This window comes from Trachurus japonicus, chromosome 1 (assembly GCF_045865225.1).
Source record: "Trachurus japonicus isolate A0001 chromosome 1, Traja_1.0".
In the NCBI taxonomy this organism is placed as follows: Eukaryota; Metazoa; Chordata; class Actinopteri; order Carangiformes; family Carangidae; genus Trachurus; species Trachurus japonicus.
The window spans coordinates 23580362-23638038 of NC_140907.1; the positions used below are offsets into that span (position 1 = coordinate 23580362).

At 40.3% G+C, this 57677-nt stretch overlaps 5 protein-coding genes across 10 annotated transcripts; 2 read left to right on the forward strand and 3 right to left on the reverse strand.

Annotated features, from left to right (window-relative positions):
• Positions 1-17664: 17664 nt before the first annotated feature.
• Positions 17665-19625, forward strand: foxe1 (forkhead box E1). Its single transcript, XM_085780996.1, has one exon. The coding sequence runs from the start codon at positions 17998-18000 to the stop codon at positions 19081-19083; it is 1086 nt and encodes a 361-aa protein (XP_085637122.1). The 5' UTR covers positions 17665-17997; the 3' UTR covers positions 19084-19625.
• A 1413-nt stretch (positions 19626-21038) lies between these two features.
• Positions 21039-33334, reverse strand: spag5 (sperm associated antigen 5). Its single transcript, XM_085781009.1, has 25 exons — positions 33190-33334; positions 32679-32735; positions 32471-32587; positions 30083-32382; positions 29785-29977; positions 29527-29643; positions 29240-29332; positions 28943-29077; positions 28507-28626; positions 28320-28412; positions 27531-27665; positions 27331-27424; positions 27066-27213; positions 26870-26920; positions 26342-26516; positions 25777-25910; positions 24611-24779; positions 24239-24380; positions 23127-23373; positions 22287-22419; positions 22051-22131; positions 21781-21930; positions 21560-21634; positions 21341-21421; positions 21039-21234 (listed from the first exon to the last, which is right to left on the reverse strand). The coding sequence occupies exons 2-25, from the start codon at positions 32715-32717 to the stop codon at positions 21163-21165; spliced, it is 5094 nt and encodes a 1697-aa protein (XP_085637135.1). The 5' UTR covers positions 32718-32735; positions 33190-33334; the 3' UTR covers positions 21039-21162.
• A 1021-nt stretch (positions 33335-34355) lies between these two features.
• On the reverse strand, positions 34356-39335 carry trmo (tRNA methyltransferase O). Its single transcript, XM_085781022.1, has 6 exons — positions 39138-39335; positions 38892-39034; positions 37686-37860; positions 36897-37054; positions 35771-36325; positions 34356-34879 (listed from the first exon to the last, which is right to left on the reverse strand). Exons 1-6 carry the CDS (start codon positions 39224-39226, stop codon positions 34644-34646), a joined length of 1356 nt encoding a protein of 451 aa, XP_085637148.1. The 5' UTR covers positions 39227-39335; the 3' UTR covers positions 34356-34643.
• A 1304-nt stretch (positions 39336-40639) lies between these two features.
• hemgn (hemogen) lies at positions 40640-42867 on the reverse strand. Of its 5 annotated transcripts, none has more exons than XM_085781071.1 (4): positions 42765-42867; positions 42305-42383; positions 41250-41872; positions 40640-41132 (listed from the first exon to the last, which is right to left on the reverse strand). In XM_085781071.1, exons 1-4 carry the CDS (start codon positions 42826-42828, stop codon positions 41026-41028), a joined length of 873 nt encoding a protein of 290 aa, XP_085637197.1. In that variant the 5' UTR covers positions 42829-42867; the 3' UTR covers positions 40640-41025. The 5 variants fall into 5 exon arrangements, with proteins under 5 accessions (XP_085637197.1, XP_085637190.1, XP_085637181.1 ...); XM_085781064.1 differs by having other exon boundaries at positions 41241-41872; XM_085781055.1 differs by having other exon boundaries at positions 42293-42383.
• Positions 42868-45319: 2452 nt separating this feature from the next.
• Positions 45320-52082, forward strand: anp32b (acidic (leucine-rich) nuclear phosphoprotein 32 family, member B). Of its 2 annotated transcripts, none has more exons than XM_085781083.1 (7): positions 45320-45501; positions 48038-48187; positions 48276-48398; positions 48967-49159; positions 49444-49568; positions 49661-49727; positions 51389-52082. In XM_085781083.1, the coding sequence occupies exons 1-7, from the start codon at positions 45448-45450 to the stop codon at positions 51469-51471; spliced, it is 795 nt and encodes a 264-aa protein (XP_085637209.1). In that variant the 5' UTR covers positions 45320-45447; the 3' UTR covers positions 51472-52082. The 2 variants fall into 2 exon arrangements, with proteins under 2 accessions (XP_085637209.1, XP_085637218.1); XM_085781092.1 differs by having other exon boundaries at positions 51392-52082.
• Positions 52083-57677: the final 5595 nt, after the last annotated feature.

Here is a 57677-nt window from a genome sequence, read left to right on the forward strand (position 1 = left end):
TACACCCTGTTTTCAAGCACAATTTAACCCCCTCTCTCCCTCTGCATTACAGCACACACACACACACACGCTGGGTTGAGATAGATCCAGTCTCATCCTACAACAGAGTAACTCAGGTTTATTGAATAGCAGCAGAGCATGATACGACCCACACAGTCACACACCCTGTGGCCGGTTGCTCCGCTGATCACAGCAAATATAGACACAGCCTGCACTTTGTTTGACCGGTTACAGTGTGGAGTACACGTACATCTACAAACACTTCTGCCTACCACAAGTTACGGTGACCGGTATTGTCCTATGTGTACAGGTGGATGTTGTGGATATAGGGCGTCGCCTATTAAATGTTGTTTATGAAACTGTGCCAGCTCTCTGTCTCTCAGCCGCTCTGTCTGTAAACCTGGCGCTGGACGTGATGCATCCTCTAGTGGTGGGACCTGTACACTGCTCATCATGGAGCTTACTTAATAATCAGTGTGTTTCTATCCTTTCTTGTGTCTTTTTTGTTTTTTTATATATATTTTTTTTAAATTTCAAGGTTAAAAAAATGAATGAATGAAAAATTTAAAAAAAAAAAAACTCTGCTCAACCAGAGACTGAAACATGTTATTATATTCAACTTTTTACACATCATCACGTAAGTAAATAATAATAATAACTTATAGTAGTAATAACTTTTACATTACTTGACATCTTTTCATAAAAACTACATAGTCATAAATTTTAATGCAAGTTTTTGAATTAAACAACCCAAAAGTATTTTATTTTTAAAGTCAAAATAATCTCCACCTCACTGAGCTGCAACAGTGAAACACTTCTGACCCATTCATCCTGCAATTATAATAATTTTAATGATCCATATACATATAACAAATCCATACTTTTATTCTTAAAAGTGCATTTTGCTTATACTATTTGTATATACGGTATTTACATTATTTTGAACACAGGAATAAAGGAGTAAATAACTTTAAGGGAAAAAAAGTATAGTATATGTAGCTACTGCAAAGTCCCCCAAAAAACATCTTTGCATGCTTTCATCTTTCACACTGCTTCTACATTTCGAGTCAAAAGCAAAACTTTTGCATCTTACACAAAACTAAACACATGATTATATCACTCTGGATTCTGTGAAAATGTAATGAACATTATTACTTCTTTTTTTTCCTTTGTTTTCTTTTGTTTTTTTAATCAGGAGTGAAGAGTAAATTTCAGCCTTTTTTATTCTAAATGAAATCCTAGATATCAGTTTTTCATTTCGTGTTGGCTTTGTCTGCCTCTTGATTATAAAAAGATATTTTTATGTGACTTTATTTATTATCATTTTAAGCTTGCCGAGTCACAATTATTGTTTACTTGAAACTACTTATTAACTGAGTTACCTATTATTACTTTTTATTGGACCTGGACAGATCATGCAGATACTTGTTTTTTTATCAATAACACTGAAAAACATCTGCTGCCTACACTACACAGTGTGTAACTCAAAGAATTTTGTTGCAGGATGATATTCAGTTTTTCAAAAAAAATCAACTTCACTCAAAACACAAATGACACTCAGTGCCAGAAAAGTCTGTCAGCAAGCTGTACAAAAAAGAAAAAAGAAAAAAGGAAGATCCCACTGACTCAAAACCCACAACACTGGTGGTCACAGTGCTCGTGGAAAATCCATGTCCAGGCAAACAAAACATGCGAACACTCAGCAGTCCTCACATGCACACCATCTCTCTTACACACACACACACACACACTCAAATACACACTCCTTCCTCTCTTCAGCTAATATATGTAATGGCATTTCTAACACATGCCCACACACACACACACACACACACACACACACACACACACACTGTAGGTCTGAAAAAAGGTGGAAAAGGAGGGGAGGGGGGCACAAGACAAGCAATCCAGTAAAAAGCATTCCTCAGACCCTCTCTCCTGGTGGGTGGCCTGCTTGGACGCAGCGCCACAGAGACAGCAGTCACTTTTTCTAAAAGTCCTTCACAGACCCGGGGGCCTGCCCACGCCGGCCTGTGTTACAGACACAGACACGCTTCCATGGCTACTGACCATGCTGAGGTTAAAACGGCAGATGATCCTTGACAGCAACTGATAGCTGCTGCTGCTTATCAGCTCAAGTGTTGTTGATGCGCTGTTTACACTGTATGTATTATGAGATAAAGGCGATCGTCTCTCTGATTTGTGTTTTTGAACCCCGAGCAGCCATTTTGATCCATGCTGAGAAAGTCCCGCTGAACTGGTCTGCAGGAGTTGGACTCAACAACTCACTGAGTTTGCGTGTAAAGAGAAGCAATGCTGCACACTCAGTCAGCTGCTCAACTATCCAGCTACGGCAAGCTTAAACTGGCAGCCAAGTCAGCCACTCCATCATATCTGACACTTGAATCAGCCACAGCTGTTAATGCATGAATGGTGCACTGCCTCTGTTTTCTGGCCAACCCCAAACCGCAGCAGACCACAAGACACCCACACCAGCTACAGATATGTTCCACAAAGTCACTGAATCACTGAAGACAAGGAAACAATGAGCATCAAACTCTGGTACCAGCCAAGACGGATACTACATTAAAACTGGTTCGACTACTTCCTTTCAATTTTTTTATGAGGGACATGCGACTATAATTATTCCTCAAAGGAATTTGAAAACACCCTTCTCAAACACACATAAAGTAAATAAAATTAGAAATCTACTCTCTGAAGTTTTTAAACACACAAATACACTCATGATGGCAATTTATTACACACAATTAACTAAGACAAATGTTGTCTGATGCAGCAGACTTTATGGTTATTCAAGAGGATGCAGTTTATCATGATGTTATTTCATGTAGTGCTTATCTATTCTCATTAATATAAAGTGTTTGGCTAAAATAGATATAACCCCTCAGCCATCAACTTTATTGATGGTTTGTTGATTTACTGTCATAGATAAACCTTTTTTTAGAAAAGCAACCCGTCAGTGTTTTTGTTTTAATTTCAATGTGAGCCATTGTCCTCAGGCCAGACAGAGTTTTTAATACAGTAAATCTAAGTTCTGTCATGTTATGATGTAAAATGTACAGTAAAATAAATGCACCTCTGGCACTCAGATAGTGCAGACCAGTGTCAAACCACATAAGGGTGAAAAATCTGCTACTTAAGGTGGTTGTATCTACTTTTATCCACTTTTTTTTAACCTGCATGTTAATTTTCCATCTCAGACTGGAGGTCATTGTAAATTCATAAGCTGAGATAAAATAAAGTGCTCTATAAAAATATGAAAAAAAAAAAAAAACCTCCATGGCAGAGGTGATAAATCTTTGGCTCATCTTTAAGGCCACAGAAACTAATGCGGTGGGTCCCACAGGTGCTTTCATTTCTCTGCCAAATCTCTTCCATTACAGATGTCAGAGAAGTATTCAGTAAGAATCGCTCTGTAAAAAAAATACAATAGAGCTGTCTGCAACAAAATATGTATTTGAGTATCAAATGTAAAAGTGTTAACGCAGCTGAAAGGCCTCAAGACATAGTTAGGAAAATAATTCAGTCACTATATTGAGCCATAAGTGGTCATTTTATAGGGGAACAAACAATGCAAGTCCGGTCGCTTTTTCCGCTGTTTTGCTAACCCTCCTCCCGGCCATGTGCATGAGCCAACGAGAAGGCAATCCATGGAGAGCCTTATATTATATACGTTTTACGATTTTACGATTACAGATTACGGGGCGTATTTGTGTTGTGGTCCCGCCGAGACGAGAGCTGGGACACCGGGTCGGAGGCTCTGATCTTGCAAGGTTGGTTTTCGGCTAAGAGATGCTAGGTGGAAGGCAGAGAGCCTCCATTCCCCCTGTAACAAGTCATTTAACCATCACAATCACTCCAAAGCTGTTTAATTAAGGTAAAACTCTTGCATAGTTCCTCTTTAATGTAAATCTGGAGCTAATTTGAAATACTAAGTGAAGACAAATGAATAAATACTAATTGATTGTATGTGTTGTGAGGATTTCTTAGTTAAAAAATTAAGTAAAAAGTTTTCACACAATGAACAACACACACTCTTACTCATTCACTCTTCTTGCCTCATGTTTTCAAAGTGACTGAGTACTACATATGCATACATATATAGTAATGTATAAAATAGCAAACATTAGCCCCAGCTTATTACAACTGTAAAATGATATAGTCACACACACACACACACACACACACATAATCACACTCATGCACTCTGAGGAGCAGCTGTTGGTGGGAGCGCAGCAGTGTGTGTCATTACATGTTTTCGTGTGGCGTTCATACATAGTTTCTCTATTCAGCAGGAAAGCCCAGCTCTCAACACCAGACAGAGGCAGCTAATACCCCTGTCTGTCAGAGCCGCTCAAAGAGCAAGTGATTGGAGATGACAAATGAGGCAGTAAGACAGGTCAGGCAGCTATACGGCGGCAGAGGGGAAAGAGAGAGAAGAGAGGAGGTGGAGACGCAGCCAAACATGTAAGTGCAACAGGTATTTTATGTGTGTGTGTGTGTGTGTGTTCTTGCATATTTGTTAATCATACCGTGAGGGTCTCTGCAGGTCTGACGCCGCTGCTTGTCTGTCAGGTCTGAGTTTGTTTCCAGCTCTGGGTTCACTTCCGACGCCAGCTGTGTCCCATGTGAGGGTCTCTGTCACTCAGGCTTACACCCTGACATTTAAAAGTATAGTAGAAAAACATGTGTGTGTGTGTGAAAATATAAGCAACAAAAACTTCCTTTTATATCCCAGGTGGTAATCAATAATTGTTTCAAACTGTGCGTCAGGCCTCACCTCCCTCCATCAGGCTCCATCTTGCTATGGGTGGGTCCTCACAGGGTGGGTGTTGAATTTAAAAAAAAGGGTGGGTGGGTTAAAGGGAAGATAAAACTCCATAAGGACAGAGAGACAGCTTAAAACAACATGTCGACAGTTTCATTTCATTTCAGTCAGTTTAATTAAAGTTATTAATAAGCATCAGTGGAAAAAGAACCATTATTTCCACAACATGAGGAGAAAAATCCTACTCAGTATCAACACTAATCAGGTGTAAAACAATTCAGATTGGCCACTTCATGTATCTATTATGAAAATGATTGACATGATATATTTATCACTAATTAGCAGCAGTTCCTGTGAGGGAGGCTACAATCTGCACATACTGTCAATCACAGTGATGATGGACAGTATAGAAAGTATAAGCAGCTTGTGATCTTAGTGCACGTGGGTGGTTTGAGGCAGTAACGGCAAGAAGAAATAAACTAAATGCAGTTTAGTGTCTGAAGTGGATTATGGAGAGAGACACAGTATTATGGCTTTGGAAAAGCTGGTATCACTACCAATATATGTGAATTAGAAATGTTTATCAGTTCTAAAGCCAAAACTGTTAAAGAGGCTGTTTAAATAGATAATTTTTCTGTTGATAAAATGATTGATGAATGAACAAATGGTTTTGCCTTTATGATCAAGTCTTCTTAGAAACAGACAAACAAGGGTGTTAGAATATCAAAGCACTTAATTTAGGGCCATTTGTATATATTTTTAACACAAAAACACGGAAATATGGGGTTAACAAAGCCCATCTTGAAAAGATTTATAACACTTTTCGACAGAATGAGACTGTTGTTCATAGAAAAAACGTCCATAATGGAGAATTTATGATTTATAATCTGCTTCATACAAAACAATAAGTTCAACCCTCCACTCCGCCGGGCTCTTTATGAAAAAGCAGGTTTCGAGCCAGAGTTATTTGGCAGCACTGAGCCCATTAACTTCAGTGTAACTTATTCCTGATAATAAATTGTCCACAGTGGTTTCGCTTGTAAAAAGGTTCTTTAAGTGTGAGCCAACAGTGAGGCAGAGAGAAAGGTTTTCATGACAAATGGTGCCAGGTTAAGGGCCAGCCGCACAGCATGCAAAACAGTAAAATGGGACAACATTTGGTGTGCAAATCCATCAGTCCATTCAAATGCAGTCCCAAACAAAAAGTTGATACACAAACAAATGTTTTAAAGGGAGGGGGGTGGAGGGGTGGGGGGGGGTCAGAATAAACATTTATATATACTGTATATATATAGTTGTGTTTTGTTGGTTTTTTAAGGTGTTAAATCGGCTCACATCTACTACCTGGCACCTTCAAAAGTACCTTTTACATTTGATATCAACTCAGGCATAAAAAAACAAAACAAACATTGACTGTAACTCCCACTGCTGCAGATCTTGTCACATTAAAGAGTGTCAGGATTTCCCCGCTCGGTGTGAAGGAGGAGTCTCAGCGAGCCGGGCAGTGGAACCTGTCTATTCTCCTGCTTTAATCCCAGAGACAGTCACACCCATCACTCTGCCATTGTGTAGCTGAAACCTCTCTACGCATGACAGACTGTAGGTGCTTGGGTTTAAGAAGCTGCTAGCACACTCTGTATCATGCACACATATTCATGCATGTGGGCACACAGGCGTGCAAACTCAATGACGCACACGCACGCTATCTAAAGTCTTTGCCGGGGTTTTTTTTGTGCATTTCTAAATTTAATGCTGAATTACCTGCAGCTTTCAGGCCTCGACCTGCATTCAGGTGATGGACCGACGGGACGTCTATCTAGTGTCGGACTCTTGGTTTACCTCTTCATGTCTTCATCAAGACGCCCACACATGAAAAGTCTAGTTTCTGAGAGAATCCAGAATAACTTGTCAGGCAGAAAAACTGAACAAAGCTGTTTCAGAATAGCCTGCTCAGATTTTGGACTTGCTTAACATGAGCCTTTATTCTAATCCAGGCTTAATGCGTATCTTTTCTCCCTAAGTAATGCAACATGTAAACCTCCTTTTGTGCCATCTTCCATGCACATGTTCTCTTTCTGTCGCTCCCTTTATCCCTAATCCATCATTACAGATCCAGTTCTGTGGCTCCAGTTGTTGCCTTTGATAAGTAACTCTACTTAGTCATACCGTCTTCTTATTTTCACATTTACTATCATTTAATTTCTGGTCATATTATACAAGCAGTGCAATTGTTGAGAGCTGGAGACCAAGCAACAAAATTTGCCATGTAAGCATTCTTCTAATCAGTAATATAAACTACTTAATCTCAGAAGGTAAATACAGTAAACTCAGTTTTTCTCTTTCATGTGAATTTGGTTCAAAACCTGTGTCCCATGTTCCTTTCTGACTCTTTTTTTTTAGCAGCAATTTAATAAGTTAAATCTACAAAAAAACAAGTTATATTAAACTGGACTCAACCTTTAAATACAGAGCAGCTGGTGAAATCGCTTATTATAGATTACAACTGTTCTTCACTGTCTCTTATCATCTTGAAATGCATTTAGTTTTGTTGATATTTGGATTTCCGATCAGACTTTTGATCTCTTGTTGTCCGATGTAGACACACTATAAGCATCACCTTTTTAACCGCCTGCCTCCACGTTATTCTAGATACAAAATAAACAATAAACAGTTATAAGCACATAGCAGTGGGCTCATAAATTAATGAACAAGAGACCCGAGAGCTAAACAAAGAACAGGGAAGTATCTGCTTTGGGGCACCTGCACAGTGAGACATCCAGGTGAGTAAGTTTCTGATGAAGGAGATTATCATATTGTTCAACAGTTTTTCCTATTCCCTCTCTCTCTCTCTCTCTCTCTGACTCACTCACCCATAATGTTTCCTCAACAGCTGACCCACCTTTAACCTGTCTTTACAACTGAGCTTTGTCTCTCATTGCTAAACACAAGCCCAGGGCAGCTCAGAACAAAACCACAGAGACCACTTTTCATCCAAACCACCGAGCGCCAGCAGAATAAATTATACCACAAACAGCATCAAACTAAAACAGTTTGTTTTTTTTAACACAATACTGCTCTGGGGTGTCTGTGTGTGTTAAAAAAAAAAAAAAGTATTAAATTTACAACAGGAGGAGGGGGGCTACACCGAAATAACAATCTTTTTTCTGGTCTAATAGCAGCAATTATACTAGTAGCAGATCTTTAGATGATTCTGTCCACAAAGGCAAAGATATGTTGTGTTTGAGTGCCTGATTGCTTGCACACAAGATGTGGCTTGTATTGGCTTTTTGCCTTAAGTACAGATAATCCACATGTGTCAGTGATTGAGGAGGTACAAATCCCACAGTAACAGACACACAGGTGGCACTGGAAAGAAACAGCATACCAGTCCAGATTTCTCTCTCTCTATGTGTCTCACTTGGCTTCTTCCCATGCAAGGCTGAGTCAGAAGGGCAGACTCACTCTGCACAGCCCTGATACAGGTGTGCGTGAGACTGACAGCACATAGCAACCTCTATCTTTTGATACACACACACACACACACACACACACTCAGTTGCTCACACACACAGACACACAAGTGGACTGCTCTGCACCACATCCTGTTTGAGTGGTCACACTCAGGTCTACCATTCAAGTCATGCGTGGAGATGTGGCTGGTGCTGCCATTGCTGTTGCATGTGTCCCGTCTCCGGTTCAAGTGTAAAGAGCTTCTTTTAGTCTGGCAGAAATATTGAAGAGGTAACGTGACATGAAAGTAAAAAGAAATTGTGTTTTTATTAGCAGTCAAACACTCAGACTAATGAAGAAGTGTTACTCCGTGCCAATCTGAAGTCAAACAAAGTGGGTGAGTTCACTCAGCTCTTGGTTCCCGGCCTATTAAAAAATAATTAAACATCTGTTTGACTCTTGATGAGCTCTGGATTGTTACCTCTCTCATGTCTATACAGTAAATATTAAGCTCAGCTTAGTTTAGTTTAGCTTAGCACAAATACCAGGAATAAGGGGGCGACATCTGACTCCGTCCAAACTCCACTTAATCCGTACAAAAACTGTACAGAAAGTGTAAATCCAACACTCGATGCCATTTTGGCCTGGATGCGTGTCTTTCTCAAATCTCCAATGCTCCTGGTGGAGCTGCTTTCCCCTGTTTCTAGTTGTCAAAAAGACATCAGAGTGGTTATTGATCTTCTCACTGCAAGAGAGCAAACACTTTTCACCAAATGTCAAACTATTTTTTGCAGAAAATAGGAAGTAAAAGGAAGAAAAACATTACATCACATAACATGGTGTTGGCACACGCCTTCAGTTGAAGGGTCACAAGGTTGGGATCTTGTGCACTATACTGTTTTTTTTTTTCATCATGTAACTCACTGATTAAGAGTAATTCTTAGGAAAATCAATCATCTCCTCATATTAAAAAACATCAACATGTTTAACATCATATGGTGACTTATATGCATTTTTAGAGCCAAGGCCCTTTCCACAAGTGCTTCATCTGCCAAGCTTAAAAAGACATGTCAGAGGTTTGACAGCTGAGAAAACACAACACGGTGCTCAGGGATATCGGTGGAAGCTGGATGAATACCTGTATCTTCCTGCTTAGGAATCAGAGGATTTAGGTGGCGGTGAAAGCTTGTCAGCAATGGCACACAAAAGCCTTTTTGTGCACCACTGAACAATTGCAATACCTACGACTGAGCAGCAATTATAATCAAGTTCAAAAAATGAATTGCCCATTATGGCTGTTATAATAGGGCTACGGTTATGGCAAGGTGCCTACAGTAGCTAACACAGACAAGAAAGAGATCAGAGACTCTATAATAGTTCAAGTAAAACACTACACGTACTGGGAGAATGATCCTATTAAGTAAGGGAGCTATAATAGCTACTGTACACGTCCAGTTCTTTGAGTGTGAAATGTTTCGTGTTGGGTTTTCTTATTTTTTAAGTGTTTGCATTAAAGGAATAGTTCAACATTTTGGGAAATATTGTTAAATGAACTTTGTTTCTAAGAGAGACGAGCAGATTGATAAAACATGAAGCTGCAGCCAGGACCACAAAGACTGTGAACAGGGGAAAACAGCATGACTATCGCCGACAAAAGCAACAAAATCCACCAACCAGAACCTCTAAAGCTCACTAAGACATTTGTGTCATTATTTTATCAAACATTTGGCTCCACCACTGTGGGTTATGTGTCAGATTATCCTTTACTATTCCTTAGAATTAAGCAAACAAGACAAAACATGTTGATTTATGAGCTTTAGAGGTGTAATCAGTCACACTGTGTTACCTTTTAGCCTAGCTTGACTAGCTGTTTCCTGCTTTCCTTGTTTCAAGCCTTTGTTGTGAGCTTAACTAACCGGCTACTGGCAGTAGTTTCATATTTACATAATAGACTAGAAAGAGGTATCAATGTACGGATCTACATCTTGCGTGAAAAGTGGATTTAGTGTATTTCTTAAAAAAATAAAAAAAAAAAGTTGAATTTTTTTTAAATGACATCACTTTGTAGACTAAATTGCCTGCCACCACACACCCACACACAGAATGAGCTGTACCACACAACTTAAGAGAGGGAGAGAGAAAAAAAAGACAGCAAAAGCTTCACTTCATGGGAAACACTTTGCCAAAGCCACAGGAGCTCTGTGTGGTAACAACACATCTCCTCTGACTCCCCACCTGCCTCTCCACCCTCCTCCCTGCCAGACAGCAGACACACAGAGAGAGAAATGAATCCGTGTTAATGAAGTAGAACAAAATAAGGAGGATGGTGCTCGACTGCCACTGGATAACCATCCTAACATGCGATCCTGTTGTGCAACTCTGGTTCTTTTCAGGTGCAGGCACGGGTAAAAATGCTCATGTGCGGCTGCCTGGGCCCTTGTGCAGGCTGAGACATCTACGGGGTGTTGAAACATAGATCCTAACAGAGCCCAACTGACATGGAGGCACTGACATTTGCAACCAGGCATGACAATAATTGTAAGCTCTGATACAGATGCAGTCTTTATCAGGTAAAGGGTGAGTCAGGCTCCGCGTGAGTCATGCGAAGAAGAAAACCTGATCCACAACTGCCTATGAATAGTGACAGATGCAGCGGTAGCTTTACTATCTGCAGATAAAATCATAGGCCATTTTCTAACTTTATGAATAAAGTGGTGGTTTAATAGTTTTACCTTGGTCAACACATCGTTTTGCAGTTGTTGAGTTTCAATGTAGTTTGAGAGATTGACAGGAGTGTCATTGGCTGCCTCGTGGAGCTGTTCTGGCTTTATTAAATTATTCATTTCTTCATTCAAACCTCTGTGGGTTGTTTACACCCATGTGGTCGCATTGCAATCATACAATTCACTCGATCGTCGCTGTGAATTAATGTGCTAATGTGCCAATGATTTAGAAGAGAAGCCTGGGAGGCATGAACTTTGAAGCCTAAAGGTTTATAATTAGACTACACTTCCATACAATTTGACGTCTCACCACAGCAGAAGGAACAAGGACTTATAACTGCTTCATATAAGGTGGGGTAAAAAAAAAAAATACAGTTGCTCAAATGAGGATATTGGCACACACTTTCACCGTCATTCCTGGGAGGCCTTCATAGTGCTGCATTTGATAAGTTGTGAGAAGAATAAAAAAGAAGCTGCTAAAACCCTTCTTACTTTTTCATCACACCATCTCAGACAAACTGTGATACCTGGAATTATCGGTAACACTTTATAATAATAAGTACACACTAATAAGCATTAATTAAGCATTAATAAACACTGAATTCTTCTTATAAACGCATGAATACTCATTAGTATGTAGTTTATAAATACAGTTAGTGCTTATCAATGATAAGTAAAACATTTTTAACTGTGTTTATAAACTACATACTGATGAGTATTCATGTGTTATAAATGATGAATTCAGTATTTAATGCTTAATTAATACTTACTTAATAGTGTGTACTTATTATAAAGTGTTACCGAATTATCCTGTGTTGGCGTTGGGTGCGGTTGGGTCTCGATCACCTGAAAAATAGTTAAAAGGGAGATTTCCCCATGACTGTTTGATATTATACAGGAAATGCATGTGTCCCTGTTTGCTCTTCCACTCCGTGCCGTGTCTCGTGTCAGGATTGTTTATTCAACACTGTATACACTTGTATTCCTCATTTCACTTCACTTCATAAATCTTTGAAGTTATAAAATGATTCAACGTGTCATCCCAACGCATGATACCTCGATAGTGAATTTAGCACCACACCTGTCTAATGAGCCATCTGACAGTGAACTGTTTAAACATCATCATCAAAAACAGATTAAATTAAATTTAAAAAAATACTACTGTATAAATAATAAAACTAAAAGTAGTGTGTGTGTGTTGTTGGCTGTCTGGAAATATAAAAGATATAGTATTACACAAATCCCCATGCCTTTTATTCCAAAAGTCAGTGTGGATATGAGAGACACACAATAACACACTCACACACAGTGTGATTTAACGGCAGGTTTCCTGGGCAGTGCAGTGCTTCAGTTATGTAAACTGCCCCGGGTTTGGAGCAAGTCAACCGTCAGGAGTTTGCATCCTCACCAAGCCCCTGCAGCTGCTAATGCAAACAAGAAGCCCTCACTATCTCGACAGTGGCCTGACTGGGTCAGGGCACACGCATGAGCACGCGCACACACGCACATGCACGCATACACTTGATTGATGTATTTTTTTTTAATGTTACATTTTAAGAAGTATTAAACACATTTAGGAATTCCATTCAATGTTATCTCATTTCTCAAGCGCCAGTTCATTTTACACATTATCTCCAGGCAGTATACAGGGTAAGGTCAAGACCTTACTTTGTTATAAAGAGAAAACCAACAACTCCCACAAAGAGCAGCACTACAGCAGAAAACAGTAAAAAAAAAAAAAAAAACCTCCAACAGATCTGACAGTTATGACAAAATAAATAGTCAGTCATGTTTTTGAGATGTTTTTTGTGTGGTGATGCACATCACCACCATCATCACCTATAGGCTGTGACGCTCAAATTATTATTGATTGGTATGAAGAATCCCCAAGTGTTTGTGTTAATGGCTAATGCTAAATATGATTATAAGTAAATGAATAAAAGAAAATGTTAAAATGTGCCTATTTTAATTCATGTAAACCTTTGTGTTCCATGAAAAGTGCTATATAAATAAATTGTAATAACAATATTATCAAAATAAAAAGGTTGAAAATTTCCTTTTTGCAGTTGTTATTTCTTTTAATACACAAATGACACTAACCATATCTTTGCCATTCTTCGTCAATCGCAGTTACTGTTGAAAAGCCTCTTATCTTCAATCAGTATTAAAAGACACCTGCCACCTGTAAACCTGCAGCCACCAAATGGTTAAAGTCGAGTGTTCAAATTCAAATGTCTAATTTGTTTGTCTTTGTTTGGAAAGAGCCGTTTCTCTCTGGCACAGTATACGTGAGACACAAAGTGAAGGGCCCTTCATTTGCCTTGGCTGCAGCCCTGCTCTCCTGTGCAGCTGTCTCGGCCCTCATTTGTGTCTCCACGCTGCGCTGTGACGGAAAGGTGGAGGCCTCTCACAGCAGCATCAATGCATGGCTCCAGGGCCCTTGGCTGAGGAGGCCCTAACATACACTCGCTGATGCTAAACGCAAGTACCCTTCAACAGGAAGGTGTGGGGCTCCGTTTGCAGCCAAAGCTTCCCTATAATCCCACCTATAAGACTTTAGGACTTGAAACGCTGAAGTGGACGAGTGCATGAGAGCATTAAGTGCAGAAAAACTGTATTTTAACTGTAATTGAACTAAATTATCAAAAGAGAAAGGCCAGCTATATGAACGCACTATGCAGATTGTTTCAATGATGTAACATAAAGACACCTGGTGAAAATAATGTACATCCACTAATCCCTGCCTGTACCAGGGTCTGTAGCTGCTAAATGCTGCTTCATGCTCACCAGCTATTCATTAACTTTGTCTCTCTGCGGTTCGGTGCTGAGCAGGTTGTGTATGGTGGGTTTACATGTTTAAAATTGCCATAATAGCGCTGCCTGCTCCGCTGAAAACCGAAACAATGCGCTGGAAAATGTTAAAAAAACTGAAATGAACTGGAGAGTTTGGTGACTATTCTGTTGTGGGTTCACTGCAAGAACCATTTCATGCATTATTAGTAAAATCTAACAATTACAGCTGCTTTAAAGCTAAAACCAGAACAAGCAATGAAACATTAATTAGCTTTGTCACTCAGTGCTATATCAGTTTTGAAAAGAGTGAAAGTTTGTTTTCTTTCTCGACGTGAACTTTTGATGTTTCTCAATGCGATCCTTTTGGATCGAGCTGAGAATCATTTAAGTCTCCGAAAGTCATCATCACATTATTAAACTGTTGACAGTAGAGACTCCTTTCAGCAGCTTAAGCCATATTTTTAATCCACCAGCACAAACACAGAGGTAAAAGGCTCATGAACAAATATTAGACAGTAAATGCTGTAGTGCCAAATCATGATGCATAAGCAAACTATGGCAACTATGTGCCTGAGCTCCAGTAACAACAGGTACCTGAGAAATAACTCACCACTAATTGTTCATAATCATAAAGCATACGAGGCCGTCTTAGGCAAAGGGTGAGGTCCACTTCAAACTGCATTACATGTCTGTCACATCTGTCAGAGATTGAAATGAAGTAACGACGCAGTCAAACACATTGTTACAGTCATGCAGAGACAGCATCTACTTAATGCGATATTCATTGTGTTCACACTGTAAACACAGCCCGAATTTACAATTTAAAAGCCATGGGTCAAAGAGAGGATCAAATAAATAATCCAGAAACAACCTCTTGATGTGCTGAATGGCCAAAAACTTTCTATCATTCATTTATTGCAGTTTTTTTATTTCACTTCATGGGACTCTGTTGTGTGTGCAATGTAGTTACACTGACCTCTCTGAATCATTAGTTTATTGTTTTTCTGTCAGTGCACTTTTCTCTTGCTGCTAAATAAATGCGGAATTTATCTGAAATAGACTACCCAAGACATTGCACTTGAAAAATAAAAATCAGGCCCCAGCCCCGACACATAAACATCTGCAAATGTCTTGGTGTGGATTTTTAACAGCATTTACATAAGGGCTGCATATAATCTCTTAATAATGTAGTACTGTCTGGAAAAAATGTTCTGTCTATATATAATGCCATAAAAGGTGACAGTAAAGTACTTGTTCTGTTTGGCCAACAGTCCATATCTAAACTGTTACCATACCAGTTTTGAAATGAATTAATCATTTGCAGTTTCATTAAATTACTGTATCAGAGGTTACTAAAACTGGTATGCAATTTGCTCTCTGCCTTTATACAAATCAATGAATCAGCTAATTGCATGAACAAAAATCTACGCGGATTTACATTTAACTCTAAATGCTCACAAGGAGTAATAAGACTGCTGTGATCCAGTGTCTCATGAATTTGCCTCTCCCCGTCTCCTCTCACTGACGGGGGTGTCGGGTAGCTTTGCATGCCCTCTACCCACAGATCTAACTGCAGTCTTAGTGTTTGTCACTGTGTGCGCCATGAGGAGAAATGCATGCTGGGTTTAACTGAAGGCACATACAGTACACCATCATACAAAAACATCTTAACATAAACGTGAACCAAATTAAACTAAACGTGAAAACTTTCAGTTTAACAGTTACTATTGCGCCATACTCCAGCAATTTTCAGATGAATGCCTCCTTCTTTTATCGTAATAGAGCTTGTCTGACAATAGAATGTAGAAAAGAACTTGTTCAGGCCACTTTTTTTTATCTGCATTCGATTACAGTGATGTAATTTACATACATGCCGCTCTCTCTACATTGAAACCCCTGGATGCACTTTATCACATTGTTCTTCGTTTTATTACTGGAGATGTGTTCCGAACCCATCACTTTGTTCTTTATAACAAGGTTGGATGGCCATCCTTCAGTGTAAGGAGGGAACAACATTGCATGTTTTTTTATTTACAAAGCCTTACTTGAAATTTTACCTGTTTATTTTACCAGTTTAATCTCACTTAGAGTTTTTAACTTGCACACTCGTTCGCAGGATACCTTGGTTTTACACACTCCTAGTATCAGGACAGAATTAGGGAAGACTGCCTTTCAGTTCTATGCCCCTCAAAAGTGGAATAACCTACAAAGCTGTCTGAAACTGGATCATCTTATTTCTCTAGATAGCTTTAAGAATTTACCATCAAATGATCTACAGTCTGTATGAAATTGTGGATTATGATTTTGATTGTATTTGTATATTGTATAATTGTGTTGTTTTTGTAATCAGGGCATCATTGAAAAAGAGAGCTTGCTCTCAATTGGCCTTCCCTGAATAAATAAAGGTGAAATGAAATGCTTATTTAATAATAAATGTATAAATATATCTGTGGTTTTAGAGATTAAACCTAGAGTACACCTGGATCATTTCACAGATTGTGTAAAAGTTAAATCCTACATCACAATTTTCCACTCTCTTCATTTGTAATCTAGCTTCTTCTATTATTAGCAAAGTACACTTTCCTTATGTGGACTTTGTGAAGCTAAAAAAAAACAAAAAACTCCTCATCTCATCACATACCCCACCCTGTCATACAACAGGGCAACTCCAGGTCTTACCCAGGAGTGCCACATCCCCAGCGCAGCCCTCCCCACAGGTCTAAACCTTTCATCGCGCTGTTTGTCTGTGCAAACCCACGCTCTCTCACTCTGCTCGTGCTCTGACACATGCCCGCAGTGTTAACCCAGCCTGGTGTTGAGCGGTGGGAGTGTGCTGCTGTGTTCTCCTCTCTGTTTGTTTAGGAGATTAAGGTGGTGAACCCCAGCCCTGTGGAGTCCCCAGACTTCATACCAACCAGAGCTGCACAGAAGCGTCAGCATTGTCTCAGTCACTGGTGCCGGTGAAATTTAATAGCGTTTAAAGTCCACTTAACAGCAAAGGTTTCACAGATTACACCATCTGAGAATGGACCAAGTGATTTAGAAATCAGATCTGTGTGCAGCAGTTTCTGCACAGCAAAGATAGACAGGTAAACAGAAAGAAAAACTTGAATGAGACTGACATGTCCAAAACATGTCCTGCAAGAATTACCGGCAATTCTTTTAAGACATTCATAATTGCGTCCAATTTGTAAGAGCAATTTTCATGCGAAGAGTTGGTTATTCCTGTCTCTCGGGTTACGTCCAAGTTTTGTAATGATGACCTATATTTTGCATGCTGAAATCACAGGAGGGCCTTTGTCTGGAAAATATTTACATCTCTTAACACAGCTGGCTTGTCCAACCACTGGCACAAAACAAACAAGGAAGCAAGGTAGGAAAACAACTCGTAGGTTAAGTTACCACTAAAGAGGTCTTTTAGTGTTAAACGTCAAAACAACATGGACCATTTTGGACTTTTTAAAATAAACTGAGGTTGGCTCTAAAGAGGAATTTGAATGAAGAGGAAAGTATGTTTGTTTTAACAGTTCTGGTCTATGAAACTACAAACAATACATACATCTGATAGTTGTAAGCACATACATAAGAAGTAACCCAACGTGAACATTGATAAATTGTGTATTTGTCTAAAAACTATTCACTGGAAAAGTAGACTGGACAGCAGATTTTCAGTGGTGTTTAAATGTCTGATTTTCACATATTTATTACAACTAAATTGAAAATACCAAATATGTCAAAAAAAATTCAAAACAGAAATTTCCACCACAAAGTATGCAGACACACATGAACAATAGGACCTTACAACACTGAGGTATGTTGAGACTGAGCATGTGATGCTTGGGGGGGTGTGGCCCCTCAGGTGCTCTCTGAAGGTAATGCTCTTCAGGTAACACAGAGTGAGTCATTCTGACACACACCTTAAACACCACGCATGGCACTCTTACCTCCTCGACTTAACCTGCCAACAAACTGTGGGAATAAGCTGAATAAGCAGTTTGTTGAATGCAACAGGATTTCTTGCTAAAGCCTTTTTACTGCCACTGCTTTTGTTGAACTGTTGGATCTGGACTCAAAGACAGTGAGCTGTGAAGAACACATGTGATTTCCCTGAGAGGACTGTGTTTTTTCACCGTCCAGGAGCAAATTTGTTTCCTCAGGCAGACTGTGGAAGTACCCGGACTGCAGAACATTTGCAGTAAGTTCAGTTTTTCATCTGTTTTCTGGGACATTTCTGAACTGTCCATGACAATGCCAGTGGTCAAAGTGGAGAAAGACTCTCCAGCAGACACTTTGTCCGACTCCAACCCTGCACCACAAACAGAGGAGCAGCCCAGAGGTCGGCGGAGGAAGAGACCTTTGCAGCGGGGGAAACCTCCTTACAGCTACATTGCTCTCATTTCTATGGCTATAGCAAACTCCCCTGACCGCAAGCTGACATTGGGAGGCATCTACAAATTCATCACAGAGCGTTTCCCCTTCTATAGAGACAATTCAAAGAAATGGCAGAACTCCATCCGCCATAACTTGACGCTCAATGATTGTTTTATCAAGATCCCTCGAGAACCGGGGCGGCCAGGAAAAGGCAACTACTGGGCTTTGGACCCAAATGCAGAGGACATGTTCGAGAGCGGCAGCTTCCTGAGGAGGAGGAAGAGGTTCAAGCGCTGTGACTTGAGCACCTATGCCTCATACGTGCATGAGACGCCAGTTTTTTCCCCTGTCCAGATTGCCAGATCTGCTACGTATACCAACTCAGTCTACCCCAACATGACAGTCAGTCCAACCTACGGGCAGCAGCTGCCATCCGCCTACTATCCTTCCTCATCACCTCCCGGGTTTGGACCAGGTCAGACCCGCATGTTCAGCATCAATAACCTCATGGGACACCCAACTCCAGCCAGCATGCTAGGGGCACAGGGGCCAGAGGTGATGCAGCAGCCCAGCAGGACCTTCAGCCCTGAAGGATCCAGTCCCTGCAGAATGGGAGCGCCAGCCTTCCCAAGTCAACCATGCGGAGGAGCAGTGTCATCCCGCTCGTCCACGCATCCCGGGTTCACCTACTCCGGGCCAAATGGCCACCCACACCACCATGCACACCAGGGTTCATATGGACAGGCCCACACCCAGGGGTATGCAGGGACAGGACGCATCCATGCCTCGGGTCACGGACCTGCGGAGTCTGTGGACCATTACGGCAGGATCTCCCCAGTGCAGTTGGGTTCTTTCTCCCAGTACAACAGTGCTGCAGGTCCTATTGGCAACACTGGGGGTTATCTGAGACACCCCACATACCCGGGGAATATGGACAGGTTTGTGTCTGCCATCTGAGCTACCAAGAAGCGTAGATCCGAGCATCTCACTACCTTCAAACAGAAAATCAGAGACTTGAGGCGGCACCAAGTGAGCCAGACATTTCTGCACACATACATGATTGTTTCTCTTTGTGACATTAAGGATGAAACCCAAACAGTTTAGAGACTAGAATCACCTCTCTTGACACAACTGTGATTTATAACATGAACTCCACAACACATTTTCAGTACTAATGGTAATTTACCCTTAGATCCTGCTTAAAATGTGGGTTTAAATGTCCAGGCCTCTTCACAGCATGTGAGAATGTAAAATTCTGCTAATTTCATGTGTGGTTGCAAGCTTTTTGTCATGACTTGAATGTGCAAGTTTCCTATTTTACATTATTGGTAAGTTGAAATGTGTCTTTGAAATGTTACAATAAATTATTGTGTTTTATGGTCATAGGCTTTGCATTAAGTGGCTTGTATGAAGAACGTCAGCTTTAGTACATTTGCATGTATTTTGTTGCCAAATGAAAATGCATATTAGGTCGTCTTTTTGAAAAATAAACAATTATAGGGACCTTTTATTCTTCAAGAATAAATGTTTTTTGATTATTGTATTTAAGTAACTTTATAAGAACTTTTTTTGTCCCCAGTCACATATCAGACTTACATCAAATATACGCAATTGTTCAGATAATACAATAAAGCAAGAACCAACAGATCCAGACATAATGTCACCATGAAAAAAAAAAGCTCTTTTGTGTTTGCTCTGCTTCTAACACTGTTTCAGCTCAGCTGGTTTGAAGTGGTGTCTGGAGCCACAGTATTAGCAGTCACCATGACCGGCCTCAGTTATCATGTCCAGACATCTACACAGCTCTTAACCACACACACAGTTTATCCATCACATGGATCCACTAATCAAGAAAATGAATTGACTTGTAACTCAATATTTCAACCTATAAAAGTGAATGATGCGTGAGAACCTCCTCCACAAAAGTCTGAAAATCAGACAAGAAGAGACTTGTGTGGAAATACTTCACTATCTTGAAGGCACTTGATTCAGAAAAGAAGCTTTGTTGACAGATGTGACTTGATGTTCTTTTTTGACACAATATCCTCCTCTGAAAGGGCCCTAGTTCTTCTTGAGCGCCGCTGAATCTTAATATCTATGTGGATTAAATGAGAATAACACTAATGAGTGTCAAAAGATGGAGGATAATTTAATTATCACAAGACCTACATTCAAGATAACAGTGACATGGGCAATTTGATAGTTTCATTTCTGGTCTACTGTCAGGCTCTAATTGAAAGAATACAGTAATGGGCACACTTTTCACATACTGGGCATAATTATTATAAAATCAGATGAGAAATATGGAGTAAGAAGCACAGGTGTAGCCTACAGTGCCATACATGATCTGTGTTAACAGCACACAGCAACAGATTACCACATATAGTAAAACTGAGCTAAAACTTGAGAAAAAAAATGGTTTTGCATCCATCCAAAAGGTATCTACATTAATTTGCAATGTACGATTCTCACGGCCTTTGCTGAATGGATTGTACCACAAGGAAAATATAAAAAATAAAATATGATTATAATTTGTTGTCATTTGAGGCAAACAGGTGGACACAGTGCATTTTCTACCAAAATATTCTGTTGTCTAGACAGGATAAAAATTTGAAGGCTGCTTAGTTCAAGTATCATTAACACTTCAACCAATATTTCTTTTAGAAATACAAACAAGTACTAGATCAAGATATGGAATTTAAACACTGGAAAATAGACTTATTTATTGCCTGATGATCAAAGTGTGACTGTAGTGTGCTTTGCAAAGATGCGTTTCACTTGCCATTTATCATGGTGCAACAGATGTAGTTATTAAACTTGCATGTGTTCAAATCTAAATGCGTTGTTTTTAATATCAATATTAATCTAATACACCTTGTTTGGCCTTCAAATGCCAAAAGGAACAAAGGCAATTTTTAGGATTTAAAAGAAATATTTTAATCATACTAAACATATAAACACTTAAAGCCAGGACAAGCTAAAATATAACACAGACATAAATACAATAGAAAGTGAATGAGGCTGATAATAAACACATCAGCCAATGTATTCAACAAGCAGTTGGAGTTGTTCGCATTTTTTAACAACCTCTGGCAGAGACAGCAGGGTCTGTGTGGGGAAAACAAAAACATTCATTAGCTCAAACATCCATACCATACATTTTACACATTTGACAGGGTATAACATAGAAAAAATATTAAATAGTCTCTCTCACCTCTCTGACTTTATTGATCATTTTGTTCAACATCTGCAGCTCATTCTCACTTTTCAGCTGGTTGCTCTGATGGATCATTTGCTGTGAGAGACATTACGGCAGCATGAACACACGTTATAGTTATTCAAGCAACCCAGTGTTCTCCAAAGACGTTATAGACAGGTGCTGCTATTGATGTTGTCAAGAATATAAATTATACTATAAATAGTCAGCACTTACATGTCTCTTTGCTCTTTCAAGGAGTTTCACTCTGGCTTGCTCCACCTCCTGAAGACTCAACTTCAGTCTCTCCACCTAAGAACCACAGAGAAGTGTGTTGGTAGAAAAGAGCGTTAACCCTGCAGCGTTCACTCGGGGACAGGCAGAAAGGTCAGAAGCTGAATAATGATTTAATGCACCCATGTTGTAGTCGCCTCTAGAAGTGACAAAACCATTCGTACCTCTTTCAGTAATTGGATCTTTTCTTCCATGAAATGCGCCGGGCTAGCTGACAGGCCACCGGCTTTTTTCAACTCCTCACGCAAGCAGCGGCCCTCTATCTTCGACTGCTGGAGGGAGCGGCGAAGCTCAACCACCTCCTTCCGCAATTCCTGTGAAAATTGACACACATTTAGTCAACTGCTTCTGCCATTTTTACACATTATGTGACCAAATGGAGTATTTCTAGGCAGCTCTGATATATATATATATGCACAGATGCTGTCCCTTACATTACTCTCAGCTTTGTGTTTATTTAGAATTTCCTGTGTGTCCTGGATTTCAGCCGACAGATTTGCCACAGTTTTGTCGTCCTGTGTAAAAAGAAAAGAGATTTTTATTTTTCAGTGCTTTTCTCAGCTTCACTAATAACAGTCCTTCCCATCAGTCAGTCCTGCTGCTCCTTAGATATATTAAGCTTTCTGAAGCACATTAACTTAACACTGCCAAAAAGTGGTGCATTTCTTACCTGAGATTTCTGCTGCAACGCCTGATTGCCCCTCTCAGCCAGGCTGCTGAGGCGGCTCAGTTGATGCTTCAGCTCAAACACTTCAGCCTCCTGTTTGCGCTTTGCAGCCTGCTGCTCCTCCTGCAGGCCGTAACTGGAACACAGCAGGACATGTTGGGTTTTACATTGTGTTTGTAAAATCTATGCTCTTTTATAAACATGAAAGTTATTTGTCAAATATAAAATAAAACTTGGCTAATCGAATCACTGATTGCTCCAAAATCCAAAGCTCTCTTTCACATTTGGTTTTTCTAACTGTTGAGATCCTAGTCAGCTGGTGACGGCAAAAACATCAAAGTCAATACAAATCAATTAGTTGGATTAAACAGTCCATTAAATGCTATCTGAACTTCAGAAAACATTTTACATCTGTCAGGTGTTTGATAAGCCAACAATTAATCTCAAAAAATTAATTAGTAGAATAATTGATGACAGAAAACAATGGTTAGTTGCAGTCTTTCACTAACTGTTCTCATGTCAAAGAGATAAGTCAAATGAAAAGAAATGGATGTTAGTTTTCTGTTAATTAACTAAACATTTCATTCAGTCATCAAGCCACAAAGAAAGTCAAATATCTGAAGTTTCCAGTCTCAAGTGTGTGGTGTTTTTTTCTTACCATTTTTCAAGACATGATTGCAGCCAGTGACTGGACTGCATATTAATTTATCTCAAATATCATCAACTAATAAAAAGATAGTGAAGGTGATTCATTAAATTAATTGCATAAATACTCAGAAAAGTAAAGATATCTAACATAATCTGATTTCTATGTTAAAATATTACATATTTTACAACACTTACATGGTGTTGTGCAGCTCCTCCAGCTGAGCGTCTTTGCGCTCTTGCACCAGCTTCAGGGTGCTGGCGAGCTCTGTGACGGTGCTGCCCAGGTCGACCAGCACCTCAGCCACACTGCTCCCACCATCCTCCTCGGTTTCAACCTCTACTGAGTTCAAACTCTTTTTAGGGGTGAAGGCTGCGATGCGGGTGAAGGCGCTCGTCTCACTGAACAAAGTGTCACACTGTGGCTCAGGCGTGTCTGAAGAGACTGAAGAGACAGTGAACTACAACTTAGATTTTCCAATTGTCACGCTGTCACTGGATGACATTTAAACCCTCTTTGAACTGGGTTTGATGCACTATAATTACATTTTTCCACCATGCAGGCGAGCAATGTTCATTTTCACTCAGTTATAGCCCATTTAACCCAGATGTTAGGTGTGTTAAATTGCTCTGACACGTAAATTTCAAACAATTTCAGCAGGGCATATTACCAGACAAGAAGAAAATGACAGCTGGGTTTATTATCCTTGGAGGAATGTGGTGATTGTAACACAGGATATTGTAAAAACAACAAAAATAATAGTGCACTGATGAAAACATAACCACCTGCTCCTGTTTAAGAGGGGAACATGTTGAGTTATTTACAGGAAATGGGCTTTTAACCTTCCCACACAGGATATCTAGTGTATCTCCCTTGCATGAAGCGGACACATATTTGACACAGTTGTGCACAACACACGGCCAAACCATTTTAAGCCACTCAACGGGAGCAGCTGTTATCAGTGCATTGGCTTAAACTTGTTTGCATGATCATATTGAAGTCTACTTTAAATATTGTCTCTCATCCTCAATAGAAACAGATGTTCACTAAAGCAGTGCACGTGTCTGGCTTCGAGTTAGAGGGAGAACTTGAAGCATGGCTGGATGGCGCTCCTTGACCCGTTCAGGCTGACCACTAGTGTGGGTCTAACCAGCAGTGTCAGTCTCAGTTCAAGAGAAGCTAAGTAACTGGTTGTTGTTATCATCATCAGCAAATAAAATCTGGCACTAATACTTTTAATTCTCTCTGAAGGCAGTCTTGAGTAAAAAAAAAAAAGTCTCACAAAACATATGCGGACAAGCTACGATACCTGATCCGGGGGGCGTCTCAGTTTGTACGTCGTCGTCCTTCTCAGCAGTTATTGCAACCATGATGCTGTCCACAAATGAGCTGGAGGGATGCCGACGCTCCATGTTGTGGACTGACTGAGAGTCTATATCCTTATCCGCTTTCTAGAGTGCAAGACAGAGGAAAGTAGTTTGACAGAGAAAATACATGGACAAGCCTCTGGAAGAATCAAAAGCAGAGGACCTGTTTCATGATAATATAGAATTATTTCTGCCAGTTTCTGTTTATTTCACTGAATATTGTGATTTTTTTGACCCCACCTGCACATTGGTGCATATGACAGTGGAACAAAAGTGGCAGCATCTGGCTGTTCTGCAGCTCCTGTATATGTTACCTGGTCATTGAGGGCGGCATGGAGCTCGTTGGTCAGCCCTCGCAGTGTGTGATGCAGCAGCGTGATATCAGTGACGGCCTGGGCCAGCTTCTCTCTCAGCTCCAGCTGCGTTGTACTGGCTCTGGACCTTGTGCTTTCCAGCTGCTCCTGCAAACTTTTGTTCTCCAGCCTGCATCACACATACACAGATGAGTTGTCACCGAGTATACAGACAAAATGTTAAATATTGTTAGATAAAACTTCAGTAACACTTGCCTTACTTAACTTACTAAAGTTAAAATAAAACTGAAATTATTGCACACAGATAGTCAGGAGACATGTCCACTCACAGGGAAATTTTAGCCTTAAATCTAATACAAGAAACTGCAAAGATACAGATTTTCTCCTAAAAGCATGTGGTGCAGCTATAACAGGGGCATCCAACACAATATGTTAAATACACTGCCTGTCCAAAAAAAAAGTCACACACACAAAATTTTTGTTAGATCGCTTTTAGCTTTACGGCACATTTCACTGTGGCATTGTTTCGATAAGCTTTTGCAATGTCACACTCACAACATTTATTTCCATCCATTGCATTCATTTTTCAAAGATTCTCAATGGGGTAAAGGTCCTGACTCTGTGGTCACATTTCTTCCTTGAAGATGATGGTTCCCCACTATCCTTCCAGTTTTTAATAATGCGTTGGACAGTTTTTAACCCAACTTTAGTAGTCTCAGTAATCTCCTTAGATGTTTTATTTGCTTGAAGCCAATAATTTGACCCCTCTGAAACAGATTAACATCTTCTCCACAACCACAGGATGTGTCTTCCAACATGGTTGTTTAAGAACTGAGACTGCAGTTAGGGTTAAATAAGTTGTTGACAGCTGAAACATAATCATCCATGCAGTAATTATCCAATGGGAGGCCCTTACCTATTGAGTTAATTTTTTATTTTTTTTTGGACGGGCAGTGTATATAACATACTATTGGTGATGATTTAAACCAAAAAAAACAGTGGATGAAACAAAATGCTGGACAGCAGTGGTGTCAACCTGGCAGATCCTACCCACCAAATCTGATCAATATTTCTTACTAGCACATGTCTAAAGTAAAAGTTACATTAATTTAAGAAATTACAGGTTTAGCTCTAAACTGAGTAAACAAATGTTTTCTCCAACTCACTGAATTTGGCCAAGTTCTCCTTTGAGATCCTCACAGTGGATGTTCCTCTCCCGCAGGCCCTGCAGGTTGGCCCTCAGCAAACGCTCACTTTCAGCCACCTGCTCTCTCGCCAACTCGTTCTCCATCTGTAAGAACTGACACACACACACACAGACGAATAAGTAATTAAACCAGAAACCCACCATGAAACAGAAGTCGCATACTGTTTTTATGATTATAACATTCGACTGTAAAATAAAATAATTGCCAATCAAGACAGCACTGGGGATTAAAACAATTTCTAATTGCTTGCAACAAAGCTACTATTCAACTGGAATAGATGCTCTTGGATTTAGGATTGTCTGTACAGAGTGCTTTTATGAATTATAGTCAAGCAAGTAAGTTACATAATTAAGGCAGGATCAAAGGATTTTACTACAAACATTTGACTTTGGCCACAATACTATTGTTTCTGGCACTTCTCTCAGGCAACAACATACATGAAATGCAGTATGAAGAAAGAGTAAGAGGGTCTAGATCGGTGAAAATTTCATATGTGGAAGATATTCATTGTAGGAGCTGTTACCTCATTCTCTTCTCGCACGCCACCGAGTTGTGTGCAAACATCCTGGAGCTGCTGGATCTGGATTTCCTGAGTCTGTGAGAGGGTCTGAAGCTGATTGAGCTGTTCCCCATTTTCAGACAGAGCCCGGCTCAACTGACACACACGCTGCTCCGACCGTCCCAGCGAGGTCTCCAACCTAGACACAACACAGACAGTGGATTTAGCTTGCACTATTTCCTGTAGCATTTGTTGATGTGTGGTAGAAAGGTTGTCTATTGGTCCCAACTCTGTCATAATTCATTAAGTCTAAACTTCCTTTTTTCATTACTGGATTTGAACAACTGTAGAGATTGTAGGTACAATAGCGCATACAAAATAATTAAGTTAAGACCCAGATAAGTATTAAGATAAATATATTTCCATACAATAGTTTCCATTTTCCATACTTTTCCAGACCTGGAAATGCATAAAATCAAATTCCATACTTTTCCATACTTGCGTAGGAACCCTGAAATCTGAAGAAAGTCATGTTTCACCGTTGCCACTTACTCATTTGCTCTGTCTGTGGCTTGCTGGATGTCCTTCCATGACTGCTGCAATCTGGAAACAAAAAAAACAAAACAATTCAACTAAGCTCCAGCATGCTGTATATTAGTGACAGTTGTGATTGTTTTACTGGCATCTGTAGCATTTTCCTTTTTTTATTTTTTTTTTACAATACAGGTTGTTGTTGCAGGGATCATACTTAGTCGTCTCAGAGGTGAGGGCCTGCTCCAAGTAGGTGTAGGAGGCCAATGTGGAGGAGACTGTAGCAGACAACTCTGTTACTTGTCTCTCCAGCTGACCTCTCTCATCCTCTCGTTCCGTTAGCTTCTGGCGCAGCACCCCCATCTCTGAAATTTCATCCAAACACAGAGTTATTATTAATTCTATCGGCAGATGAATAAGAAAACTGCTTTGACCTTTTGCACAAACATGAGTGAACAGATTTACTTTAGATTTTTTTTTACCTGAGGTCAGAATTGTCACCTGCAGATTTAAATCTCCAATCTGTTCTCTGGCTGTTTGGAGATTTACATTGGCTTCGTTTAATTCTTCTTCAATCTGTTGAGCACAGGTTCAGTTGAGTTTAAAAAGAAGAAAAGCCGTCATTGCAGCCATCATCATTATCAAAAAACAAGTCAAGCAGTGCAGGGCAAAAATGTCCGACCTGCTCACGCTCTTCAACAGCTTGGTTTTTTGCAGAAATATGCTCATCTCTCTCTCTCAAAGCAGCTGCTGCCGTTTCATTCAGCTTCAGCAGCATCGGGGCAGTTTTCTGCAGAAGGCCTCTGACTGTGCAGAGCTGTGGAAAGATGACCACAAAATACAATCAGCACAATGAGCATCACGTTATTGAAAATCAAGTTGTGAAGTCTACGTGTATTTAACCCCACACAAGGGAACAAAACAATATGAAGGTGCTGCTGTGTTGTTATCATGTTGTGGCAGAATCTCTCCGAAATAAAACTATAATTTAAACAAAGTGGTTTAAGTTGATGTTGTTGATAGTTTTTACAGATTCTACTTAATTCTCTGTTCCTGCTGGAGAACTAACACTATCAGGCATCAGGCTGAGGTCCTGTCAACATTAACAGTGCAGATGAAATCAGTGAGCGGAGGCTTTCTGTTTCTGCCTTGTTTGTACTCAAAGTGGTAATTAAAGTTGATATCTTTATCTAACTGAAGCATCTGTCACTAATGGTCTATGCCTAACGCAGTGGGATAGCACGTGTATTAAAATAAATACTTTGTCCAGTTTCATAACCAGGATTTATGTTAATTCATCTGATTATGTGCAATTTAAACAGTTTCCGCAGCGATGCTCGCTTGTCTGTGAAGCTAATTTGAGTTGCCTTAATAAATTCTGAGAGGCACTTGCACAACATCAGCATTCAAGTGATGCGAACTGGATTGACAAGAATCAAAATCAGATGGAAGTGAAATGCACTGCACATACTTCTGTCATCAAACTCGACTGTTCCTCCATAGTCTGGGACAAAAGCTCAGAAGCAGAATCCAGCGTTTCAGTGTAAGCCTGGTTCAAGGCAACCTGCGTTAGCAAAGGAAAAGAAAAGATATTGAAACACACTCTGAGAGATGTTACTGTATGCTAAATAAATTGAAATACTGATATTTGTTCTTGCCTGTTCTGGGTAGGCCTGGTTGAGAGCAGCCAGAAGCTCTTGCTGAGACCCCACACTCTTCTCTAGTGCTGACATTTCTGAGCCACAGTGCGTCCTCAGCTGCTCCATCGCACTGAAGGCCTGGAAACAGATAATTAGACACACACTTTACGCAAAGAAGTTTTAATGACATAAGAGTTTGTATTAAAGTCAGCAAGTGCAGAAAAAATACCACTCCTGCTGCACGTGAGAGGATTAAGATATTAATTTGATCTGATCTTTCCACACAACAAAAGCATGAAAAAGTGCAGCCCCAGTGTTTGTGCAGTGCCTGCTTCATCAATACCAAAGGTAACAACAAAATTATCCCGTGTTGGAATCTGCAGAACAGACACTTGAAAACTGAACTACGTAAAAACATTTTAAAATGAAAATTAAGAGATTAGTCTGTGTTTACCGCCTCCTTGGCTGTGAAGGCCTCCTCCATCTGTGTCCTCATGTCGTCTCTTTGGTGCAGAGCGTCTTTGACCTTCTGCATCATTCGTGTTTGCGTCTCCTTTGTCCTCTCAAACAGAGACTTCATCTGACCATACTAAACAGCACAGCGGGGAATAAATTATCAGTGAAATTTGAGCACATAAACATGAACCATTAATAAAGTTTACACAGTTTATTAACCAACTATAATTTGTTTGCTAGGGATGCTTCTACAGTTGGTTTCATGTGAGAATAACACAAAAGACATTTTACATACATGAGAGACAAGGCTTTTATGGTCCCCTCTGACAATATCTTCCATTTCTTTCATGTTGCAGAGAGCAGCATCCGTGTCTCTACTCAAAGAAGTCTGTTGGGACAAATACACACATCTCACTGATATTTAAAGAACAAAATCAGGTGCATGAACACACATTTTTTTTTACATACGAATAAAGTCATAGAAAACAATTTGTATAGGTCCTTTAAGACATGAAACCACATGTAAAATTCACCCACGTTTACAACTCAGAGGATTGTGTTTTAATATTGTTTGTGTCTCACCGTGGTGACCCTCATATCCTGCATACTCTGCATGAGGTTTTGTAGAGAATTTCTGTCCAGCTCCAGCTCACTAATCCTCCTCAGAGCCTCCATGTAAAGGTCTCGGTGCATTGTGGTCTATATAAAATACAGAGCAAAAGCTTGTTAAAATGTATAATTGAAAATTACAGAAACCAGAGGTATCATTATAATGAAAGAATACAACTCTAAATCCTCCACATCGCCCATGGTCAACCTCTTGCCTGAATGTGTCCTTACCTGACTGAGTTCAGTGTGCTCTGTCTGCACTAATTTCTCTCTGAGCTCTGAAGGTGCAGGGCCTGCGGGAGGAGTTCGCTGAGCTCTGGCTGCAGACAGCTGCTGCACCAGGGCCTCGACCATGATCATGCTTGACTGTAACCTCTGCTCCAGCTCTTGTCTGGGGAGGCCCTCTAGGCTGCCTGGAGGCACGCTGAAATCAAACAAATAGAAGGAGTGAAGGGGCAGACAAAGAAACACACGAAAAGACGAACTGGCTATAACTCAAAGAAGTAAAAGATTCATAGCCAACACTTACTTCCACAGGAGGGGGTCGGTAAGAGTGCAGGAGTCAGCCACAGAGAAATCCCTCTTTCTCTCAAACTGGCCGGATGTATTGAGGCTGCGGTCTACCAGCGTCACAGCACTGGTGCCCACACAAACGCTGTGGGTTTCTGCAGGGGTTGGGACTGTGATGGCAGCGGGGGCCGGAGCTGGAGCACAGACAGCGGCAGCAGGACCCATCTTTCCAGATGCCAATATGAGGAACTCTGCCATCTGACGGAGCTGCTGCTGAAGGGGACCATCAGGAATCAATGGGAAATCCAGAACTGGCTTTTCCCCCTCAGACTGGGGGCCGGTGCAGGGCTTCTGACCTACGCCATCGTCCGGTTCACCGACTGGTCCTGACTGGGGCCTGAAACCCAGCGCTGTAGAGTTGAACAGAGGACGTGGCATGGGGCTCTCTAAGTGCTCAGCCCACAGCCCAGCGGGGTCAGTGTCGACAGGAGCCACGAAGCTCTTTTCACCCTCGAGAGCAGAGTCATCAGCTAAAAAATGGTCAAGAGGAGGATCGTTGCGAGCCTTCAATACCGCTAGAGAAGCTCTCCTAACAACGGGACTGAAGAGTCCAAACTGCAGCATCGATGCTACCGAGGGACACTGAGACAGCATTTTCAGAACATCAGGGAGTTGCTCCGCTTGTGGGTTATCCACAGAGTTACAAAGAGCAGGCCCGTTCCCTGTCGAGCCAAAGGCACTGTCTTTTGTCTCACTGGACTCGGGGAGTCCACTGCTTAAATGCATTTCAGAGACGTGTTCCAGATGCTGCTGCACTTCCACAGGTGCTGGTGTCTGTGTTGAAGCCACAGGTCTGCTGAGGTCAGAGGACTCTGTTTTGTGAAGCTCTGAAGGAAACATACTGTCCTCGGGGATTAACGAGTGCTTTGATGTTTCTTGTACTTGACAGTTAATGGATTTATTGTCCGAAGCCTTTAACGATGTGTTGCTCAGCAAAGAGGTGGTGGAAGCTGGTGAGTGAGCATCTAAAACAACTTCACTTTCCACATGACAGCTGGGTTGTTCGTGGTCATCTCGGATTTCATCTTGTGAAACAGGAGCAGGTACGTTGTCGTCATCCTGGGACTGGCAGATCACAGCCTGGTCATCAAGCAGAGGGAAAGTCTTCTCTGACAACTGAGTGTCATTCGATTCTTCAGCTCCTCCTCCGGCTCCAATTAAAGATCTAAATGCAACACCGTCTTGTGTGCATGTCTGGCTATCAGCCGCTACCAGGCTCATCTGTTTAACCTCATCCACGGCATCTGTGCTGCAGGGCAATGGTTCCTGAGCAGCGGGAACGTTGGGACTTGGGATTGATGAATAATTTTCACCGTTACAGTATGGGTGATCTAAATGATCGTTACCGTTTTGAGCATCATCGTTATGAGCTGAAATGCTCTGATTAATGCTATAGCTGTGAGACAGACTGCTGGTTACAGCGTAGTCAGCGAGAAGAGGAATGGTCTCATTTATAAGTTTGGTGCCGTCTGAAATCTCTATCTCACCTTCAGCGCAGATGAATGATTTGAAGGTAACATCACTCAGTCCATTAGCAGGCTTTTCAAAACCACCAGGGATCTCAGAGAAGGTGGCGTTGACAGGAGTGCCATTTGCACCGCTATAGTATGGATGATCAGCATGTGCTGCTTCACACATCTGATCGCAGACAGAGAGATTAGTTGTATTTACACTGTTGTCCTCTACAGTTTCACCAAGCTGTGCCCGGGGGAGAGGGATGGTCTCGTCATGTTGTCTGGTGACATCTGCAACTTCCACCTCACCTCCATCACAGACAACAGATTTCCAGGTGACATCTTGTTCTCCACAGCTGTAATTCCCAAACTCTCCTGAATTTTCTGTGGCAGGTTTATCATCCAGGCTCCGAGAGGCCGGTGTAGCGTTGGAAATTTCACGCTGGCATGCAGCATCAGTGTCAACTGAGGAGGCATTCATCATCTCGGGACTGTAGTAGGGATGTTCCACGTGGTCGTCACATGACTGCACCATCATACCGTCAGATATCACCGTATCTTCAGTTTCAGGGTTACATGTAGCCGTCTGATCACAAGGCAAAATAATGCTCTCTTCTGCACATACGACACAGCCTGACAGCTCAACCTCACCACCAGGACAGACAAAGGATTTGAATGTTATATCTCCAAGTCCACTAGTGTTTTCAGCAGATGTCGTATCATTCATGGGGGCACTGGTGTGTATCACTCTGGTGGTTGGCGAACACTGTGACTGTGGCTCTGGGTCACAGACAGGCGCATCACCCTGTTCATTAGAAAGGCAAGAAGATAAGAATATGTCACAAAGGCATTTAAAACAGTGTGAGCATTTCTGTGAATTATTATAAACCCACCTTTGTCATTTTCACGACACCATCACTTGACTTGAGCCTGGATGAGGGAACTGACAGGTGCAGCATTTCATTCTCCAAACTCCGCAGAGGGGTCCGCTCTCCATATTTACCGGGAGGCTACATCAACAAAAGGAAAAGTCAATTAATATCTGCCTGCTAATTCACAAATAATTTGAAGATTATAAATGACAGAATGAAAGTGTCTCACCAAGCCTTCCCCTGTGGCGCTTGACTTCCTGGAGGACATGACTCTGTAACTGGACAACTGCAAAAATATGATTTACTATTAAATACGTGTTAAACGTTAAGAAAGTTTGTAGACTAAATGATGTCAATATTAACTACCTAGCTAAGATTACTGACGAAGACCACTAAGGCGTTAACTTACTGATATTACGTTGTGTATAAAGTGGAGGCACTTGCCGAGAAACAAGAAGCCGAAAAGGAAGATTTTTCATCACATTCAGCAGTGTTCATAACTAGATCTAACAAGGGTGTTTACAGTAACATTAAATTATCACACAATGCCTAAATGTCTACTAACTTACAGCATGAGTTAGGATGGCAAACCTGCCTTGAAGACAACGTTAAGTTACCGAACTCGTTAGCTAACGTCAACTCCGGTTAAGTTTCCACACACTTCATTAACGATAATTTCAAACCTAGTAAAATATAATTTCCCATGAATCGCACCTTTAAACCATGTAAAAGCAAATTACCTTCCCAGTTGTGGCTGCCAATTTTAACCAAAGTTTAGAATCAAGTGACGGGGAAGAATAACAAATCTGGGCTGAACGGCCATCAACCGCGTTTCGTTCAAAACACAAATGTCAGCTCTGCGATTGGTCCATTTCTCTCCTTCGGCGGTTTGCGTGACGCACGTAGTTGACGTAGTGCGTAGGATGGCCGGCGCCCCCTGCGGTGTGTTAGTGTTACGACCACAACTCACTGTAAAATCCAATAGACATCATGTCTTATTCCTTCTTCATGATGGTTATGTCTAACACCTGTAATTCATTCCTTTTGTACTTATAGTTTTATAATATATTTTTTATATTTTGTTTATACCTATGGTTTATACACATGCAGGGCTCCAGACTGCCCCTAAATGGGAGCATTTTGCCCCTAAAATTTGAGACAGTGCAAGTACATTTTTCATCTACTTGTGCATGCATGTGCAACAAGTAAATTTGCCTTTAAAAAAACAACAAAACAAACATTGGTGAAACATGGAACGGAAAAATGAAAGCACAGGTGGCAGGACAAGGTGTGTGAGGATCATGAATGCATAGAAAATGTCAATCTTTGCTTTGCAAGTCCATTTACAGTGTGCGCTCTGTTCTGCTTACACTCCTAAAATTTTAAGTAAGGGTGTGCTCCTAGTAAAAAAAATAAATAAATAAAAAAGTTAAGTCTGGAGCCCTGACAAACATCTTGGAGAACTTGCAATAGTTATTCTGTTGATTTAGGTTGTCCACGTGCCCTCTTTATCTTTGTACAATCTCAGACTCCATGATGTTGACTCCTTATTCATCTTGTCAAAATTCTTTTTTAATGACTCTGGCTGTATGTTTTGGAGCAATCACTAACTCTCAATTTCCTCAAACAACGGGACAGGAAGGCTACCTCAGCTGTAGATAAAAACCAAATTGAAGCCATGTGGTTTCATTGCTTTGAGTGTCCATTCAAGACTGTAAATCCATGCACCTAACAACAGCTTAAATATGAGTGTTTCCCTTCGTCCTTTCACTGCCACCTCTCACTCTCTTGCTCTGTGATTTAAACACCCACTGCTGTGAGGCCAGAGCTGGAGAGTGACTTGTCTCTCTTGGTGTGCCTACTTATAGAAGTAATAAATGACGAGAAACAAAAGAAAACTGTTCGATCCTTAGTAGGCAGTTTATTTTTTATCTGAAGAAACGGAAAAAATAAATGACACATGAAAAGCTTTTAAACCTGGTTTAAACAATTATATAAAACTGTTATCATCATCTGTCTGATTTTAGGAAAGGCTAACTGATTAATCTAACAATCAAAAATAGATATTTGTGAGCAGAGAAATAATCTGGAAATATCAAGGTCAGCGACATTTCACAAGCTCTTTTTATTCTTCTTTGTATATTATGCATATAAAGTGACACTTATCCAGCTCCAACAGGTTCACAAGGGTTTCTTACAGGGCGACAGGCTGGCACTCGACAGGTCGGACCCGGAGCACCTCAGCGAAACCCTGTCCGAACCAGCAGGTGATGTCGGCCGTGTCCAGGGTGAAGAAGAAGAGCTTGTCCCCGCAGCGTGTCCTCCTGTAGACCGACCGTGGGTCTGCTGACAGCACTCCTCTGATGGCCGCAGCAGCCTCGTCGGGACCGCGCAGAAACTTGAACCTGGGTCTGACGCTTTCAGCAGGACCTGTGTGTGTGTAGTATACAAGTTTGTTTGTTTTCAGTAATAAATGACTGCTTTTATATTTATCAGCGGTAACAGCGCCCTCTTGTGGAGAAAACGATACCAAAAAGACACTCATAACCCTCCTGTTGTCTCCTGGGTCAAGGAAGAAAGGATGGAAGGAAGGAAGGACGAAGGACAAAGGGATAGAAGGAAGGAAGGAAGGAAGGAAGAAAGAAAGGACAAAGGGAAAGATGGGAGGAGAGAAGGAAGGAAAGGTAGATGGAGGGAGGGAACATTATTGTTCAATTATTTTCCTATGTTATTTGTTTTTAAACCGTACCAAATTTGATCTATGAATATGTTGGGTGAGGTTTTCATATAAGCCCTCTTGGGTTTCATACCTCCCCTTTGCACATCCCAGTAATGTTGACTGTTCATGTTGTTTATTTATATGATATTGTTTGTGCTAAATAAATAATAAAAAAAAAAAAAAACAGATTGGGTCAAAAAGGAAGGAAGAAGTAAGGACGAAGGGAAGGAAGGAAGGAAGGAAGGAAGGAAGGAAGGAAGGAAGGAAGGAAGGAAGGGAGAAGGATTGTGGAAAGAAGGAAGGGAAAAGGGAAGGAAAGAAAGATGGTGGGAGGTAACAGATTCGTTCAAGGAAGGAAGAAGAAGGAAGGAAGAAGAAGTAAGGACGAAGGGAAGGAAGGAAGGAAGGAAGGAAGGAAGGAAGGAAGGAAGGAAGGAAGGAAGGAAGGAAGGAAGGAAGGAAGGAAGGAAGGGAGGGAGAAAGGAAGAAAAGAAGGAAGGATGGAGGAAGGGAACAGATTGGGTCTATTTGAGCCAGAAGGACAACAGGAGGGTTAAGCATCACTTATCAGTCACACATACAGTCTTGTGAGACAGTCTTACCTGACAGGTGTGCAGGGAGGAATTCAGCCAGCTCCCTCTCAGCATTAGGAGTGAAGCGGACCTCCAGACCGGCAACAGGAGGCTCTCTGATCCAGCCAGCAATGGCGCTGTGGGACTCCTCTCCATAACAGGGGCGGTCCACTGTCGACTCCTGAGGTTTGCTTATTGAACAGTCTGAAACTTGGTCCTCGCTTTGACTAAGTTCACCTTGGGTCACGTAGGCCTTGACCTCCTCCAGCACCCCGTGCAGGTCGCTGGGCAGGGAAAACTGAGCGCTGACTCTTGATGAATCTACTAAAGGGGTATCAGCTTGACTCACTTGGTTATTACAATCGGTCCTTCTTCCACCTATTAGGCCTGACTGTGCATCTGTTTCTGAGTCTTCATACAGGTCCTCCATAGCAGTTACATCTGGCTGGTTTGTGCTTTGTTCATACGTCTCTGAGTCCATGTGAATCCTGGTTTGGGGAGAGTCGTACTCTGGGATGTAGGGTTTGATGTCCAGGACTGGGGTGCCTGCAATCATGTCAATGTCTGACAGGTGTACTGTGTCACCTAGAAAATAAAGGCAGGGAAGTTAATAATGTTCCTACCAAGCAGAGTCAGTTGTTTGTTTCTGCATGCAGGTCCTCACAAAGACACAATTAGCTATATAGTGGCGAGCAAAAGTAGCAAGTGAAAGATTAAATGATCTCGAAAAGGCATAAAGTTACAGGTGACACATTCCCTTTACATTTTAAACAATACAATTTTTTTTATTTTCATCATTCACATTTTCAAAATAACATAAAAGGAAAAGGACCCGCAGCAAAGGTTTGGGCACCCTGCACAGTTAGTACTACAGTAGTAGCACCCCCTTTGGAAATCACAGCGTGTAAGTAGTAAACATCTTGTCTGATGCCTTAGTCAAAGTTAACTGAGCTCAAGTCTGGGTTTCCTGTTATTTTGCAGGGTGCTGCTTTTCCTTTTTCATTCTAAAGTTGTAGAAAACAAAAATAATACTCTGATATTGCTTAAAATATTGCAAAAAGAGTGTTTCATGTTTAACCATTTAATCTTCCACTTGCTTACTGTAACTGTTTACATTAACCACTGTATATAGACACATTTGGTTGATACTACTCACCTACGATCTTATCAAGTTTAGCCAGAGTTAGACCCAAGGCATTTGGTCGATGCGGACTGCGTGTGGAGTACACACCAACTCTCTGACCGTTGAGACGAGGAGGCTTCACTTTGGCTTTGTAACTCAGGTGCCCATTTTTATGAAAGAGGAAGATGATCCTGTAGGACAGGAACAATGCAGAAACACAGATGTCATGGAATAAATGTTGGATCCAAATGTCAAAATATACACAGATGGTTCTGTTGAAATTGGGTTTTGAATAAATCTTAGGTCCACAAGTGATTGATTATGTGAGTTTTATCCAGTCCCCCTCATTGCTGCTATCAGGCATAAACATTCTTTTAAAAAGCCGAAAATCAAGTTGAATTTTAATGGCCCTAACACAATATTGGTCTCAAAAGGCTTCATACGCCCACATTAGACAGGAAACAAGAACCCTTCTCTCGACCAAGGAGAACTCATGATAAGACAGAAAGACATTTTAATGGCTTTTGATTCAAACCACAGTGCAGGTACATTACTAATTTATAAATGGTTTTGCATACACTTATGTCAGCCAATCTATATCCACTCTAAAATCCTGAAGTTTGACATGAAATCAAGCTTGTGGGCGAACCTCTGAAACCCACATTAACCCTATTAAACCCACAGCAACTTAATATGACAATTATCCTAATATTGTTCCTTGTGAGACAGACGACAATAATACTTTTTGTTGACAACACCACACAATGAGCTGGACAGTGTAAGTTATAGATAAACTAGTAGGCCAACCTCTATGCAACATACCAGACATGGGAGTACTGCTCCAGGCCCACCAGAGCGTGCTCGGGGTTATTGAAGACGCTCTGCTGGATGCGCAGTTCGGCTCTCGAGGGTCCACAAATGGTGGGCTGTCTGGGTGTCCCATTCTTCACCGAGAAACAGGAACTGATGTAACCGATCGGGACCGTCTGGATGTTTCCTGTAATGGTTCACAGTTAACAATGATGTGTTTAATTCACAACATGGTAACAACACAGAAACATGTTACATAAACGCACCAAGCACTTTCATTCCTGTGTTGCACCATCATTCATCCTTTATTGGAAGATATCTGTATTAAGTTGTCAACATGCACACTGAGAACTGGGGATTTTTTCTAAATAAATATTTCAGTGTCTAAGTGACTAATAAAGAAATCAAATACATGATAAATTAATAATAATAATAATCAATAGTTGAAGCTTTGACTTATTTTTATAATACGGAGCACCTTTGACACAGGAACATTTTTACCTACACAACGGCAACACCATGCAAAAATAGAGCAAATGGATAAGGAGGGTCTATTCTTATTAAGTCCTCACAAGAAAATGTATAAATAAAATAAAAATGAAATAAAATCTACTCATTACAGTTATATGCTAAGGGGTATTCCTTGGCAAAAATGTGTTAAAACACATGCAGATACCTTCACAGCAAAAACACAATATTACAAGCCTTTCTTCAAATGTACTTTTCTTTGTATGAACTTTATAAACACAAACAGTAACAGTGCCATGTGGCTTTGCAGAGATTAAAGCTTGCAAACATTTTTTTTTACAGGAAACTTTCACCCAATTCTGTCTGAACATCACTTCAACCTCTGAGGTACTTCAGTTTGTTTCTTGAAGTGGTTTTAACATGGATGTTGAGGTCAGCTCTGGATCGCAACAAGCTTGTTCACTGTCCTGACTCCTGACTGACAGTAGGAAATTTGCATTTCGAATATCTGATTATATATCCTATCTTCCCTCGACATCATCAAAGATCAATATTTTTTTATCTGCAAGATTGACAGGTTGGCTGTGATAGGGTTACTGAGTAACTGCCACTGTTTCCCCTCCAGTACATGTAGTAGTATGTAAGTAATAAACATTTGAAGAAAGACTTGTTTTGTATGCTGCATGGTTGGTGTTTATATAGCAAAACGTGTAATTTGCCTAAACATTTGCATACAGCTGTGATTATTACCTTGCTCTAACGCAGCCTGAGGTGATGCTGCTGGTGTTTGTTGTTGGTCTCTGACAGCTTCACTCACTCCAATCTTGGAGACAGCAGACTGAATGGATATCATGTGTTTACGATTAGCTCTGACTGCGCTGTCCAACATCTGCCTGTTGGAAGAACACAAGAGGATAAGACAAAGTCAATAATGTGTTAAAAGGACAAGGACACGTACAGATGTTATGGTGACACAGGGTCAATGCAGTAGTCTACCTCAGGTTCTTGATTTCTTTCCTCATCACAGAAACCTGCTGCTTCAGTTTATTGGTGTTCTCGCCGCAGCAGTCACACATAGGACTCATGTTAAAGACAGAAAATGTGACAAAAAGGGCAGCTTTTTGGGATCTGCTACCTGCTAAAGAGATAAAAACACACAGCACGTTAGCGACGCATGCGGGAGTTCCTCATTGCGGAAGTAGTCGGCTACACATTTGGGTGTTTTATAGTTGGCCAACCAGGAGCGTTTCACGTGACAGACTATGGCTGACAACACAATGAAAGACTTGTTTTTTACGCAATTCATCGCATCCTGTTCATTTAGGAGGTTTGTATTTAACAACATACGCGTGCTATTACACAGAATCCACGTGTGCATGTCGCAAAAGCCATTGATAAATATGTACTGCTGCTTACGGACCGCTGTAGTGTAGTTTATGTCAGCAGGGGGCAGCCAAGAGTCATTTCATCTACTTTTTTTTTTTGACTAGCTTTATTGATGAATACAAAACCAGCACATACAAAACACAGAAATACACAATTAAAAACAGCCGCTGGTGGAATATATCATAGATAGAATATATCATAGAATATACCCATACTGAGGTGCTTATACCTTTAGAGCAAAACGTTGCATGGAAATTCAAAAAAACTGCACAGATACAGAGTTTAAACACACCAAAATCACCCAATATACATGTATTGTTGTAGATGGAATACAATATAAAGTAGTGCAACATTAAAATTGTGTGTATGTGCTCATGCATGATTGATAACAATAAAATATCCTGACATATAATATGACATGACACTACTAGTGGTCACTCTGCTGCATAATGAGTGCACTTTGCTTATAGAAGTAGGATACTAATACTACTAATTTTACTTTTGCTTATAGGCCTAATGGATGTATTGCTGTATAAAGGATAAACTTACAGACTACCAGCAAAACAGTTTTGCAGACAGGCAGTTGCAAAGGGGCCAGATGTTTGGCTCACACATGCCTTAGCAAACAAAGTACAAATTACATAAAAGCACCAGTGACATACAGGTGAAATGCTGTTTGTCAGAGTGACACTGCGCACACTATACGCAGTAACAGAGATATACTTTTTAATTTCATTAGACAGTGATAAAGGTTTGCTATTGGTCTGTTCACATTCACCAGTTCAAATTTGGCCGTGGTTACACTTAAATCCATCAGGTAGAATTCATCTTTATTGTTCCTGCAAATTTCCCCATTAGAGTAAAAACAAATACAAAGTCTGGATGTTACAACAGGATGTCCTCAGAAAAAGAATACAGGAATCAATGACAGGCCCAAAATCAAAATTGGATTAATGAGATTCACCTTATGTTTGAGACTGTCATTAAGACAGCTAGTCTCAAACGGGGAATGGGGAATGAAAGTATAAAATCATTTGATCATATTTTTCACATTTACCATTTACACACTGAGATGAGTGGCTCTGGATGACATAATAACAAGCAGAGTCTGATGATGTAAGCAGTGTATTTTATTAGGTGAAAAACAACTTACAAAATTCGATCAAATAAATGCACAATTACAAATACATCATTATCAGTGATTTGTGTCATTTACCTTTAAATAAAGACAAGCTTAATTTGCTGATGACTAAATGCAAAGTACAAAATGAAATTCATGAACTAGCAGTGAAGCGCAAACCAAAAATAAATAAGCATACAGGTTTGGTTTGAATTTATACAATTTTTCAAATAAGAAATGCACACGCTCAACACTCATCAGGCTGCACACTAACCAAAATAACACTCAGATACAAACTGTGACAGAGTAGGACGAAGTCTGGCTTTGTATGTCCTGAACTGGGGCAGTATCTGAAAAGTGTATTTTAAAACATTTGAATTAATTTCCTGGGAAATACTCTTGTGGCAGAGGCGGAGAGGACAAAGTTGGAATCGAGAACATTTTGTTTTGTTCGGGTACGTTGACCGACGGTGTCTCACTCAAATCTAAAAAAAAAAAAAGACAGACAAACAGCACATAGTTAATAAAAAGAGAAAACATTCATTTTTTTTACAAAACCGTAATTGTCAGAAACTCTTAAACCACTTCCATACCATTTACACCTTCATCAGCTCCTTGGTCTTGGTATGGATTGATATCTTCCTCCTCATCTGGGCCCAAGTCCTCAATCAGGACCTGGTCCAGGGCCTCCCTGCCTTGTGACTCTGTGTAGAGAGTCTCCACCTGGGGGGGAGCAGGAGCTGCAGCTGGAACAGGTGCTTGGGAAAGAGCTGGGACTTGAACAGCATCTGGATCTGGAGCTGAAGCTGAATCCTGGATGAGGATTGGAGCCGAATCTATAACAATAGCAGGAGCTGGGGATAAAACAAGAGCTGTCTTGTTGACTGGATCTGGAGAAGTCAGATCTGGACCAGGAAAAAAGCTTTGGGGAGGTCCAAACAAGGGCACAGAAATAAGGCCAGCAGGGGCAGCAGGGGCAGCTGCTGGTTGCGACTCCAGTGTGTCGCCTCCCACGGCGAGCAACGGGGTCAGAGAGCTCGGTGTTTGACCTGAGATGATCCCTGCAGGTTCAGACACCACCACTACTGCAGGAGCTTCCTGAGCAACTGCCGTCTCCTCCTGAATGAGGGATATCTCCAGCGTGGGATCAGTCTTCCTGGGCCTCCCTCTCTTCTTGGTGCCACTCTTCTCGCTGGCCCTTGATCTTTTCCTCTGGCTCTCCACCCTGGCAGAACAGAGTATTGTAATCAAGCTCAACAACAGTGGTCACTGATACAGCTCTTTGTAATTCTTTTGCAAAGCTAATAGTACAAAGTCCTTGACCTGGCTCTGAGGCGTCAATAGAAATACCAGAGCAACCTTTGGTTTCCTCTTGCTCCATATTCAATATAAAGTGATAAGCAGCTCGGGTGCTGATAATTCACAGTGCTCTGTAACATAGACAGTCTAATAACTCAAGCTCTGGTAAGAAGTCTTCACTAAAACTGTGTGAGAATATGTATTCAGAGTGTCATTAGGCCGGTGTAGGTTCTTCAATTTGTAGACTGTCTAAGCTAAGCCAAACACAGTTACTCCGAATGAGCATGGCGGTAGGCTAAATGTGGGTCACTTTGCAAACATTGACTGTGCTTTTCAATAAATTTACCCCAAAACCCACTGGTTAGTCTCCTTCTCCTCTGCTTCAGCCTTTCTCTTCCTGAGAAGATCCCTGTCCCGCAGCCTGCGACCGATCCCACCTTTAAAACAGAAATCCATGCAAACAGATCATGAAAACAAGTCAAAGACACACAAAGCAGTATCTGTAACACTGACTTGTCAATGTAAGACTACTGGTGACATAGCCTATATGGATTATAAATAAGTTCTTTTTCTTTAGCAAAACTCTGGCAGGTCTTTGATTGAAACATTTTTCTCACTTGGTTTTAAAATATGATTATCCAGATGAACTAAACCCTTGTTTGTAGTAGGGCAGATTAGATGTTGACAAAAAATATTTCTGTGTCTGAGTTGACCAGACTGTATGTAAATGAATAACTGCATCACTAAACTTTCCACTGTGGAAATTTTGGTTTTTGGAAGACCTCAATTCAAAGAAGAGAATATATTTTGAAAATTACCTTGGTCCTCATTGGGATTTTTATATTCCGACTCCTGTTTCTCTTGTTGCAAAGCCTCCTCCATTCTGAGTCCTTGTATGAATGAATTCAGCTCATTGAAGGCGCGCGAGTCCAGAAGAGAAGCCCGAATAACTTCTGACTGTTTTCTATTCCCACCCCTAAATGAATTATCTGGTTAACCATTACCATAGTGCTGGGAGAGTTCTTGCAGCTTCGGTCTTATCATATTTGTAAAGCTGGAGGAGTTGGCACAGGACTGACAGAGAAAGAAAAAAAAAAGAAAAAGACTGGACCAAGTTGTGTGGGCAGTGCATGATAGGGATAAAATGCACTAGGCCAATATACTGTATATGTAGTTATGGAGAAAATGTATACCGTTTTTTTTTGTTTTTTTTTAACTTCTGCTGTAAAGTATATGTAAAATGTTTTCACTCATAGAAGACTGCAGAGGCACTTTTCTTTTTTTGAGGGTCATCTGTCAAATGTTGCTGTTACTTAGAAATTATATATTTTACATTGACTGGTTTGTCAACAATGTCTAACATGCATAATATTGCTGAAGGGTACAAAAGAGGTAAAGAGTTAAATGAAGATCTGAATGTGAAACAAGGTTATATTCACTTTGTGTTGCTTTCTGCAGTAGGCCTAATGCAGAAATGATTAACAGTAAGTGTTTTTTTTCCCCTTGTGAAGCGATATCTTTTGTAATACTTGGGGTAAACCACGAAGATGAAAAGCCATTAAATGGCCAGAGACCAAGCAAGAAATCCTGTCATAGACTATAGTAAGGGCATACCCATGTTATCTCTCAGATGGAGAGCTGCTCGGTTGGGGTGTGTTCTCAATCTTCTCACAGCACATTGAGCGCTGATGTGTGTGTTTGAGCCACACAGTGAAAGAAGCTGTCCAGCAGAGTAAATAACACCCAACCGCCAATTGCCTCCAACACTGTGGGAGAAACATGGAGAGTCCTTTGTTAAATTCACTTGCTTGTGTATTGAAGGAGCTTCTAGTAATCGACACACATTTTCTGAAATTATAGTGAGAAAAGGGTAAGTAATTGCCTGATTTCATGTAATTCATGGTTGAAGTCTTGCAGTGGAAAATATGCTCCTCCACTTATATTCTGAAGCTCATTCTGCAAGACAGTCTCCCTGTCTGAGAATTAAAGTGTGATTTGCACAGACATTTAAACTATTTAGAACATCTCAGATAATCGCCTATATCTGCATTAATTTTCAGCTAGTTAAAAGATCATAGGGTGCACAAGGTTAACTCATCAGCTGGTAAGTTCAACAAACAGAAACATAGACTTTTTTTCCAAGTATTCCCATCTTTGCAAATGGGTGATTACGAGTAAAAGACTAATAATAATAAATATGCTGCCACTCTCACACACCCATGCTGTTGCACAATGAAATTCAACTTTGAGGGATGTCAAATGAGATATTACAGTGCCATCTTCTGGTGTGCCCTCTAAACTACCAAACATTGATTAAAAAAAAAAAAAAGAGTAATATACTGTATACAGTGTGTGTGTGACATACATGCACAGGGCCAATATTGAAGGAGCTTCTAGTAATGGCTTATACTGTAGTCCGTTGACAGTGAATATGGTGGGTGTACAGAAATATATCTAAATTATATGTTCATGTGTGCAATATTTTTTTCTATGCTACGAATCTCAAAACAAGACCCTAACTTGTCAAACATCCAGAATATAAATGCTGATTCATAGTTCACTAAGAAAAATCCACAATGCATAGGCTACTCAGTGGACTCTACTTGAGGGCTCTGGTGTCTCAGGAAGTCAAGGGGGTTGGGAGTGGAGGGGTATCCAACCCTACCATATGCATGCACAATGCTCTCTTTACTGCAAACCAAATATACCCCCTCCTTTCCTCGCTATGTGTCCAAAACAGTGTAAAGAATCTGGCATTTATGAATAAACAGAGCACAACAGTTTTTGCATTATGCAGTTTATTGAAAAAGTAAATCTCACAATGATTACAGCGTCTTCATTCCCTGGACTATCATAAAACAAAAGATATTTTGTTTTTGGAAGGCAACAGGTTTGAGTAAAAAGAGGAAATCTTTGAGACGATGGGCGTTCGCCATTCTTCATAACAGAATATGAGACAATAACAACAACATGGCGTAAAATATCTACATCAAACTGGGGAGGTTTTCGACTAATCAAACTTAATTAGTCAGACAGATAAACAAAAGTTCACCGTTTGACCGACTTTTCTTTTTGACGTCGAATGGGTTTTTTTTGTGTGTGTGTTTTTACGTAAAATGCGCACGTGCTCTGCACTCATTTATTGAAAGTAAGTGAGCAGACAGACAAAAGGCTCTTGTCTTCACTAAATACTGTACAGTACTTTCCTCGCAGAAATAAATTGCACCATAGGACTGTGTCGGGGCAGCGTCATGTTTTGTGACTGCAATGGCTTTAATAGAGGCGATGGGCGTTTCTGGACGCAGATGGCGCTGTTGAGCATATATTTTGTTTCAGTCCCGTTTCCCTCCATGGTTGTCTCCTCTCTCCGACTAACTTAGCGTTTGGCTCAGTTCATTATACAGTCCTATATTCTCCCTCCATTAGGGCATCTCTTGCCTTTGGACTGAAAGATCCCACCTAAAACCCAAGAGAGAAAAGTTTCACTTTCACAGGGGCAAGATGGACATGAAAAAGAGGATCCACTTGGAGCTAAGAAACAGGACACCGTCTGATGTGAGTCGTGCTTTTTTTAAAAACCAACCCTTAGTTTTCTGGCTAGCCTCTTGCTTGCTAGCTTAGCTTGCTACTTTTTTTTGCTTTGCGAGTGACCTGTGTGGCTAACGTAATGGTGACCACATGGGCTTTAGATTATCTTTCTCGTTTATAATAGGGCGGAAAACACTCGCCATAACAAGCTTATTAATCCTCCACACTGTGCAGGATTGGGCGTATAGGAGGGGGAAAGGAAAGGAGACGAGAAAAGCTATATTCAATCGTTACTTTGAAACGGCGGAGTCCTCAGCTTGCTGGCATTATTGCAGTGCTTTAACCGTTTCGCAGCCTCCTTGGTCAGTGGTACACACGATACAGCTCGACTCCACCGTGGTAGCACATTTAGTAAACTTCTTTTTACGCTGATATATTAGGAAATCGGCTTCCTGCGCCGCCGCGTTTGGCTATTCACAGTAGAGCGGTATATTTTATACAGACCTTGGAAGCCATGTTTGCTGCTAGCATAACTGCTAAAACGGGGGTCTCTCTCTTCTTTTTATTATTATTATTTTCAAAAAATCCACTTTATAACTTAAAGGCGTTTGTGCTAAAACCGAGTCATGTCTTGAAATTTCTGTACAGTGCGTTAACGTTAAAATATCCAATGGCCAGATTGAGCAGCGACAACACACACAAAAAACAGTCACTTGGTTCACGAGTCATCCATACCTTGACCACTTAAGCTTAACTGTTACTCTATGTACCATATAGCCAGTTGAAATTTCCACACAAAACCAATGCAAGCAAGCAGCCAACTATTCCTGTAATAATCTTGATTTGCTTTAAAGCCACGTTTTTAAAAAGCTGTTGCGATCCGTAAGTTTTAAAGGGGGGTGTGCAGCGCAGCAAGATAATTCCCCTAAAATAGAGCGCACACACACACGCACATACTTGTGCAATAGCCACGTTACCATTTCATATCCATGTATTTACACTAGTGTAAATATTGCATACTTTTTTTTAAATGAAGTCTGTTGAGTCAGAATCGTAAAGACAGCGAGCAGCCCCCTAACTTAGTATTTTGTTCCCGCCATATTACCCCCTTCGCTACACTGATCAAAGACAACAAAATATGTCCGGTTGTGGCTGCAAACACCGAACACAACTACCCTGTCCTACGAACGGCCGTTTAAACAGAACTCGACGCCGTTTTGAAATTAAACGTTTCGAATTGTTAGCCCCAACGGCTTCGTTCGTGAACCGAAGAGACAGCCTGCTTGAATGACACGGGGATCCGGCGCACCGCGCTTGATGCGTGGGCAGCCAAAAACTCGACGGTCGGCGTTTCCCCTGTCGACCCATGCACGAAATAAAAACAAAATTTAACATCGAAAATAATGTATGTAATGTGAAAGTAGCTGAAATGAACTCTTCCTTGAAAAAAACATCACTTTTCGCCATTGAAGCGTTCAGAGAACTGCATACTGTATCTCGGGGATCGCCATGTTGTCATTCTGTCGTCTTTGAAGCTCTGGGAGAAAGGAACGGTCTCCATCTTTGTTTTTTTGTTTTTTTTTCTCTCTACTAAATTTCCGTTCTCAATATATTTCCTTCGCCACTTCGACCTGAAAACGATGCAGTTACCCTGAAACAAACTGGCAATATCGGTCGTTCGCTCGACGACAAGGAATATTCCACTTCCCAAATGAAAGCTGGTTTAACGGAGAGAAAAAAGAGACTCTTTACTAAGGGTGTATTCGCAATCCTTTCCGTTGCTGTTGGGTTGGCTAATGGCGGGCGGACAGACAGAGCTGCTCTCTAGCTGCTCCTCTACCGCACGGCAGCGTTTAAAAGGGGGCAATGGCTAGCCTGTAGCGAGCTAGCTCACAAAAATCATTGCATTTGTCATTAGTGACTGCATCAGCAGCACCAGGCCATGGGGAGAGAGACTTGCTTTGCTTTGCTTTGCTCTTCCTCGTCTCAAAGAAATCAATGCATTAACTGTCGTGCCCGGGTAAAATAAAATCGAGCACGCAATGATACGAAGTGTTTTAGTCGGAGACGCAAGTGTCCATTTCGGCGTTTTTAACAGGAGAAGTCGTGATCTTTGACGTTTTACAACAACTTTTTTTTTTTTTGCAACGTTTTTGTCCATCACTGACTTGCGCAACCAGTGTTAGCTTTAACTGTCTCAAACTAACTCCGCCTTCAGACTTGTTTTTCTAATATTTTTACAGAAACTACAAAATGCCTTTAATTACTTTGCACAAAGTAATTTTGCAAAACAACACCCCCTATTAAAAACGTTTTGATTGTATTGTTCCCAAGCTTGTTTTCTCAGTTTTTACTGACAAAAAATACATTATTTTATTTTTTAGAGAGAGAAAGATAAGGGCCTATAATAAGTATCTTTATAAATATATATATATATTTTTTTACATGTTTTAGAAAAAAGTTTAGTTAGGAGTGAAAAAGTATTGGTAGTTTCAGGAAATGCATAAATCACAGTAGATTAGATATTTTTGTTTATCTGATGTTATACTTTTCTCTGTTCCAGGTACGAGAACTTGTCCTTGACAATTGTCGATCAGTTGAAGGAAAAATCGAAGGCCTCACAGCTGAGTTTGTCAACCTGGAGTTCCTCAGTTTGATAAATGTTGGCTTAATCTCAGTTTCCAACCTGCCTAAACTAGGAAAACTCAAAAAGGTAAAAATAAAATATGTTTCACCTTCATTCTTTTATGAGAAAAGCTGAATTCTGGGGCGGGAAATAATCTTTCCTTCTGCTGTTTTAGCTGGAGTTGAGTGACAACAGAATCAGCGGCGGCCTCGATGTTTTAGCAGAGAAACTACCCAACCTCACACATCTAAACCTGAGTGGCAACAAATTGAAAGACATCAGCACGTTGGAACCATTGGTATGTGTTTCCAGTCTTGTTGCAAGCCAGATGTAGGTATCGCTCCTCATACAGTACAAGGCCTATGAAAAATGAATTCATACCTTGATACCTTGTCTGTTTTGTTATTTTAACTCATGCTACTTGTGGTACACCCACCCATAGTATTGTAAAGGCTAATGCAAGCTATTTTGTGTCTCTACAGCATACAAACATTTACCATGTGGCTACAAATCTGGATGTAAATGTCAAAATAGTTGTTTTTACACTGCATCACATCACATGAATGAAGTGAGACTCATCTCCATCTGATGTTCTTCTATTTAGTGGTGCAGGAAATTGCAGCTAGACAAAATAATCAAATGTTTATATTTGTCTAATCCAGACAAATAATTTTTAAAAAAGTTCATCTTTTTGATGCAAAAATTATGCAAATCCAACTTTGCCTCTGGATCTTTACTGTTGCTGATAGACAGCACTACCCACTACACTAGAGATATTAAGAGGCATAACTAGCTCAGTGTAAATAGTTCACTTGTCAACTCAAGACATGTCATCGTCACTTACATGAACTGTATTTAATCAACAGAAAAAGCTGGATAACCTGAAGAGTTTGGACCTGTTCAACTGTGAAGTGACAAACCTGAATGACTACAGAGAGAGCGTGTTCAAGCTGCTGCCTCAGCTCACCTACCTGGATGGTTATGACATGGAGGACAGGGAAGCCTCCGACTCTGACGGAGAGGTGGACGGGGACGGCGTAGATGATGATGAAGATGAAGGTAAGGAATTGCTTTGTCCAACGACTGATTTTCTTTTCTGTTGAAAGGAGCTAGAAGCCTAGGTTTTTTTTATTTTTAAGGCTGTTTTGTTGCTAAATAGAAAATAAGAATAGCATACTCTGTGATGGTACTTTGATATTTTATCTATAGCATGGCTGCTTGTCTTCAACTTGTTTTAATAGAGATATAGATTTACTTCAACGTCTAACATGCAGTGTATGTTTTGATCTCAGCGTTCTTGTGTTGTCTCTGGTTGACCGATCGTTTTTGCTTTTGTGTTGCAGAGGGAGAGGAGGAGGAAGATGAGGACGGAGAGGAGGAGGACTTTGATGAGGAAGAGGAGGACGAAGAAGACGAAGAGGAGGTAGAAGGAGAAGAGGATGACGATGAGGTCAGCGGAGAAGATGAGGTAAAATAAATTATATATATATAATATATGAATATTTTTGAATGATTCGTGCTTTTTCTGTTTTTAATTTGTTTAATTTTTTATTTACCAAGGAGGAAGACTTTGGTCAAGATGGAGAAGTTGATGAAGAGGATGAAGATGAGGATGAAGATGAAGACGGTACGTAACCATCTCCCAAAAGAGCAACTATACATCTAGTTTTAGCTTGAACCTCAAACACCTACATCTACAGCTAAGTGCTTCTTGACTCATAGTCCGATTACAACTCCAATCTCTCCACAAGCTACAAAGTTTCTCCACAAGCTACAAAGTTTCTTCAAGAGCAGGAAGTTGTTTCTTTTTTGGTCTGGAGGACAGAATTAACTAGACTTTACACTGAGAAAATTGCCACCACAAAGAAGCCAGCAAAATTAATAGCATTATAAATCACCCGTTCGACTAGAAACTAAAGGTGTATTTAGTGCCTAAAACCTTTTGTATGAAACTAACATTCCTCCAGTTTACCAATTTCTTTGTAATCTTGATGATTAAAACTGAAAATGCTAAATAATTCCAAACAGTAAAAATAAGCATTATTGTTTTGCCCACTCTGGTAATCAAGTGTGGTGTGTGTGTTTGTGTTTGTGTGGGCAAAGGTCGTTGGTTGGATTTATTTAAGCTGCAGTTGTCCAGTTTTGGAAACAAAATGGATCTGGTATTAATGAGAAGATAAAGGTTGAGCGTCCTTTAGTTTTTGAGTTTTATTTGGACACGAGTTGCAATTTTAAACAAAACAAATGTGTTTAGATAATTGACACATGTTCAGGTGATGGTATTATACAGTATGAGGAAGCAGCTCACAGCCAGTTCTTGAAGTCAACATGTAGCAAGAAATTAGTGAAATAGTAGTGAGTAACTTAAAGTGAAGGCCAAATTGCGATGTTTAGATACAGACGGCCAGAGTATCCATGAAACGACAAATCTTTTGGTCGTTCCCAGTATGCAACGGTCAGTTCATACCAAAACTGCTGGGTACTGAGAGTATAGGGTGGGTGTTACCATGGGGATAAGATGGCATCACAATGCAGGTTTTGCTGGGACATCAGCATTTATGTGGATCTTACTTTGACATGAAGTACCTACCTAAACAGACCAAGTACCCCGCCTTTGTGACAACAGTCTTCCCTGAAGGCGGTGCTGGATTTCAGCAGGACGATGCACTCGGCCGCTCGGCAAAAATGTTCATACAACTAGTTGAAGGTGTTGCCATGGCCCCCCAGTTCCCCTTTGTATATCTTATATCTTAGTCAGAGAGGGTCTGCGGCATGAGCTGGAAAAACTAGTCCAATCGAAGGAAGCCCCTCGTCACAACTGTCAGGATGTCTATGGATATTCTCATGGTCAGGATTAACAGGGTTTTCTGCTTAAGTCTCATTGCCCGTTTCCACGGGACACATTCAGCGCTCTTGTTCAGTCCATACTTGGACCAATCAGAGGTGTTTTGGTTCGGCAGGTGGTGTCAATGTTGTGGCTGATCGAGTAGCTTACACTTTATTTTAAGCTCCTTATCCTGTAACATTATAATGTGTAGTCACAGTGAAACCATTCACACAGTTAAAAAAAAGAAAACGCCATGAGTACCTCATAAATATTGCTTTAAGTCATCGTATTTCTAAAACATGCTGCACTTGAGTTGTGTGAATGAGATCAACAGACCAAAGTGATTTCATCATGAAAATAATTGTCAGATTAATCAATATAAAAAAAAGAAAAAACTCAACTGCAGTGCCAGTGTGGCGGTCTCGTCTTTTACTAAACACTCCTCTCTTGTTTGTCCCAAGAAGCAGAGACTGGCAAAGGCGAGAAGAGAAAGCGAGACCCTGAGGACGACGATGAGGACGACGACGACGATGACGACGATTAAGAGCAAAACTGAAAACAAGAGCCTACCGAGTTACCCTTCTTACCCCCCACAAACCCGAACGTCCGCCCTCTTACAACTCGCACCGCCTTTGTAATCCACGTCTCCCCCCCCAGCTCTGAGCTCTTTTAACGGGGCAAGACTGTACCGGATGGGTGGGCCGAGTGGAGCTGCCCCCTCCCTCCCCAAACCTTTTTTTCTTCCCCTCCCCAATGGAACTGAGAGCCACCCAACACCCTCCACCTCACCTACCCCACGGCCCCCCGAGGTTCTCAGGCAGCCCACCACTCAGCATTCCACAATTTCACTGTCGACCCCTCTTTATGTATTCCCGTGTGAGAACTTTGGGACTGGTATCTAGTTTTGGGTCTGTGCTTTTAATATTTTGTTGGATGAATTATTTTTTGTTGTTGGGTTTATTATTTCTCATTTTTTGTCTTTTTTTTTTTTTTTCTGTTCCTTATTTTTCCCAATAAAATTATTGCTATAGCAGCTGTGCAACCAGTGAGCCATGATTTTTAGTGTGGCCGCCTGTTGCACAAATCAAGGTTGTAGCTACATTTTTACTTTCTGTATGACAAAAAAACAACTTTGTAAATAAAATGTTAACATTTTGTGCTTTTCTCTCTTCCTGCCTTGCTTTTCTCATGCTCCAAAATGAACGTAAAGGGATGAAATAATGGCCAAATGGCCACTTTTTTTCTTTTTTTTGTTCATCCGTCCCTTCTGCTGTTCAGCTCTCAACTTGTTCTCTACAGTGATGGTGACTGTGTAACAAGTCCACAGGAAAGGCTTTGTGTCCAGTCTTGAAGATAAGTATGGATATTTTAACAAGTTCGTCCCATGCCAGTATGTATGTGGAAATAGCAGTTGCATGCTGTTCATTTCTTCTCTCCATACTTGCCATGTGGAGATCCTATTGCAGTGAATCCATTGTGAGAGATGGTGGGACAAAATCCACAGTCTGTTCTGTTATTCACCAACAGCTAATACTCTACTGTATAAGGCCTTAGCAGCCTGAATTAGCTAAATGAAGTACGCTCCAAAGTCTGTCAAGGATGAGATTCTCTGTTTTAGTAACTCAGCAAGAATAATTTTAAAAAGACTACTGGAGAGATTAAAGAACTCAATCCCCAAAACTCTTTAGCTTTGGTTAAATACTTTTTTTTTTTTTGCACAGAATGAAGACTGTGGATCTTGTCTACCATCATAAATATTGAAGAACAAACAGGAACAGATCACTTCATGGCTATAATGGAGTGGAAAAATTAGTGATTCCCAACCACATTTTTGGCTTCCTGATGCAGTGTCTGCTCAGCACATGTCTTTGAGCTGTGAGCAGGCAAATGTTTCCAGGCTTCTGCATTTGAATATTTTTTTTATAGGGATGAAAAGTTAAAAACTACAAGAAAGGTAGAAATGAACTTATTTGATGTGAAGCATGACCTGATGCTGTATCTCGATGTCAGCATGGGTATTAGTTGGTTACAGCAAACGATAGCTGAATGCACAAGAAGCATCTGAGTATCGTTTTAAGACAGACCTGAAAAAAATATACCTATTCTTATCTATTCTTTAAGAGTTAACATGAGTAAACAAGTATCTTGTAGTCTGCAGTGTATTCTGTAACAAGCTGTAGTTTTGATCCACTCTTACAGAAAAAGTTATGTAACACAGAGATGCAGAGCACTGGTCTGTAACCTTTATATTTAACATTAAGCCCACAAATGGCAACTTAACTATTACCCTGTTTTTGAAGAACCAATAATTTCTTTTTAAGAGTTTATGGCTGCTGGTTCGGTATAGAGCTCATTTTTATATTCTGATCACAAGCCAGACAATCATGTACAGATGAAAATGTTTGTTTCCACTTCAAACAGTCAACGGTTTAATTGAGGAAACAGTTTTTGTAAGAAAAATAGTGAACTCTGCCCTTATATTATTAACATGTGCAACTGAGTGAAATGTTTTCTATTTTATTTATTTTTTTGTTTCAGTGGTCTGTGGTCTGATTTACTAGAGAAGGTCTACAAACAGACAAATTGATTTCCCAGAAAAATTTAATTGTACTTCATGTGATTAATATATTTTTTACATGTTTTAGAGACAATATTAAAAGAAATGGGATAAAGTCTTTTTCAGTTTTTACTAAAAAACAAAACAAAACAAAACATACAGACAATTTAAAGATCACAATGCATTTAAGTCAGGCACAGTGAAGCTCATATGAATCTAGCAACAGTCCTCAAATTAAACAGTTTATTAACTCAGACATGTTTCAACAGTAAATGCTACAGTTGAATCTGCAGCTACATTATTGCTCCATAATAACGCAAGAGATTGTTAGTGCGCATGCTTTAAAACTGAGAGGTGTCTGGAATATATTGATGTTGTTGTCATTTGGTTTGTTGGTAGGTTGGGTTTTTTGTGAGGACTTAGTATTGTATTGGCCACATTCAGGAAAAGAGTCATGATCAGCGGCTGCACTGAACTATTACAGTTTTCTGTAATACAATCATCACTCTACCACAACATTGTGATGATTCATTCATAAAACTTTGTGCCTTTGAAAAACAACAAATGCACTGCCTGTTTTTAATAACACACACTAATGTATGACGTTTATTATTGTCCTCCATTTGCACCAGTGCAAATAGTAATACACTAAAAGAATGGGTATTCATGAATGATCTAGTAGTATCATTTTGTGGTCGTAGCTTGCAATTAGTGCCATCTCTACCAAAACTGCAAATGTGCAGTCAAATTCACTCATTCATCAGTTCCAGTAATTTATTAATGCACTGAGATGAGGTTAGGGGCGCCACAAAAAAAGGAGATCTTTATCAGTGTAGACAAAATTGATCCAAACGAGGCTGAGATATCCTGATTTTTGGTTGCAAATCAAGTTAGACCTACATTTCCCATTTTTGATTAGACCCTTCCCATGCAGTTAAAGCCCATTACAAGTAAACCAATCTTAAAGCAACTCAACATCAACATCGTAAAATACATTTTTTATTTATATTTTTTCCTGCTGCAGCCTAATGTGGTCTGGTGAGACCAGGGCCCAATTTCACAAAGGCAGACTTTGACTATTATGGCTTACACCTAAGTAATAGACTTCTGATTCAAAGTGGATTAGCTAAAGGATTCTGGATACATTACACAGTACCAAGGACATAAATACTCAAAAGAAAAACTATAGTAGGTGGACCACAAGAGAGGCTGAGACAATGAAAGTGAAGATGGCATTTCTAGCAGGTGTCACTGATTGTTAGCATGAAAACATGGATCTTAGCTCAGAGTTTGGGTCAACTGCCCAACTCCTTGGATTATTTTTTGTGTGAAAATGTCTAGCTAGTATTAGACTAACATTAGAGCAGAAAAAAAAAAAAAAAAACTTAGACCGAAGTCAAAATAAAATGTCTAAAATCTAAAAGTAGCTCACAGAGGAGTCAGTTCACAGGTCTACGTCATGACTTTTCTCTAGTTTTCACTTCTTGTTTTCAATTTAACATATGAGAAAACAGTTTATAGCTACTAGTTGTACCAAAATTATTTAAAGTCCAGCATAGTCATGGTTTACCCACACAGGTGGTGGTGTGTTTGACTGACATCTGACTGTATTTACATTGATGCAGCAGTTTGGGTGGGAGAAGTTTCATGTTTATCGTTCTTATTGGAACTTATGAAACTTGGTAGGCTAATAGGTCCACCTAACCTATATTCACTTTATCTATCCCCGCCCACTTGAACTGCAATTGTATTGCAACTCCCACTCTTCACTAGCCTACAAGTCCAACCAACTTATCAAATAAAGTCAAAACCAGGATTTGAAACACAATTGGAAATGCCTCTACTGGAAGAGGAATACTGTGATGTCTAATCAACAACAGTCAGAGAAAACACCTGTGTGGGTGTACAGATCCTTTAAAGGGAATAGTAGCCTATACCAGGAATTATTCTGTTATTCCAAAAACAAGTAGACGTATGTACAGTAATAAAAAAAAAGTGTTTGCACAATTTTCCAATTTTTTTTTGAGGGGGGGGGGTTCTGTTTACTTCATCTACTAATGTCAGTAAAAATGCTTGCAATATATCTATAAACAAATGCCAAATTCAGTTACATGTGAGCTCACAGGTGTGAGTAAAATGGGGCTGCACATTTGCTCTTGGAGGTTCAAACAGTGCTAAAAGTGGCAGCTGCTAATATACAGACCTTTAAGCGGCAAGACATTTCTTGTTTTATTGAAGTGGAGCAAAAGTTTGTTTGTTTAAAAAAAAAACAATGATGCTGAATTGTTTTGTGAGTGAAAATAAGACATATGTAAGTGAATCTAGTTACCTTAAACTGTTTAATGTGAAGAAACAGCTCAATCAGCCCTTGAACGAGTCCACTGTCTGACTGTGAAAACAGCAGCTCATGGTGGGAATGTGTTGAAACTTGTCCACTAACAGCAGTGGACGGTGGTTACAGTTTACCCTGGCTGACCGTTGCTGCTCCTGGACAAAAGTCAGCCAGGGATGCTGCTGTGCTAGAACTGTCCCGACAGAGGTCAAAGGGTTCACAGATCGCTATTGTATTGAAAACAGTGTGCCTGTACGTTTGTGGATTGGTGTGGCAGTTTCCACGTGTTACCTTTTTTTTTTTTTTTTTTTCTCCCCCAAGTGACCATGAAGCGTAAGCCAGATCTAGAATATAATTATGGTGCTTTTGCCTCTGACTACATAAATACAGGCATGCTTGGTCATTCATACAGTTTCTGACTGGCTATTACATGATCAACTAATGGCTGTGATGTTGGTGTTAGCTAATACCTGCAAGCGCTTGAGTGACATCTAGGCATATTTACATGTCTACCAGCATATTGTTTCTCACTACAAGTTGGCGAGAGACAAGGGAATGTTTTCTTGAAAAAGTCACGTCAAAATCAACAGCAACAAATGTGAGAAACTGGTCCTACCACACCGCGCCAAAAACTATGAAGTTCAGAAATTCCCTGAGGGAAAACATATCTCTACAAGCCATTAGTGTGGATTTTACCATCTGCTCAGCATAAATCTGTGTACATTTTACAGTTATTTAAGCTTGTTGAGGTTGCTTTAACAGACTTTCACTTAGCTACGCACTTAAAACCTGACAAAACATTCATGAATCTCTTTTTAAGCTTACTTCTGTTCCACTCCCCTCACAAAGGTATTTTCTCACACAGGCTTTCAAAGCAGAAATGTCATACTGGGAATCTCTGTGTACCTTCTAAATTTTACTTATTTGTACTATGTAAAGTCAAATTTAGTTATTTAAAGAAAATATAATTATCACAGGATAACTTTTTAAATTTTAAAAATTTAAATTACTCATGTCACGTCATCATCCATGATATTGGCTAAAACACTTCACACAAATCTAGCACAAAGACTGTTTTGTCAACAGGTCTTTCATCGTTTTGTGATATTTATATAAACAGCACATTTACCAAAAATGGTAAAATAACTAGATAGGAACGTCTTTTGTTGTTGTCGTTTTTGTCCGTTTTGTCTGATCCAGAGAATTAAACACCAGACACATTAGGAAACCTCATCAAATTGATAAAAACAACAATCATACAAAAACATTTGCTACCATAAAACGGTCCTGATGGAGGCTGTACTTAGGCACAGTGGTGCTTTAAGCCGACATAATCACAGTCACAGTGCTGTAATATGCTAATGTTATAGCCATGTTTATAATGTAAGCATGCATGTTAGCATGCTGGCAAATTTACGACAAAAAACAGTACACCTGAGGCTGATGGGAATGTTACAGGTTTGGTTATAAACCAGCGTTAAATCAACATTTTTGGCCTGATGATAGTGCGAGATTAAGGTTACGGGATCACCAAAGGTTTACAATGTCTCTGGAGGGAGATATGAATGAACAGGAGTATAGGCTACCCCAATATTGATGGCAATTTAGCTTCGACAGTTCACTCAAATCTGTAATTGTCAACCTCATAGAGGTGCTCACAGATAGTCAGCTGTATAAAATCATCAGGGTAGATCATTGATAGCACATCAATGTCTGTACAACATTTTGTGCTAATCTGTGTAGAAGACGTTGAGACTTTTCATTGGATTGGGAAACATAGCTGCTCGCATGGCTAAATTATTAAAGGGACGGCTTCCACAATCCACTATCAGGTCTGTATATTTTGCCTCCCTCATATGTA

Bases quoted from the DNA above. Each gene is read 5' to 3' on its own strand.
- foxe1 (XM_085780996.1), top strand. From the start codon at position 17,998: ATGACAATGCCAGTGGTCAAAGTGGAGAAAGACTCTCCAGCAGACACT.
- spag5 (XM_085781009.1), bottom strand. From the start codon at position 32,717: ATGTCCTCCAGGAAGTCAAGCGCCACAGGGGAAGGCTTG. The intron at 23,374-24,238 runs GTATCGTAGCTT...CTGTCTCTTCAG, and splicing joins TGAGACGCCCCCCGGATCAG to TCTCTTCAGACACGCCTGAG. The intron at 21,235-21,340 runs GTGAGAGAGACT...TTCCCCACACAG, and splicing joins TGATCAATAAAGTCAGAGAG to ACCCTGCTGTCTCTGCCAGA.
- trmo (XM_085781022.1), bottom strand. From the start codon at position 39,226: ATGAGTCCTATGTGTGACTGCTGCGGCGAGAACACCAATAAACTGAAG. The intron at 39,035-39,137 runs GTAGACTACTGC...TTCTTCCAACAG, and splicing joins AAAGAAATCAAGAACCTGAG to GCAGATGTTGGACAGCGCAG. The intron at 34,880-35,770 runs GTAAGACTGTCT...ACACACACACAG, and splicing joins CCTCCCTGCACACCTGTCAG to GTCCTGCTGAAAGCGTCAGA.
- hemgn (XM_085781036.1), bottom strand. From the start codon at position 42,828: ATGGAGGAGGCTTTGCAACAAGAGAAACAGGAGTCGGAATATAAAAAT. The intron at 42,384-42,764 runs GTAATTTTCAAA...TCTGTTTTAAAG, and splicing joins AAATCCCAATGAGGACCAAG to GTGGGATCGGTCGCAGGCTG. The intron at 41,133-41,240 runs GTATGGAAGTGG...TTTTTTTTTTAG, and splicing joins AGCTGATGAAGGTGTAAATG to ATTTGAGTGAGACACCGTCG.
- anp32b (XM_085781083.1), top strand. From the start codon at position 45,448: ATGGACATGAAAAAGAGGATCCACTTGGAGCTAAGAAACAGGACACCG. The intron at 45,502-48,037 runs GTGAGTCGTGCT...TCTCTGTTCCAG, and splicing joins GAAACAGGACACCGTCTGAT to GTACGAGAACTTGTCCTTGA. The intron at 49,728-51,388 runs GTACGTAACCAT...GTTTGTCCCAAG, and splicing joins TGAGGATGAAGATGAAGACG to AAGCAGAGACTGGCAAAGGC.